This window comes from Henckelia pumila, chromosome 4 (assembly GCF_033568475.1).
Source record: "Henckelia pumila isolate YLH828 chromosome 4, ASM3356847v2, whole genome shotgun sequence".
Lineage (NCBI taxonomy): Eukaryota > Viridiplantae > Streptophyta > Magnoliopsida > Lamiales > Gesneriaceae > Henckelia > Henckelia pumila.
In genome coordinates this window covers 122,558,968-122,631,056 of record NC_133123.1, presented here as the reverse complement: position 1 = coordinate 122,631,056, position 72,089 = coordinate 122,558,968, and the positions used below count along the sequence as shown (strand labels likewise).

Genomic DNA, 72,089 nt, shown 5'->3' with positions numbered 1-72,089 from the left:
ATCTTCCATTAAGTCTAAAATTTACAATAAATTTCGATGACAAGCAGGGGATACATATTTAAGGGGTGAGAACGGACCATAAACCAGGCCCACTTTTATTACATATGACAATTCATATTGGGCCATAAACCAGGCCCATTAATAAATCCAACAACAATAATTAAAACCAAATATAAACAACCTAACATACACCTATAACATTGGTCATGGCAATCGATCATTCTTATCCAATAATATTTAATTTAAAAATTAATTTATTGGATATCATGCAATGGCAATAAATATAAATAGATAAAATCATATTTCATACATAAAATCTTATTTTATATATAAAATCATATTTTATCTAGTTTGTCCATAAAATCATATTTTACATATAAAATCCTATTTATACATAAAATCATATTTTATTATCAATTGTACTATAATTATTAATTTTATAAAATCTAATTTAATGGATAAAATTTATAAATTTTTCAAAAATTCAAATTTATCCAAAAATCAATTTTTTTTAAAATTTCGGACTCAAACAATTTGATCCGATGCCTCGTGGACCAATCAAAAATAATTTTCAATCGGACCAAAAACAGAAATTTCAAAAAATCAAAAATTATATTTTAAAATTTCCGGACTGCCCGGGACAGTCCCGGGCAGCCCGTCCTCCACGTGGGATAGGGCTGCCCACGTGGAAGTGGGCAGCCAATCGCTGCCCGTGGGCAGCGATCAAGTCGGCGCTGCCCAGGGCAGCGACGTGAGCTGCCCTTGGAAGCGACGATTGCTGCCCTGGGCAGCGATCAAATCGCTGCCCTGGGCAGTGCCGTGCGCTGCCCCAGGCAGCGACACTCGCTGCCCGATTGCCCTGGAATTTAATTTAAAATTTTTGTTTTATTTTTCTGAAAAATCGAGGCCGGTACAATCGAATAAATTTGAATCGTAAAATCCGAGAACAACCTGGCTCTGATACCACTGTTGGAACACGGTCGTTCTTCGGATCGAAAAAGTGATACCCGTTGCAGCGGCAGTTTTAAAATTTTATATGGAACGATTCCATATGGGTATCAAATTTCTACGATTAAAATTGATAACATAAAATTTAAACAATGTAAATTTTACCTTAAAATCTCAAAACGAGATTATGGACACCAACAGATTAAACTGCTCTTGTTGTATATCCCAGGAACTGATGAATGAACGTTTCTTCAATCAGGTCCACGAACAGAAGTTTAATCCCTCTGATAGACTGCATTAGAAAGTCTATCAGAAGTTTCTATGAAGAGAAATAACATATTTGATCTGCTAATTCAGACTGCAAATTCGAAATTTGCAGACTGAAATTCTCGAACACAGTAGGGGAGGGGGGCGGCCGAAAACCCTAAGAGAGGAGGCTCTAGGTTTTCAAAAATTATGCCTGTGTTGTGTGTAATTTCTGTACTGCAATAACTTATTTATAATGTGGGCTGCTAATAGCTTAGGGCCCATTAGTCATAAGTTCAAGCCTGAAAAGCAAAGCCCGCATGTTCAAAAATTAATATAAAATTCATCGTGACTCAGATTGATAAACCAATTTCACCAATGTGTACAGAAACCATTTTTGCATCTTTTAAAGTCAAGATAAATTTTCTGAATCCGAATTCAGTGATTTCCAAAAATGTCCATCACTATGTCATTTTAGGAAATCTTACTCCCTCTACTCTTAAATAAGAAGTCCCACTTCTTTATTCACTAAATTTAACTCTTTAAATTTAATTATCTCAACGAGGATTAAAAATCCATTACTTGTGTGACCCTCAATGGTTCAGGGATACAGCTAGCCGTGGGCTCACAACTCCTTGTGATTCGGAACAATAATTTCCGACTTACCCAACGAATCATGGTAAGAGCGCCTAGCAAAATCGCCCCATGATTCCCTAGGTATCACTGATAGTGTTTGCAAGAACCAATAGATTTTTGTTAGCGTACAGTACGGTCCCTTCATCCATATATCCCGATCGAATCAACAACCATTGGTACATCGAGAGTCGTTCGAGATTCGATAACTATGCAATGCATCTTGAAGATCAAATAGTGACATCGCATGTGCTACTAGGAAACCAAGTAACCTAAAACACATCATGTACTCTGGCCAGAGATTCGTCACACTAATATCTCCTCAGATTGCATAGGATATCCACACTCGCAAGTGTGCGGTGAATCCTTGACAACAAAGCATCGACTCCTATATGTGTCATAACTGTGCCCAATCCCGACACTTGATGACCCTAATAGAGTCGGTAAATGAGTCAAAGCACAGTACTAGTATATAGAGTCTCAATGATGTTTCAAGTAATAAGGACTAATGGTGTACAACCAAAACCGCGGACTATATCCACTCGATAAGTGATAACCACTTGGAAAGTCCGAATAGGGTAGTTCGATCATTCATCATATGAATATCCATTTGCATGCTTCGAACATCTCTATGTTCCATACCAATGAAACGTGGTACTCGGCATCGCAAATGCTAGTCTCAATCTCGAGCGATCCTTATCCTTATTTGTGAACGGCTCAATTGACTAGGAACTGTTTAGAATATATAGTGAACATAAGATGTGTTTCATGACAGTGATCTCTCTATATTCACTATCTCATCTTACTTTAATATATTCAAGGTCTTTATCAAAATAGCAACAGTATATCATTATATAATAATAAGATAAAGTGAACGCCATTTAAAGAACGTATATTATATTAAACAAAGATTGTTTACAAAAAGAGACTCTCAAAGCCCTTAGCCACAAGTTGGCTAGCGGGGCATCAACTCTTTCATCTCTGCTGTATCAACTTCACCTTTTCAGTCATCTGTCTAATCATATTTGGCCCTAATTCAGGTACCTCAGAAACATCATCCCAATACAATGGCGATCGGCACTTTTTCGATCCCATATAATGCTTCAAATGGAGCCATCTCTATACTCGTCTGATAACTGTTGTTATAAGAGAATTCAATGAGTGGTATAGAATCTTGCCATGTAGTACCAAAATCAAGTATCACAGCTCTAAGCATATCCTCAAGTGTCTGAATAGTTCGTTCAGATTGACCGTCAGTTTGAGGATGGTAAGCAGTACTCAAATGTAAGCGTGTACCTAGAGCTTCCTGTAGGCTATGCCAAAAGTGCGAAGTGAATCATGGATCTCGATCAGATACTATCGACTTTGGCACACCGTGTAGTCTTACCACTTCTCGGATATAAAGATCTTCCATTTGATCATGACAATAAGTCATTCGATAAGGAATAAAGCACGCAGACTTTGTCAATCTGTCGATGATCACCCAAATAGAATCGCATCCTCGAGATGATCGTGGCAACTTCATTACAAAGTCCATGGAAATGTGATCTCATTTCCATTCAGGAATCGATAAACTCTGTAATAGACCACCTGGTTTCTTTCTTTCTGCCTTCACCTGTTGGCAATTCAAACATTTGGATACAAATTCAGTCACGTCAGACTTCATTTGTTTCCACCAGTACAGACTCTTCAAGTCGTTGTACATCTTTCTGCCTCCAGGGTGAACACTGAAGAGACTGCAATGTGCTTCTTTCAAAATATTCTGTCTCAAGTCTGCAATATCGGGAACAACTATTCGGTTATTCATATACAAGACAACATCATCACTAACCTTGTACTCAGACTGATGTCCTGATCGAATCATTTCAATTGATTTCTGTACATTCAAATCATATTTTTGTGCTTCTTTAATGCGGATTAACAACACTGGCTCAGCACTGATTGCATATACTCTCATCGGCCTTTTATCTGTCTCAAATACATACCCAGAAATACAACAATCCTCAATCAAATTAGATACACCTACCGTAGACAAGGATAAAGCACATACCTTTCTACTCAGGGCATCCGCTGCTGCATTAGATTTTCCCGGATAGTATTTGATTTCACAATCAATATCCTTCAATAAATCAAGCCATCGTTGTTGTCTCATATTCAATTCGGATTCTGAGAATAGATACTTCAAACTTTTGTTATCAGAAAAGATTTCAAACTTCTCGCCGTATAAATAATGTCTCCAGATTTTCAATGCAAAGACGATTGCAGCCAATTCAAGATCATGAATCGGATACCTGACTTCATGTGGTTTCAGTTGTCGAGAAGCATAAGAGACAACATGTACTTCTTGCATTAAAATACATCCCAAACCCTGGTGAGAAGCATCACAATAAACAACAAAATTACCAGTACCTGTAGGAATTTTTAAAACTGGCGCTGTAGTTAATCTCTTCTTTAGTTCGATAAAACTTCTTTCACATGCCTCAGACCAAATAAATGGTGCATTCTTCTGTGTAAGCTGTGTAATAGGCTTTGCTATCGATGAAAAATCTCGAATGAATCGACAGTAATAACCAGCTAAGCCCATAAAACTTCGAATTTCTGGCACAGATGTCGGTCTCTGCCAACTAATCACAGCTTCAACCTTACTTGGATCTAGGGTTGTAAACGAACTGAACATGTTCGTGAGCTTTACGAGCCCACTCGATAAATATTTGAATCGTATTCGAGCTTATCGAACTCGAGCCGAATTCGAACATGTTCGAACTTTTTTTCGAGCCGAACTCGAGTCGAAATTACTCTATTCGACAGTTCGCGAATAGTTCGCGAACCTTAATATTTAATTAATATAATATAAATATATAATAAATATATATATTTCGAGCTTTTCGAACCAAAATATTCGAATAGTTCACAAATAGATTCGAATATTTTGAACCGAACTCGAACTCGAACTTCATTTCGAGCCGAGCTCGAGCCCAAATATTTGAAATTATCGAACTTTGAATCGAGCTCGAACTCGAATATACTCTTATCGAGCCGAATTCGAGCCTTAAAATTTTACCATTATTCGGCTCGATTCGGTTCTTTTGCACCCCTACTTGGATCAACTGAAATGTCATCTCCTGAAATTATATGACCAAGAAAAACAACTCTCTGCAACCAAAATTCACATTTGGATAACTTGACATACAATTTCTCTTCTCTTAATGTTCTCAGTACAATTCGGAGATGATCAGCATGTTCACACAGATTCTTAGAGTATATCAAAATATCATCGATAAAGATAATCACAAAGTCGTCTAAATATCTTTGAAATACTCTATTTCATCAATCCCATAAAAACTGTCGGTGCATTTGTTAGACCAAAAGTCATGACTATGAATTCATAATGGCCATACCTGGTTCTAAATGCAGTCTTAGGAATGTCCTTGTAGTGACCCTTACCCGGATCACCTACTAAACAGAACTTAGGCATGCAATTAACTTAATTAAACATATATCAGAATAAAACTGCGGAAACCATAAACAAAATACAATCCCAAGGCAAGGAATCTGTAAATATCCAAATAATATACAACCAAATCGAATAGTTGTATAAACCAAAACAACAGTAATAAAACCTAGACGAAGCTCCAGCTGGCCAACCACTGACTAGCCCCTCCTGGATCCACCCTCCTCGTCCAATCGCAAACCTTCCCCATGAAAATAGGGTGTCCAGAAACACAGAGTACGAGACGTGAGCATAAAACGCTCAGTACGAGAGTATGAGTATACATGCATGCAAAGTGAACTCCCTATAAACTCGAGGTCAAGGATCAGATAACAGAGACAGACCGGGCCTTGGTATGTGGCACGCTGTGCCTTCGCTTCAGGAGGTGGCTCCCATACCATAATACCAGTGGATATGCCGGACCCAAATCGATGGAAGTCCAACCACTAACAGGATAGGGAAAAACCCTACTAACAGACATCTCGAAGGAGATAGCTCAGTATGCAAATGAATGCAGCATAAATCAATGACATATAAACCATGCAGTCACATAATACATGCATACTCAGTCAGGATATCTCGAACAGTACTTTTGTACCTCAAATCAGTGCAAGCTCTACCAACTCTAGGTCCACACCTATAGTATGCTCTACACTGCCAAATGATACTACTATCATTAAAGCGCTCTAAAAGCCTTAACTAAGCTATTTCATACTCCTAAATATTTATAGGAAGCAAAAGCTATACCTTCGTCCGTCGTTAGCCCTTTGATGTCGATGCCTCAGAACTTGGGCACAACTCCGCTACGACTACCGAACACCTCGCCGACCGCCGGGTCAAGCCTAGGAAGGCTAGAACAACTCGAATAGACTAGAAAGGAGAGGGAAACACTCGAAATTGGCAATTGGAAATGAAGCCTCGGCCCTCTATTTATAGACAACGATCGGAACTTCCGATCCCTGATCGGAACGTCCGAACCTCGATCGGAACGTCCGATCCTGCCATCGGAGCTTCCGAAGATCCTGATCTGCCACGTGTCAAAATATCACTAGTTGAATCTGGATAGGGGTGATCGGAGCTTCCGGTCCTGATCGGAGCTTCCGATCTAACCACATGTCATGAATGACATAATATCATCGGTGCCTCCGATCGCTCATCGGAGCTTCCGATCCTGTTCGGAGCTTCCGATCGTGCCTTCGGAGCTTCCGATCCATCCGATACCCAATTTATTTAATTAGCATTAATCCTTTAATTACTCAATTAGGGTACGGGCTACTACATTCTCCCCCACTTAAGATATTTCGTCCTCGAAATCAGATCTTAAGTACCGAATGAAATACAGAAATCAGAAACATTCTTTATTTAAATCCAACGTTTACAGAGTTTGCAACTGAATACAACTTAAGAATGAAATCAAAACAACTCAGGATGGTCTTCACGCATCCTGTCCTCAAGCTCCCAAGTAGCTTCCTCAGTGCCTCGGTGTTGCCACTGAACTAAAACCAAAGGAATGACTTTGTTCCGTAAAACCTTATCCTTACAATCCAGGATACGAATAGGTTTCTCAACATAAGTCAAATCCTTGTTCACCTGAACCTCAGACCACTGCAGAATATGAGATTCATCCGCCACATACCATCGCAACAGAGATACGTGGAACACGTCGTGAATACTGGATAGATGCGGTGGCAAATCTAGTCGATAAGCCAAATCGCCAATGCTCTCTAAGATCTCAAACGGACCGATAAACCTGGGAGACAACTTGCCTTTAAGGCCAAATCTGAGAATCTTGCGGAAATGTGAAACTCTCAGAAACACTTTCTCCCCGACATCGAACTGCAAAGGTCTACGCTTGATATTAGCATAGTTGGCCTGACGATCCTGTGCAGTCTTAATTTGTTTCTTGATCTGATCAACAATGTCTATCGCCTGCTGGATAAACTCTGGTCCCTCAGCCTGTCTCTCTCCCACTTCTTCCCAGAAGAGTGGAGTACGAAAACGTCGCCCATACAACGCTTCAAAAGGTGCCATCCCAATACTAGTATGATAGCTGTTGTTGTACGCGAACTCGATCAATGGAAAATGATCCTGCCAGGCTGAACCAAAATCCATGACGCACGCTCTAAGCATATCCTCCAAAGTACGGATAGTGCGCTCTGACTGACCATCAGTCTCCAAACGATAGGCAGTACTCAAACTGAGAGTAGTACCCATCGCACGCTGAACACTCCCCCAAAATCTAGAAGTGAACCTGGGGTCCCGATCGCTGACAATGCTCACAGGCACTCCATGAAGTCGAAAGATCTCCTGAATGTACATCTGTGCCATGCGATCCACAGAGTACTCTCGGCTATAGGCAATGAAATGCACTGACTTGGTGAGTCGGTCCACCACAACCCAGATAGCATCACAGTTCCTCGGGGATACCGGAAAATGGGTCACAAAGTCCATTGTGATAAACTCCCATTTCCATTCAGGAATAGGCAGACTGTGAAGCAATCCTCCAGGTCGTCGGTGCTCTGCCTTGACCTGTTGACACACCAAACATCTCGAAACAAACTGATAAACACTGCGTTTCATCCCCTTCCACCAGAAACGAGGACGTAGATCCTTGTACATCTTGTTGCTCCCAAGATGAATACTCAACTTAGTGCGATGTGCCTGAGACAAAATCTCCTCTCGCAACTCTTCATCCTGCGGAATCACAAGCCTACCAGACAAACACAGAAAGCCATCCGACTGATAATGAAATCCAGACGAGCTACCCTCATTAGCTAGACGAGCTAAATGCTGGGTCTTTGAATCAGACATTTGAGCATCTCGAATCCGTGAATACAAAGCTGGCTCAGAAAATATCGCAAACATCTGGATACTCTGCATACCTTTCTTATGCTTGAAGGTATATCCCAAAGTACAATAGTCAGTAATTGCACTAGACATCGAACAAGTCTGAAGTGCGGATAGTCGCACTTTGCGACTCAAGGCATCAGCGGTGAGATTAGCAGCTCCCGGATGGTACTTTATCTCGCAATCATAGTCCTTAAGCAAGTCCATCCAACGTCTCTGCCTCATGTTCAACTCCGCCTGAGTGAACAAATACTTGAGACTCTTATGGTCGGTAAAGATCTCAAATTTCTCGCCATACAGATAATGACGCCAGATCTTCAAAGTGAACACAATGGCTGCCAATTCCAAATCGTGGACTGGGTAGTTGTCCTCGTGAAGCTTCAGCTGTCTAGAAGCGTATGCGATCACATGTCCATTCTGAGTCAGGACACAACCTAACCCCTAAATAGAAGCATCAGTGTACACCACATACCCTCCAGATCCTGACGGTAATGCCAGCACTGGCGCAGAAGTCAACCGTCGTCGAAGCTCACAGAAGTTCTCCTCACACTTGAAGGACCACTCGAAATCCACACCCTTGCGGGTAAGCTGCATCAAAGGTCGAGATAGTTGAGAGAAGTTCAAAACGAAGCGACGATAATACCCTGCTAAACTCAGAAAACTACGGATCTCAGCAATCGTCTTCGGACGCGACCAATTAAGCACCGCCTCAATCTTGCTTGGATCAACAGAAATCCCTTCCCTAGATATGATATGGCCAAGAAAGACCACTCGATCCATCCAGAATTCACACTTGCTCAGCTTGGCGTATAACTGCTCATCTCGAAGAGTCTGCAGTACCAACCGCAAGTGAGAAACATGCTCTTCCGTATTATGCGAATACACCAAGATGTCGTCAATGAAGACCATGACAAACTTGTCCAAATACTCCCTGAAGACACGGTTCATCGGGTCCATGAATATGGCCGGTGCATTAGTCAAAACAAATGGCATCACTAGAAACTCGTAATGCCTATTGGAGTACGGAATGCAGTCTTGGCTACGTCTTGATCTCGGACTCTCAACTGATGATACCCAGATCTCAAGTCAATCTTGGAGTAAACTGAAGTGTCCTGCAGCTGATCAAACAAGTCATCAATACGAGGCAACGGATACTTGTTCTTCACAGTGACTCGATTCAGCTGCCGATAGTCAATGCACAACCGCATAGACTCATCCTTCTTCTTTACAAAAAGAACAGGAGCTCCCCAAGGAGATACACTAGGACGAATGTACCCCTTGTACAAAAAATCCTGTAGCTGATTCTTCAACTCACGCATCTCTGACGGAGCTAGACGATACGGTGCTCGAGAAATAGGCGAAGTACCCGGCATCAACTCTATGCCAAACTCGACTTCCCTAACAGGAGAAAAACCCGGAATCTCGTCAGAAAATACATCTGGGAATTCATCCACAACAGGAATACTCTCTATCCCAAGAATGCAATCGAAGTCGTCCATCGTCAGAACCATGAGATTCGCAATCAAAATGTTACCCTCGAACTCTAAAGGGCAACCCATCACTAGACGCTTAGCCAAAGCAGATTGGCCTGTCGGAGTAGAAACAGACATCACTACGTCTAGTGCAATGCATGGTAACTTATGCCTCTTAACAAAACGTGCAGAAATGAAGGAATGAGATGCACCAGTGTCAATAAGTACAAGAGCAGGTATACCATAAAGCAGAAATGTACCTGCGATGACTTTCTCATTCTCTTCCACTGCCTGATCATGCCTCAAGGCAAACACCTGGCCAGAAGCTCGTGGCCTCAAATGAGAACTCCCAGCAGGCTGTCCCTGCGACCTCTGCTGAACGGTGGCCTGAGAACCAGATCCTGAACCAGAACCAGAACCACCTCCCCCAGATAGTGGACAATCCCTCCGGATATGACCATTCTCTCCACAACGGAAACAAGCTCCAGAAGCTCTACGGCACTTGTCGGATGGATGGTTCTTCCCACAGTGATCACACTTGTCCTTCTTACCGTAACGGACAACACCAGCAGAGCCAGAGGAAGAAGAAGTAGATCCAGACTTCTTGAAAGTTTGGGCATGGGGACCCAAAGAACTAGTAGGCCTCGACTGAGGGAAAGACCTGTTTTGCCAAATACTGTCCTCTGCCTGATGACAATGGCTCACCAAACCCTCGTAGGACATGTCGTCGCCAACCGCCACACGGTCATGGATCTCAGGGTTAAGGCCCTGAAGGAACAGATTATACTTCATCTCTGAGCTATCAGCAATCTCGGGGCAATAGGATAGCAGATCAAAGAACCTCTGCTGATACTCATCGATAGACATGGCTCCATGTCGCAGACTCAGTAGCTCGCCTGCCTTCGACTGTCAGAGTGCAGGAGGAAAATACTGCTTTTGGAAAGCTGTGCGGAACTCGGCTCAGGTGGCCACTCCTCTCGCCGCAATAAAGGGTGCAGAAGTAAACCTCCACCACCTACGGGCTCTCCCATCCAGAAGATAGCCAAGGATCTCCATCTTCTGCTCCTCGGTGCAGTGGAAAGTCTGAAAAGTTGTCTCCATGCGGTCTAACCAGTTCTCCGCATCCTCCGGAGACTCACCTCCAACTAAGGGCTTAGGACCCATATATAAGAATCGACGCAAAGTGAAACGCTCGTCGTCATGATGACGATGACGCCGTTCTCGACGAGGCTCCCGGTCGGCATCACCCCAACGCCCACCAATACTGCCATGAGAACTCCGGTCGTCATGATTTGCCATCTACAAAAATACCTCATGATGAGACTAAATCCCAAGAATTCTTTTGCATGCTCTGATACCATAAATTTAGTGACCCTTACCCGGATCACCTACTAAACAGAACTTAGGCATGCAATTAACTTAATTAAACAGATATCAGAATAAAACTGCGGAAACCATAAACAAAATACAATCCCAAGGCAAGGAATCTATAAATATCCAAATAATATACAACCAAATCGAATAGCTGTATAAACCCAAACAACAGTAATAAAACCTAGACGAAGCTCCAGCTGGCCAACCACTGACTAGCCCCTCCTGGATCCACCCTCCTCGTCCAATCGCAAACCTGCCCCATGGAAATAGGGTGTCCAGAAACACAGAGTACGAGACATGAGCATAAAACGCTCAGTACAAGAGTATGAGTATACATGCATGCAAAGTGAACTCCCTATAAACTCGAGGTCAAGGATCAGATAACAGAGACAGACCGGGCCCTGGTATGTAGCATGCTGTGTCGTCGCTTCAGGAGGTGGCTCCCATGCCATAATACCAGTGGATATGCCGGACCTAAATCGATGGAAGTCCAACCACTAACAGGATAGGGAAAAACCCTACTAACAGACATCTCAAAGGAGATAGCTCAGTATGCAAATGAATGCAGTATAAATCAATGACATATAAACCATGCAGTCACATAATACATGCATACTCAGTCAGGATATCTCGAACAGTACTTTCGTACCTCAAATCAGTGCAAGCTCTACCAACTCTAGGTCCACGCCTATAGTATGCTCTACACTGCCAAATGATACTACTATCATTAAAGCGCTCTAAAAGCCTTAACTAAGCTATTGCATACTCATAAATATTTATAGGAAGCAAAAGCTATACCTTCGTCCGTCGTTAGCCCTTTGATGTCGATGCCTCCAGAATTTGGGAACAACTCCGCTACGACTACCGAACGCCTCGCCGACCGCCGGGTCAAGCCTAGGAAGGCTAGAACAACTCGAATAGACTAGAAAGGAGAGGGAAACACTCGGAATTGGCAATTGGAAATGAAGCCTCGGCCCTCTATTTATAGACAACGATCGGAACTTCCGATCCCTGATCGGAACGTCCGAACCTCGATCGGAACGTCCGATCGTGCCATCGGAGCTTCCGAAGATCCTGATCTGCCACGTGTCAAAATATCACTAGTTGAATCCGGATAGGGGTGATCGGAGCTTCCGGTCCTGATCGGAGCTTCCGATCTAACCACACGTCATGAATAACGTAATATCATCGGTGCCTCCGATCGCTCATCGGAACTTCCGATCCTGTTCGGAGCTTCCGATCGTGCCTTCGGAGCTTCCGATCCGTCCGATACCCAATTTATTTAATTAGCATTAATCCTTTAATTACTCAATTAGGGTACGGGCTACTACAGTCCTCGTCTCTAACCCTCAACTTATGATAACCGGATCGTAGATCAATCTTCGAATATACCGACAATCCCTGCAATTGATCAAATAAATCATCGATACGAGGTAAAGGATAATGATTCTTTACCATTGCTTTGTTCAATTGCCGATAGTCAATACATAATCTCATCGATCCGTCTTTCTTTCTAACAAATAATATTGGAGCACCCCATGGGGACACACTCGGTCTGATATATCCCTTGGCCAACAAATCTTCGAGTTGGTCTTTCAGTTCTTTCAGTTCAATCGGTGTCATTCGGTAAGGTGCTTTCGATATCGGCTGAGTACCTGGCATCAATTCAATACCAAATTCTACCTCTCGGTACGGTGGCAATCCTGGAATCTCGTCAGGGAATACATCTGCAAACTCATTCACCACTGGTATATCAGCCAATTTCGGACTAGTATTCAACACATCAACTACATATATCAAAAATTCCTCTGCTCCCTTCTGTAACAAATCAGTCATAGCAATAACAGATATCAAGGGAATTTTAGATCTAGCACCCTTACCATAAAATTTTCATTCGTCAGCCATCACTGGTCTGAATCTCACTATCTTCTGAAAACAATCAACTGTTGCTCTGTACTTAGTTAACATATCAATACCGATTATACAGTCAAAATCAGATAAACCAAGAACGATACAGTCAAGCTCAACTTCATTACCTTCGCACTGTAGTACACAGTTTCTAACAGACTTCACTGATACTATACCTTTTCCCAACGGTGAAGATATAGACACTACAGTAGCTAATGACTCAACAGGCAATGAATACAATGTAACAAATTGTTCAGAAATGAAGGTATGCGATGCACCAGTATCGAATAAAACATAGGTAGGATAACCATAAAGAGAACAGTTACCTGCAATCACATCATGTGCTTGCTCCTCAGTCAATGCAAACACCCTAGCCTACTGCCTTGGAGATTGATTCACTGACTGACCTCCTCCTCCTCCTGCTCTACCCTGTGCTGCAGGTTGTGGTTGAAATGAATGCACAAAAGATCCTGATTGAGCCACTGGTCTCGATGATCCAGCACCCTGTGCACCTCCAGAACCACGCTGTGGGTAGACTCGTGCAAAATGACCTGTCTGATTGCAAATGTGCCAAGTACCAAAAACTCCTCGGCATTGTTCACTGGTATGTCGACCTCCACATTTGGTGCAATAAACATCTAACCTCTGTCCAGCTCTAGATTGTTGGGAACTACTTGAACTAGAAGAGCTACTACCACCTGATCTCTTGAACTGTTTGCTCTTGCCCTTAAAGAAACTCTTCTTCCCACTACTGCTACCTCCAGCTTCAAATCGAGGTGGCTGTGGAATCTGTGGATGTTCTTGTGGTTGCTTCATAGGTTGGGGAACAAACTGAGCTCCTCTTTGTTTCAGTATTCCTGCTTCTGCACTCTTTGCACGATTCAGAGCATCAACAAAGGTACTTGGTCTTCCCGAATTTATAAGAGTAAACACATCAGGATTCAAGCCATTTATAAATTGATCGGCTTGAGCTTCATCACTGGCAGCAACATGTGGAGCAAACTTCATCAAACTCGTAAATTTTGCAACATAATCTTCAATATTCATTTGGCCCTGTTGCAAACTTGCGAATTCCGCTCCCTTGTCCTTCCGATAAGACACGGGAAAGAAATGCTGATAGAAAGCAGTTTTAAATACAACCCAAGTAATAACAGTACCTCGGTTTTCAAATGTTTTCTTTGTCTCTACCCACCAATTCTTCGCAAGGCCATGGAGTTGATGGATTACCAATCTCACTCGTCGTTCATCCGCATAATCAAGTGACTCAAATAACTGCTCTATATCCTCCAGCCAGTTCTCACAGTCAACAGAGTTCTCAGTCCTTTGCAGTGTCGGTGGTTTGAAGGACTGAAATCGCTTCAAAAGCTTCTCCATCGGATTGGCATCACCAAACAGATCAACAAAAGTACTACTTTGTCCATGTTCAGTTGCTGTCACTGGTAGGGGTGGCAAAAATTCCCGAAATCCCGACCCTTCCCGAATCCCATTCCATTCCCGTCTCGAAAAAATCCCAACCCGAAATTTTTCCGACCCGAACTTTCGGGATTTTTTCCATCCCGATTAATATCGGGAGCGGGATCGGGAATAAAACCTTATCCCGACGGGATTCCCGACCCGTTCCGAAATAATATAATAATATATTTTATTAATAACTTTATTAATATAATAAGTTAAATATTATTAGGTTTCAACTTATATAACACTTAATTGTGAACTTAATTCACATAATTTTTATTGTTAGGACGATCAAATTGTAAAATCACGAAATACCATTTATTTTTGTGTATTTTTTTTAAAATTAAATTAATAATTTAATTAATTCATATTTATAATTAACAAATTAGAACAAATATATAGAACAAAACTCAAGAGATTAATTTGACAATCTATTTAACAAAATTTATTTAGTAATTGTATTCGAACATTTTATTAATAATTATCCGATACATTTTTTCTGTTAACAAAACTTTGAAAAATTATCCGAAATATTTTAATATTATATGTTTTAAGTTGAATATTTATTTTTATTTATAAATATAAGTTTCAAAATAGTATATTTAATAAAATTATCACATTTTTTTTATTTTTTGAACGAAATCTTGAACATGGAAAAAAAATTCGGGATTTTCTCTCCCTACCCGACGGGATCCCGAACATTCGGGATCCCGAATAGTCGGGTCTCGAAATGATTCGGGTACAGGATCGGGAGAAAAAAAAAGTTTTCCGATTCTTTTCGGGACGGGAGTTGGGTAGGGGGTTTACGGGACGAGTCCCGACCCTATTCCACCCTTAGTCACTGGGACCTGTGCAGCATTTGTTTGTTCTGGTTCATTCACTGACAATGTCTGTCTAACTCTCGGTGCTGGTCGGGGAGGCATATCTGATAAACAAACAGATTAGTGCACAGTTCATCATATCATAACACATTTCTGTTTCAGTTCCTCCTCTGATTAGCACAATTATGTCTTCTCAAGACGAATCTGATTCATACTTATTCAATACATGCTATTTCTTCAATCAGATAATCAGATAGCATGTAATTCAGAAAACTGTAAGGCATTAACTTCTCATTCTATCACAACACCATGTGACAAATAAACATCGGGGAACAAGAGTTCATATACCATACAAGTATGAAAGCAATAAATAAATCAGAATAGAAGACTCGATCTACCCCGCTCATCCATTCTCAGTCCGAGAAACTTAAGCTCTGATACCACCTGTTGTGGGGACCTAGGGTTACTAATCTCATTTTAGGGCAATTAATGATTAATAAATAATTAATCAAGTGCTTAAAGAATACTCAAATCAATAAAAAAAATTTTAAAAATCTTGCACCTCGCTCGATCGGTTAAATCCTACCGATCGAGCGAGAAGAAAAGTCTCATTCCTTGGGTCTGGGTATATTTTGGCCTCGCTCGATCGGTGAACTTCCACCGATCAAGCGAGCAAGAAAAATCAATTTCTCTGTTTTGCACTTTTAAGGCCTCGCTCGATCGGTTAAATCTTACCGATCGAGCGGCCTCTCTGCCCAGAAAATCTGCAGAAATAATTATGCTGTCAAGACTTGGAAATTTAATCCAAAACCAACTCAAACATGGTTGACAAACTCAAGAACATGCATATATACATATATTAAATCTCAAGCATCAATCCATGCAATTATTACATCAAACTAATAGTGACCAAGGCAATAAAACTATAAACTACACAAAGTGTACTTCAAGTCACATTTCTTCTACAAGTTTGATGCTAGTTCAACTATCATGCATCATCTAAAACCCGGGTCCTCACTTGCTAAATCTCACTCTCAAGCTATCAATGTCATCGTTGACTAGCTCCTGCCCCTTCTGTTTCCATGCACACATACAAAACAAAGTAACAGCCGGATAAACTCCGGTGAGAATACAATCTCAGTATAACCAACATATAGAAAGCGTTACATACATCATATCGACTCTATGTAAACTCGACTCAACAAATAGAGTAAATTAACGCTTCAATAAGAACTGATTCATATAACTTTGAGGCCATCAAGATTCATAAATGATCTTGACATGGATATCCATCTATCATAGCCATTCCGGGTTAGAAAATAAGGTTAACCGCAACCTTGACATAGAATCAATTCAATATACAATCATATCGACTCAAACTTAAAGATCCACTACCTGAGATGGATCGAAAACATCAAACATAAATCAAAACAAATCAAGTATGTGGTTTTTGCGGGACAACTAAAAAATAGTCGTTCTTGAGTTTCAAAGTCCCTAACTCGTGATGTCATCATTATACCTTCGTTTATCTCGATTCTGAATACTTCAAGTCTGAAAGATACAATCAAAATACATATATCAAACTTCATTCCAATCTATTGTATCAAAATCGAATCGAAAACATCATAAGATCGTCAATCAAACTTATTTCAAACCTCAATCAACCTTCGTCAGTACAAAGTCAGAGTCTTGCGTCGTTGGCCTTCCAAACTCAACTGAAACTGAAGAATAAAAATGCTATAACATATATAACATTTAGATAAGGACTTCAGCTCAGATATAGGCTATCAAAACAGTCTAAAAACTCGATTCAAAGGCGTAGCGATTGAAAATCGATAACCGACAAAATATCGAAATCAATTCTATCTTCAATATCATTCATTCGTGCATCTCAACTCAATAACCAGCTGAAATATCATTCAAATCCTCCTCTCAACAACCATAATAATTGATTTACATGCTGGAATCAAGATTGGATACATTCAATACAAACTCATCAATTCGGTTTCTATATAGAGTCGCATAAACGTTGAACACATGATTACAAACTCAAAATCTGATCTCTGCTCATAAACTGATTTTGAAATCCATATAAAACAATACAAAACTTGCATGAGATCAAATCCCTCATCGCAAGGATTCCAGAACAATTTACGGAATCGAAATCGGATATCCGTTCAAAAGATACGGCAATTTGAAAAGTGAAAATTACAAAGAAAAGAAAGGCTCTCGGCTCTCCTGTTCTTATTTCTGAATTTTCTTAGACAATAACACATATAAATTCTGATTAATCAACGAACATCCGATAAATTCAAACATAATTGCAGTTTAGTCCCTCAATTCTTCAATATTTGCAATTCAGTCCTCGGCCCTTATTTTAATTCAATTTCAATCCAAAATAATTTAAGAATATTAGAATTTAAATCGAAACTCTAAATATTCCCAAATTAAATATACTCGGATTAAAACTAAATAAATTCGGATTAATATTAATTAATCCCGGGCCTTACACTTTGTAACTCAAGCAGAGTGTTTGATCTACTTCGAGAAAGTGTGTTGCTAGTAGTTCCTCTCAAAGGGATTAATTGGATTGGATTTGTACAAAACGTTGTATAAATCAAAGTCTTCTAGTGGAATCCTTCTGAAAACAGAAGAAAGGGTGACGTAGGAGATTAATCTCCGAACATCCATAAAAATTTTCTATCCCTTTTACTTACTGCATTTACTTTATTTTGATCTGCCTTAGCTTTTAAAGATTCTTCCGCCTCTTTTTATCAGATCTTTCGAGCAGAACAAAGTTTTAAGCAATTAAAACTTCTGTCTGGTTTAACAAATCAGATCGAAGCATCATTAAAATTTTAAAATAGCGTATTCACCCTCCTTTACATGTATTTCGATCCTAACAAGTGGTATCAGAGTGGTTCTTTCTTATCACCTGAACCGTCTTTTAGCTATGGCATCCTTTAGTAAAATTCTTATGTTCTCAAAAAAAGATTATGACGATTGGAAAATTCGTATGCAGGCATACTTATCAGCACAGTATGATTATATGTGGTTCGTGGTTACAGATGGATATATGAAGATTATGAAAACCAATACTGTCACTGTCATATCTGCTGGTGCTCCACAAATGGTAGAAAAGCCTCGAGTTGAATGGAATTCTGAAGATAATAAGAAAGTCAATCTGGATAATATTGCCAGAGATATCTTATACAAGACTCTGGACAAGAACATATTTATCAAGATCAAAAGCTGCACTACGACCAAAGAAATATGGGAGAAGCTCACACAACTGTGTGAAGGAAATAATCAGACAAAAGAAAACAAACTCATGGTGGCCATCCAAAAGTTTGACAACATAAAAATGAAACCAGGAGAAATAATGAATGAGTTTAACGAAAGATTCAGCAACATTACGATCGAGTTGAATGCACTTGGAAAGAGCTACAACAACCGTGAAATAGCACTAAAAGTCATGAGAGATCTACCCCGTGAATGGGATGTGAAGATAGTAGCAATGAGAGAATCCAAAGATCTCAATAAGATCGAATTACATGATCAATTTGTAGATCTCAAAGCCTATGAGTTCGAGCTGGGAGTTCGAACTGAGGAAGAGACATCAACATCACAAGTTACCAAGGCTTTCACTGCAGCAGATGAAATCCCAGCAACCAAAACTGCAGAACAAATCAGTAGTGATGTGATGTCACTATTTGTTAAAAATTTTGGAGGATTTATGAGAAAAAATCACAAAAATTTCCAAAGAACAAACAGATCAAGCTTCAAAATAAAAGAACCAACCGAAGATAATCTGAAAGGCCCGTGTCCTGATTAAGATTTAATGATCAAACAACCAGGATTAATTAATGTAAACAGCGAAAACGGGTTAAAAATTTTTGTTTTAGGCCTACAGAAATTTCGGCATTACCTATTCGTACGTAGGACATCCCAAAACCTGTACAACACAATTATACTCGAAAATAGAGTCACACAATCAATTTACAACCTATAGCCGCACTGGCCAGGACTAAACACATGCAGAGACGGCAAGGATCGATCACACCAACATCAATTCAAAACAAAGTAAAAACTACCAATACAAATACACGGGGCATCTCCCCGGCATATATAAATCTCGCTAAACTGATATATACATATATCTGGAAACTTGACTCCACACTCGACTCACTGAGTACAACTAGATGACGCTCCACCAGACGCGTCAAATCCCCCTGAATAACCTGCAATGGAATCACAAACAACCACAACATAAAACAAAAAAAGGGGTCGGACCCTAGTACGACGAACTAGTAAAATTACGAAAAATATTCTGACATGAAATAAAATCAAGTAAAATGCAATGCAATGAAATGCAATGCAATGCAATGAATGACATATATCAATGGAATAATGGATACCAAATGGTGTCCAAATAATCGTATCACAATAATCTCAGTGACCACCCGTGTTAGGAATGCAGTAGACCTCGAATCATCACTGTTAATCCACACACGTAGCATCGGAGGGTGACAGGAGCGACCCGTCCAGCCTCATGCTATCATCAGGAGTGTCGTACGTAGCATCGAAGACAGGAGCTACCTGCCCGTACCTCATGCTATCTCAGGAGTGCGCTAAACAATGTCACTCGCTCCATGATGACTCAATACATCTTAATAGATCAATATCAATAGCAATCAAAAGAGTCAAGATTCAACGTGCTATGAAAAACTGTTAACGTGTTTATTTGACGAATATCCCTTAATATTTTTCAATAAAAATGTATTTGAAATTTATTTTATTTTATAAAAAGAAAATAGAGATTATTCTCAATTCTGCACAATTAACAATCATTATAAATGAGTGAATGCAATCATATAATTCACATAAACACATAAAGCACGTCTCTCTCAAAGAAAGTTTTGCTTATTTTAGTTCGCTGAAGTTCGAGATATTTTCAGTGTTGATATATCTCGTCTAGAAGTCGTTGTATCTTAGAGACGATTGTCGCAAACGTTGAGCACTATTAACGGGCAATTTCGTCTTGCGGATAAAAAAATTTTTTCGCCTCGACTAACTCTTGTTTATTGGCGCTGTTGTTGCTGTGTTGTTCAGAATTCGGAATACATATCAAATAACATAAACATGCGACATATATCTTTTAACCATTTATTTCCTCGAATAGCACAAAATAGAGTCATGCTCTCCATTATTTTTTACTATAAAGCGTATTTACGTACAAGAAGCCAGTTGACCAGGAAAAATGTTTTGATTACCATTGGATTAAAATACGAAAATTCATTACCACAGACAGGTACTGGAAATTAATAACCAGTTCGGTTCTTTATTCTAATCTAGCGGAAGCCAAGTTCTAGAACCAAACTTCCTTATTCAGAATTGATAAGGAAAAGATTTAATAATGACAAACCAGACAAGGGAAACGTGTCCTAGCCACTCATGTTTCCTAGTGTGTATATCTTCAATCAAATTAACAGTATTAAAGGTTTAAGCATCAATTTATCAGCTATAGGAAAAACGAAGAAGGTTGCCTTCGAAATAAGGTGTTAACCAGAGCAACACAATTCTACAATAATTCAAGGATTAAATCGGCTATTAATTACAAGAATAATTATTCTCCTTATCTCGTCTTCGAAAACTTAATAGAAATAAGGATAATTATAACAAAGACACACATGGCAAAGAATGGTCCATATATACGTGTCTAGCTAGAGTTAATGGGTGATCATGGAGTTTTATGTCATGTTAATCATATAGTGCCTGAGATGTAAATAACTCACTAGGCGTGAACACATACTGAATTGCAATATCAATTAATTTTCCCAAATATATACACTACACGTATATGAATAAATTATAGACAAATTAATTTAATGTAAGAATTATTTTATTTTATTTTATTTTCTGTTTCGGTGTCTTCTTTTACTCGTTCAAGTTAAAGTTGATCTGATTTGATATCTTTTCAACTCCCATGTGCGAGTAAAATCAAATATGTATTTTAATATTGTTTATAAACCGACATTCATTAATACATAATATGAACACACGAATAAATTATTTGGCTTTATTACTTAAATATATATATATCTATATTTTAATTTCGCACTTTAAAATAATGATTACGAAATCACTTAATTAGAAAATTAGCATCAGGTCCTTACATTTTTCCCTCACTAAAAAAAGATTTCATCCCCAAAATCATAACATATCACACAAGTTACATACAAAGGTTTAAAACACTTAACACTGACATTATATGGACTAATTTGTTATCTTCTTAAATAATGAGCTAGGTCATTATCTACACATTTTAGCCTCAAATGTCTGTGTAGCATATGAAGTCTCACGCACACTCCAACTGTATTTGTAATTAGTGAAATTGTCTTGTTTTAAAGTTACATATCTTTTCGATTTAATATCATAATTAGATATTGAATATAACTAAAAAAAAATGTTTAACTGTCATTATCATACCTCATAACATGAGATATATTTGGTTCACCATTCTGCAATATACGTACATGAAACATATAATGTACAATAATAAACTCGGCGGAAAGTAAAATCTGCAAGATAATCAGTTGATCTACTCGTTAACAAGATTCAAGATTCGGTCTTATATTACGTGGAGTTGCGGTTTAAATCTTATGCAATTCATTCCACTAATAGTACAAGTACCAATTAGAATCAAGACATTAAATCAAATCTAATCGATTCACACCTTAGAGGTCAGCAGTATAGTGTCTTAGTGGTGGCAGTTTAGTTCGGATAAATCGTATCATTGTTTCTTTTATTAGATAAGATTCGGACTAGATCTCAGCCTAAATATTCAGGATTGCAATCTCGTGATTCTCGAATTCTTGATAAGGAAGGTAAACACAAAATTCGAAGCTCTCACCTATAAATATCAAGTTTACTTTTATAATTTGGGTTCAGTTTTTGCTCTCGATACACACATTTCACTCACTATATTTTGATGTCCTCGCTTCTAACTTGAGTGTTAGGAGGGATACGCTGAAACACCTTCCGGCCTCCCGGCCCCTAACACTCTTGTTCGTGGTTTTATGTAGGGGTGGGCAATCGGATCGGGTAGTTCGGGTCCCGACCCGACCCGAACCCGATCGGATACGAAAATCGGGTTGTTCGGTTTTTTAATCGGGTTCGGGTAGTAACCGAACCCGACTATTATTAAGTCGGTTCGGTTTCGGGTAGCAAACTGCTACCCGAATTACCCGATCGGGTACCCGACTATCCGATTTTTATTACTTTATTTAAAAATATAAAAATTAATTGGGCTATTGGTTTGGACTTTTATTATGAGGCCCATTATTTTAGTACAAAATATGCATGATTTGGTGAATGAGGAAAGCGACTGTGTCCTTATTCTTTCATGAGAGAAAGTTTGTATTTATTTTGATTATTTTTATTTTTTAAAAATTAATTTTTTTGTTTTTTTTAAAAAACTAGGTTACCCGAACCCGAACCCGACCCGAACCCGACTTAATCGGTTACCCGAAGAGTCGGGTACCCGATGTTATCGGTTCAGTTTCGGGTAGTATAAAATACTACCCGACTAATCGGGTACCCGACCCGAACTACCCGAAACCCGAACTACCCGACCCGTGCCCACCCCTAGTTTTATGTCTTTCTTAATTTATCGGTAGGTGAGAAGAGTTTCGTTAACTCATCCAATGAGATCACATTATTGATAAGTATCAAACATATATAATTAATTAAAGTGAAACAACAAACCGAAATTGAAAACAAATTATCATTAAACAAAGAGCATAGGAAACCCGCTCGTGTATCTGTCTATATAGATTCATGTGAAAAATAAATGGCAGTGGACTCGTGAAGAATGGTTCATGCCCAGTGATGCCCTTGGTTTGTCCTCATCCTCGTTGTTGCCCAAACGCCCACATTAATCAATATTACCCAAAGAGAGTTTAAATTCCCTTGTAAAGTTGAGATTGATATCACGAATAGTCAATGAGCATTTAATGAGATATATTAATCATGCACGAAAACCAAGATAAACATCACAAGCAAATAAATCAAGGGACATTAGTGTAAAATCGCAAATAAACTCATACAAAAAATGTGGCTCTGTGCAAAAATTTTACATCTGAATTAATTTTAGGGGAAATTATATATATCACCTTTATGATATCCCGGATTCGCTTATAATCCCTTGTGTAATATTTTTGAGCTAAAAACCCTCTGTGTTTCCAGATCTGTAGCACACGCATACCATTCACAATTTTACCATAAAAATGACGAAATTGCTCATATCTTATCTTCCCAAAGGAAATACGAATCGGGAAAATTGATGTGTGGGTTTTGTTCATATGGAAAAGAGGGTCACAGATCGGGGTTTCTTTGGAAGATTGGTGGTCGGAGTTGGTCGAAAATTAAGAAAAACTAGTCGGCTTCGTTGTGAGTACCAACGTAAGATTGGAGCTGTAGCTCGACATATTGAGGGGAAAAAATGAAGAGAAAAATGTCGAGGCTTGTAGGGGAGGTGGAGAGGAGTCTAAAGCAAGCAAGGAATGCCGAAAATACGGCTGACCGGAGTCGTGATCGGAGAAGATGAAGGTGACGAGTTCAATGTCCGAACTGAATGGGTATGATTTAAGGGTATTTTGGACCAAATTTATAAAAAAATCCTTGCATTTTCGCATCTATTGGCCCGTGAGCCACAAAACACAGCAGGAGGGGTGCGCGTGCTACAGATCCGAAAACACAGGGGGTTTTTAGCTCAAAAAAATTTCACAAGGGATTATCCGCGAACACGGAATTTCACAGGGGTGATATATGCAATTTTCCCTTAATTCTACAACCCGTTTGGTTCCCACCAAACTATTAAAAAAATGAGAAATTTAGAGATAATAATAAGCACATATCCACCAAAATCACAACAAAAAAGAGCAATAATATACATCATTAATCTTCCAAAGTACATGAACAGTTAATTAAGAGAAACGAACCAAAACAAAACAACTCAATTATAAGCATTGTAAACTGAACCAAGTTCGTTTTGGGCAATCTTGGTGTGTGATTTGTAGTGACAAGTGTCCATACACGTACAAGAGATCTTTTGAATATGTGGTTATATATCGGTTGTTACAACTTACAAGTCCCTGTATGTTGCTTTTATGTATTTGAAAGTTAATTTCAAACTGAAAAAAATTAAATCAAAATAAGACCATAGCGCATAGTCTCTGTATGGTGAGAACCGTTGGCGAAAAAATACTAAACTTTAAACTCACATACACGTCACGAGAGATTTTTGAAGCACGAAATATTAATTTTTTTTACAATGATATTGGTCATTTAATTACATGCATGTTTGACTGAAAAAATTATCGCTCATACATACATAATTAAAAGACTATAATGTCGCACTCTAGCTAATTATATATGCATGACTCTCCGGTCTCGCCATGACTAAAATGGATCTTTTTGCCGAAAACATACAAGGACCATTAACTAGTTTAGGATACCTTTAAAAAAAAAACTAGTTTAGGATGAATTTGATCATTTCATTGCATTTTGTGCGAGTAAAAATTATTAATTTTGTTCGTTTAATTAGAAATTGCGTTGAAAAATGGGCACAAATCTTCCAAGCATTCATAATTGATTTGTCGTAAAAGAATCGAGAATTGTCGTAAAATTAAAACTATAACTCCTATTAATTACCTTAATATTATATATTAAAAAAAAAATTGGCAACGAGATATAATAAATAACTCATAATAAAATATGTGTGTTCTCCTCTTCTTTCAAATATTCCTAAATTACATGGGTTAGGATATCACAATTCATTGTGTCTCATGCACACAATTGGAAGTTGAATACGCATTTTTTTTTTTTGACGAAAAATACGCATAATTGAGAGACAAGAAGATGTGAATGCCTGAATTATGGTGGAAAGATTGGAAAATAGATCGAAATGGATCGCATGCAAATATGGATTGGAAAATTATTACATGTACTAAAAGTCATAACATATCAAATTAATCATCATGAACCCAAATAATTTTTTTAAATTTTTTTTCTGGAAAGAGAACTCGGGATTATATCATAAACAAGGGGAGTGATATTTAGTTATTTACACTTCAATTTTTTGTTAAATACACCCCTCTTTAATTTTTATAAGTATATATTGACAAATGATACCATTTCATTCATTATTCTATTATGAGTAAATTTATTAATGATTATCATAATTCCTAAAAATAAGTCATTTAAAAACATTTTTTTATAAAAATACCTAAAAATTTAGAGAGAAAAATTACATAATTCATTAAACTATCTTTACCTTTGTTTTTTTTTAATTTTGATTTTGTCATTTTTTTTTTACCTATTTGTTACTTTTTAAAATTTTAATAGTTTCTTATTTTATGTTTTCCGATCAAGATATACGTCAATATTATCATATTTTAACTTTTTATTCCACAATAAGATATTTATTCTAAATTATAAAATAAAAATTTTCAAGTAATCACATTATCATATAAAAGACATTAATATTTTAAAACTGATTAAAATTAAATTTATATAAATAGTTAATATATTTTTGGGTAAATATTTTTACAAAAAATGATCATGTCAAATGAACAGTACTTAATAATAAGATACTATTATTATTTATTAAGATCACAAAATTTTATGAGACGATGACCAATTTTCTAATAAAGATCTCCTAATTATCGACCTGACTCATGATAACGTATAATTTTTAATATTTTTTTACATAAAAATTATTGAGTCAACTCTTCTCACGATTGGTGCGATTATCTCACAGTACATCCCCTATATATTATTTAAAGATGTGGATAACTTTACTCACTATAAATATCGTATAGTTCACTTAAAAATATTTATATATATTAATATATTATGGTTATTATTGAAGAAGGAATAGGTCAATAAAATAAAATGTCAGAATGAGAACTAATGTATGTAAAAGCAGCAATTGCTTAAAAATTATGTTTCTTTTACTTATATGTCATTAGATTATTTGTATTTTTATCTATTATTATTTTATTTCTATTAAAAGAGGCAATAACCGTGCGGGTAGCATTTATGATACACGTTTTTGTATCATTTTTATTTGGCTCCTTCGCAATTGAGTTCTCTGTTTAAGGATGTTAATTATTATTTGGATCCATTGCTTATACTTCAGTTTGTTTCTTGGTGTCATTTTTTATTGTTCCATTTGTATTTTGTGAAAGGTTTCCCAGTGTCATTTCCATCTCCATTCATATCCCCCTCATTCATCGTAATCCTCGTTTGTAAAAAGAATAAAAAAAAGATTTGTTTATTAATTTGCAGTTGGCTAGCTTACATGCATTGATTCTTACATCACTGGCCACCATGAAAATCCCTCAACAAAAAATCTTTGATCTTCTTCTTTTGTTAACCATTCTTGTTTGTGTGAGCTTGGAGAGTGTTTATGGACATATGAATGGAAGGAACATAATTATCTGCCCCGAGAGAGAGAGAGAGAGACAAGCTCTTAATCAATTCAAAGGTGAGCTTATTGATTCTCACGGAAGATTATCTTCATGGGGGAGCGGAGAAGATAAAATGGAGTGCTGCAAGTGGAGAGAGGTTCATTGCGATAAATGAACCAATCATGTGGTACGATTGAATCTACGAGTTCCAGCTGCCAGTTCAGTTGATCACCGGCTATTCGGTAAGATTAGCTCAACTTTGCTCGAGTTGACGCACTTAACTTATCTCGACTTGAGTAGTAATTATTTTGAATCCGGTTTCTCGAAGTTCATATGTTCACTCACAGAGTTGCACTATCTCGATCTTTCACATGCTAGTTTGAAGGGACCGATCCCTCAGTGTGTTGGAAACCTTTTCAAATTAACAATCTCGATCTTAGTGGATCTATTGGCTTCTTCAGTAAAAATCTTGATTGAGTCTCTCATCTTCGTTCACTGGAATATCTCGACCTCAATTTTGTAGACCTCAATGATGTAACCAATTGGTTGCAACCAATTAGCCATTTGAGTTCCATAAAAACATTGTACTTGATCAATTGCTCCCTTTATACAATCCAATATTCTTTGGTTCCAAACAATGCTTCCGCTCCTCTTGCAGTCCTAAACTTGTCATCGAACAAACTCTCTTATATCGCATCAATGATTTACTGGCTGTCAAATTACAGCAGAAGCCTTAGATGGATTGATTTATCTTCCAACATGAACTCGGACAATCCCAACCCGCATGATTTGGAGAATATGATACCAAACACACATGGCAACGGGAGCAATTTAAGATATTTCAGTTTGTGACAGAATCGCCTCGCTGGGCAGCTTTCTCAGCTCATGATGAGCTTGTTCGGGCCTTTCCAAACCAAATTGCGATATCTTGACTTGAGTGATAATAGCCTAAATGGATCTTTGCCTGACATGTCGAGCTTTCCCTTTTTAACAAAGTTGAATCTTCAAGACAATGATCTGAGCGGGTTTGTCTTGAAAGATTCCCTACAATGTCCACTTCTTCGTGTTCTTGATCTTTCAAACAATAAAATAATGGGACCTGTCCCTGACCTCTCATTTGCTCGTCATTGAAAGAATTATATCTTGAAAACAACATGTTCACTGGAACTTTGACGAAAAGCATTGGAAGATTATCCGAGCTAGAGGTTTTGTCCATGCCGTCCAATCGCTTGGAAGGCGGAATAACACAGGATCATATGTGCAATCTCGCTAGTTTACGTGTGCTGGACTTGTCTTTTAACTTGTTTCTTGATATAAAGTTTGACCAATCGTGGGTACCTCCTTTCCAACTACTGCGTGTCTGGCTAACACGATGTAATATTGGACCACGATTTCCGACATGGATAAGAACACAGAATGAACTTGTATATTGGGACAGAGACACCGTCCCTGATTGGCTTGGTGAGTTATCTCCAAATTTGTTGTATCTTAATGCATCGAACAACCAAATGTACAGTGTTTTCCCAAACATATCCATCTCCACACATAAATCTGGAGTTTCAATTCCAATCAAGTCTTTCGATGCTGATGCTGGAGTGATACTTGACATGTCGGGAAACAAAATCTCAGGTTCGTTAACATTCTTGTGCCATGTTAGTAATTGGAGTTTCATTGATGACCTGTCGGATAACATGTTATCAGGCAAGGTTCCTAACTGTTTTGCAAGCTTTGAAAAGTTGGAATATCTCAATTTGGCAAACAATTATCTCTTTGGGACGATTCCTTATTCATTTGGCACTTTACAAGGTCTACAATGGTTGGTGTTGAGGAATAACAGTTTATCAGGAAAAATCACTAAAGCTTTGAGAAATTGTACAAGCTTGCAGATTATTGATCTCGGCCAAAATAGTCTGACAGGCAATATCCCAACTTGGGCAGGACGTAGTGTTACAAAGATTGTTGTTCTAAGTCTACGCTCCAATGAGTTCACTGGCAGGATACCTTTAAGCTTATGTGGCTTACCGGAACTTCAAATCTTAGACCTCTCTTCAAACAAGGTTTCCGGAGCTATTCCAAAATGCATATGGAATCTCACCGCGATGACGCTCGAATATGAAGGATTTCAACCATTTAGGAGTCGAGTTTTTGGATTGCTGGCTGCTTCAGTGAAGGGGGACAACTATGGTAGCTTGGCTTCTATTATTAAGGACTTGAATAGCGTGTACATAACGTGGAAAGGAAATGAGGTCAAATACAACAAATCTCGCGGCCTGTTACTCAACCTCGTGGATCTTTCAAGCAATACATTATCCGGTGAAATACCCGATGAACTAACAAAACTCGTTGGTTTACATGCACTAAAATTGTCGAGAAACAACTTGGCCTCGCACATTCCCCATGACATAGCTCTCTTAAAGTCCGTACTGGCCCTCGATCTTTCATGGAACCACATTTCGGGCAGTATCCCTATTGGTCTTTCGGAACTGGATTCTCTTGGATTCTTGAACTTGTCTTACAACAAATTGTCGGGAAAGATTCCACCTCATATGCTGAAGTTTGATGAATCAAGCTATTTGGGGAATCCCTTACTTTGCGGGCGTCCTATACACAACAAATCCTGCCCAGGGGAGGATGAAACACATGGAGATTCGGACTTCAACAGTGGGCAGAGCAATGTGGAGCACGAAGAGGATGAATTCATCACCGAAGGATTCTATATCAGCCTGGTCCTTGGGTTTATCGAATTATGGTCAATACATCATTCAGGCGTGCATTTTTTAAGACAACAAGCGATGCCATAGACTATGTACATCTTCAGGTTATCCTTCTGAAGAACCGCTTGAAAAGGTAGTTTTACAATTAACTTTTTGTTTAATTTTTCAATAACTGTTTCTTGATTGAGTTATTCTATAGTTTTGCATAGTAAACTTTAAGCTGATATTGTTTAGAAATTAAATATTCTATACAGTGTGATTGATCTGGTGAAATCTTATGATTTTAAAAAAAATATTATTATACTCATTATATAACTTTTTTTCTATTTTACAAAAATAACCTTTCTTTTTAAATGTTCCAATCTCTCTGTTTTAATATAAAAAAATTTTATTAGATTACTGTATAACTATTTAAGTAAAAAAAGTGTTTATGTTCAAATTTTTTAAGATCAAACACACCATTTTCCCCCTCCAAAATTCCATACGATCCATTGCCCCTCCACTCCAATGGCTGCCCAGGTATTGTCTTTATTTACGCGAACAAGAGTATATAGCATATATAGTTACATGCTCCGATCAAAATGAACACACAGATTCAAATATATTTTTCATGTAATTTTCATGCAACAGAAGGTGGTTCTCAGAGTCATGACCATGTCTGATGAGAAGACCAAGCAGAAAGCTATGGAGGCAGTTGCTGATATTTTCGGTAACATGAATTTGATCCCATCTTTTTACACGTATTAGCTATGAAACTTATATTTTTAGCAAAAAAAATAAGTGTGATAAGGATCATAACATCAGGCTAATTGAATTCGTGAAGGAAGATCACCAACAAAGGAGCGGATGATACCGATATTAATATACAGCATTCATATGCTCCTTAGACAAATGTTCCACATGCGCTTTTTTCCCAAATCCACGAATTTCTTCACAATAACACTTCCTTTTCTGTTAAATTCTGGGATTATTATTCAGCACCAACAGGTAGATTTTTAACAGCGTATCTGATCTTAAACATGCTCTAGGGGTGGATTCCATTGCTGCTGATTTAAAAAACCAGAAGCTGACGGTTGTTGGAGAAATGGATGCAGTAGCTGTAGTGAAAAGTCTGAAAAAAGTGGGGAAAGTGGACATTTTGGCCGTTGGGCCAGCAAAGGAAGACAAGAAAGGGGATGATAAGAAACCACAAGAAAATAAATAACCAAGCTCCATATTCCATGCCATTTTACATTTGTTTCATTTTTATTCTGGTAAAAGTTGTCTTGCATCATTCTTTATCATATATATTTTCTTCTAGATGTTTTTTTCAGCATGTGCAGATGATGAACATTGTATTCATAGGTTGTGACAAGTCCTTCTTGAGGAGTAATTAATGTTTGCATATTTGGTGTCAAAACTTATTGTATAACATACAAAAATGGTAATGAAATTTAACATACAATAATGGTAAAAAAAAAAAAAAATACTTTTTGACCTCAATCCCTTTTTCAAGTGCTTCAACGTTTCAAAAATAAGGATTTGGTGTGTGCTACTCCTAGAATATATCTACCCCATTACATGGATAAAATCTTGCCTACGACTAGTCGACCGCCGTCAAAATAATAAGGATCCTACATAAGTGAAGATCGTCACAATTGTAGCATGATACTGATCGATCCAAAACAAATGGGGATAAATTTTAAGGTTCATTCAACGTAGCACGTAGATGTCAAGGAAGTAAATTACCTGAAGTACATATTATTTTAACTAGAAATTATAGTACAAATAATAAAACTATACTGACACGAGAATAAACAGCAAAGACTAAGTCCTTTGTTGGGAAAACCCATTTATTGGAAAGAGGAGTTCGTGACGCTATTAGTTCTTTTCCAGAATATGAAATCACAACGTGAACAAGTAGCTAGTTTTCAATCTCATTTATTAATTTTGTACAAAAATTTTTATGTATAAAGTTCCTCATTAGACATTCCAAAATCAAATAAAATATAGTGATCATGGTCACATTCTCTACAAGGTCCCCATTCGTCTTTTCACGAATCTTGCAGCCAAACGAGTTGAATATGATTGATGAGGTCAGTATCGATATTGCGCCTCATTATTTGACAAATAATATCAAATAAATCGTGCACAAAAGTACAACTTTCATTTTTTTTTTCTTGATATATTTTGGTCAAACTTGTTTATAGCTATCAGTCCAGCACTTCATGACATGTATGCACATAAAGTCAATTAATATAACCAAAAGAAAAAAAAAAAAAAAAAAAAAAAAAAAGGTAGTGGATGTCATGCTAGAAAGTTGGGTGTAATTATTACATCAAAAAAAAAATACTGTACAAGTAATTCGCTTTTAGAAACTAGAAAGTAGGGTGCCAAAAAATAGTGGATGTTAAGTTCAAGAGTTTATTTTTGATTTCTAGAATGAGTTGGAGCCTACCCGAGTAAATTTGAACAAAATTCGAACACAAAGATGCGAATTGACAATGGTTTTGACTCAACTCAACCCATGAAAAGTAGTAAAAAGGATGAAGATTTAAACAACGTATCAGTAGGTTACCCAGAGTAGCAAAAATCATTTAGATTCAAAAGTCATCGATGTTATCTAACACAAACAGAAAACAGTTGGTCAACTGATTTGTTTCTGATAAATTCTTTTTGTGACAATTGACTCGATCCTTCAGACGCAATCCCATGTTACAAAAGGTAGAAAAGTATTGACTTTGAATCACGTTACAAAGCATAGAGGAAGCCTCAAGCCCTGTATTCGGAAGCCAAAATATTTACTAATGTAGCAATTATGGACTAGGCCACAAGTTCAAACCTTCAAGCGAGAAAAAACCATCAGAGAGCAAATTATCAAGGAAAGAAACAGCAAACCTCGTAGTTGGTACTCCGAGCCACTCAGTATGGAAAAGTACCGCAGAAAGAGTGCACATTCTTCATTTAATCAATTTTCAGCCACTTTACCTGCAAGTTGTGGTACAAGAAAAAACAGTCTAGGAACGATGGAATGTTGGTCAGCAGCAATAGAATATAAAGAAGCTCTCAAACATAAAATGACCAAATTTATCAACAAAGTTCATGAGCAAGAGAAAATTGTCCCAGCCGACGATTGTCCCATCCATTGTGTCGGATGGGACCAAGATCAGAAAAAGCAAAGGTGATGTTTGGATTCTCTAAAAATAAATTTGTATCCCCAAAATAAAATTAAATGTAATCTTCTTGTTGTTATTCTTCTTCCAAACAATTTTTTTATCATCTTCATACTAATAATCTCTTTGTATTCAATTTTTCATCGATTCCAAAAAATGCTCTAGATAATTATATAATCTAACCAAGTACAATATATTTCAAAATTTTAATACAACTCAGTTAATCATTTTTCAAACAAATATAATTGATGTGTAAGTTAACAATATTTACAGTACAAAATCTTGTTTTATCTTGGTAAACACTTTTAAACTTATCAGACAATATCATTTCTCCGAAAGTTTTTCTCCGGGACAACAAAAATGAATACAAACACTACAAGAGTTTCCCCCAGTAGCCTACAGGTGAGAACTAATGGGAGGAAGGGATCCAAAGGGATTATTCAACACAGAATTCTACAAGAATGCTCGTACTTTTTGAACCTTTTTGATGCAGCTACCAAATACAAATCAAGAAACGAGTAGGACTGTAAATTACCACCAATAATACTCCAGAAGAGTAAAAAACTGACTCCATCGAAAACAAAGTAAAGAATAAACTAGCAATCCATTGATTAATGAAGCATTGGATTTGTGGTACATGGAAGTTTTTGTGTTTCAGAATACCCTGATAAAAACAGGGAATTCCTCAGATCTTACAAACTTCTTCGTTTCTTTAGTGTCTCCTAGATCTTCTAAGTTTTGCCTGGAGGTGAACGTACTGCCCCTTTGACACCATCTGCCTTATAACTTCATGAGCTTGAGATAGTTTTCCCGCATTTCGCAAATAACCAACTAAGGTAGTGTATACGAGAAAATTGGGATTACAACCTTTAGATTCCATTTCCTTCAACATCAATTGAGCTTCCTCGAATTTCTTAGCCATGCAAAGCCCACGGATCATGGAATTATAGGTAAAAACATTTGGCAATTGCCCCTTGCTAATCATCTCCTTGTACATCCCCTGAGACTTGTCAAACTCACCTGCCACGACATAACCCGTTATCATGACAGTGTAACAAACAGCATCCGGAACACACCCATGCTTTGTCATTTCATCAAAGAAATATCGGCAAGCATCCAAATTACCAGCCCTACTGAGCCCATCTATCAATGAAGTGAAGTGGAGAACACTCGGATCGACACCAGCTTCCTTCATGAAATTCAAAAGCTTTAGTGCTGCCAATGGCTTGTCCCCTTTACCGAGAACATGGAGCTGGAGATTGAACGTATGGAAATCGGGTGAGAATCCACATCTGCCCATTTCGTCGAGCAATCTGTAAAACTGATTCAGCTTTCCCAACCTAAACTTTGTGCACATAAGAATGTTATATGTCATCACATCAGGAAAATGCCCTTCAGCTAACATTGTCTGATATACCCACTCTATCAATCGGTATTCCTTCAATGTCAAAAGAGAATGCAGAATTGCATTGTATGAATGTTTAAACGGCCTATAATTAAAGGTCTTCGACTTAATAAACCTCTCTACAACTTTTCTAGCTAACCCAGCCCTACCACAAGTACATATCAATATGTTGAAAGTACGAGCAGTGGTTGGGTATCCTTTCACGATCATCTCGTCTACTAACCTCCACATTGCTTTAAATTCCTCGGTCTCTGCAAATATCTTCATCATCATATGGTATGCGCTTGCTGCATGAATGTAATTCTCTCTTTCACCAGACCACAAAAAGAATTTATACCCCAGCTTCGCACACCTATTTTTGTTCTCATAATTAATCATCTTCAAGATACCAAAAAGCACATCTCTCACTAGAGGACCTGAAACCCTCACCCCTAGACTATTAAGAGCAAGTTTTGCATCAAATTCCGGACCATCTTGACGAAGAATTTCAAGAACTCTTATACAATCACTTTTCACCTCGTCAATGAAATTCTCTCCCAACGGAAAGTTCCGATGATAAAGGCCATCATAATCACCATTGGGACCTGAAGAACCATGTGGATCACATAAATTTGAAGTCTTTTCCTCCACATTGTGCTCAAAACTAGAACTTTTCCAAGGTTCATCAAGAAAATCCTCAATGCGCCCAAACCCGTTTTCGACATTATTCCAATCAAACGTCTGACTGCATAAAGCACGAGAAACGACACAAACACAATACAATCCCTTGAGAATTCTGGGACTCAAAAGAGAAACAGCGCACATGGCAAAAATATATCAAACTTTGGAAACGCCCCATTATTCCGGCACCTCGTGGGCTGCTCCCAGAAAAGGCCCTAAATTCACCAAATTACAACTGAACCCAAGTTCAGAAATTTCCCCTTTGTGCAGTTCAATTAATCTAAAAATACCCATCAACACAAAACTGAGAAACATCAACCACCGTCTTAGAACAATAAACTGCATTCATTTATGAACACTGACAATTGCCGGATATAGTTGCGTTCGATTTCTTATTCTGGACAAGGGCAAATTAATGGTTTTCGAGTTTTGATAGAGTGAGCCAAAATTGCTGACCTGATAATGGGTTTTTGAGTTTCCTCCACAAACTTTTTACGTGGTGATTCCACTTCTCTGCAAGAAAATTGTCAATAAGTCGACCGAAAAAACGCAGATTGGAGCTCCGTGCTCAATGGAGCTAGTGAGCTTCTAGTCTTCTAGTGAGGGAACCGAGAATAAAGCCCTATTGAATATTGATGCGTGGGTGGAAATTGGTCCTCTTTGTAAACGCAACCCACTTGAGCCATCTAGGTTTTAGTCCCCAGTTTACAATTTTGGGACCGAACTTTACATGTAATTTATAATCATAAATTAGTAAGTAAAGATTAGGATAGTATTTTAGAATTTAGATAACAAGAATAATACATGTATGTCATCAGTATCTTTAATTTTTATCGAAACTTATTATCGGATAGTTGGCAATCACTGGTTGGTTCAAATCATGTGGGTCTCACTTTAATTTTTATCGAAACTTATTATTGGGTAGTTGACAATCACTGGTTGGTTCAAATCATGTGGGTCTTACTAAATTATATGAGACTCTAATGATTTGAACAAATAAAATATATTCACATAACCCATGGAATAATACTCATGGGATAGGTTCAAATTTTTCACTTACAGAGAGTAATTTGGTTTCCAAGGCTAGAGTTATTGTTTCACTTTTTTGTTATTTTGAATGTGGCAAGAATCAAGATAATGCTTGTTAAATGAAATATCTTTTCATTCTATTAAAAAGAAAATGAATACTTGTTTTATTTATTTATTTATTTGGTTTAGTTTGATCCATTATATTAGTTATATGGTCTCGTGTTTGAAGTTGAAGTGACACTCAATGGGAAAATTATTTTCATGCACATTTTTAATGGATTTATGCAATTTGTATTGTATTTATTAGCTCTGAGCAATCACGCCAGATTCCTCGAAATAAAATTTTATCTTAAATTTTAGATTGAACATTAAAAATAAAATAAAATAAACTACATAGCTAGGGTCTACTCAATTTCTAAATTTTATGTTTTATGAACAATACTTCAATTTTAGGGAATGAAATCCATTTCTCTAAGGCTTGAACAATAAAATATTATTTCTTTCACTCACTTTCGTTTCTCCCTCGAGAGAGAGTTTTGAAGATCAAATGCGTTGATCTGGGCAGACATAGGCCCGCTCAACCCTCTCTCCCTCTCATTTTCTGAATAATAATAAAATATTATGGAAAAAGAGAAAAGAATAAAAATAATAATTATTATATGGTAAATTACCAGAAACTGATGTATTATGTACTGAAAAATGGATATAAATTTAATAAGGTATTAGATATGGAAGCTCATGTGGGTGCTATTACTGATTCGATTTTGTTGTCAAATAGAGCCTCTATTTATTTTTTGTTGTACAAGTACATCGGATATCGAATTACATTACATCAAATTGTAACACTAAAGAATGAAATTACTCGCACAATCGACGATACTTAAGCATGAACTTGAGACGTGTTTGTCTCGAACAAAGAAAGTAACTAAAAGTATATGTGTTTTTTAAAATGTATGGGATATTGAATGTCTTTTTGTAAATGATTTTAGAAAATTAAGATCTAATGTACTGCTAAAATTAAAATTGTGTGCATCTTGGTCTGGCTATTTACTTTAACAAATTTTAAGGTTTGCAGTGTTTTCCTGAAATATAATACAATTAAAAACTGAATATATATGGGATGAGTGAAAAGCAAAATTCTTATTATTATTTTTTAAGTGAACAATTTTTAAGTGTTATAGTTTGGTGTTTAAAATTTGATAGCATTTTGTCATTTTTAGAAAACATAATCAAACAAAGTATTATTTTAGAAAATATGTGGGTGTTTGGCAGAGCTTATAAGCTATTTAAATCAACTTATAAGGTCTTTAAATTTGTTTAACAAATTTTTTGTCAAACAACTTATAAGCTGTTTTTAAAAAAGTAAGGTGACCCTACTTTTTTAGAAAAGATCTTATTTTGATATTTTATTTCTCCATATTATCCTTATATCTTTACTATTATATAAAAGTTGAGACTCATTTAAAAACTACTTTTGGTATGTTTTATGATCAATATAAATTTACAAATTTAACACTCAAACATGCATTGAATTTCATATGGATTATTGGATAAAATGGTAAAAATATATTTGCATTTCTCACTCCTACTGTCAAAAACCACGCACTATCTATGTCTTGCTAAAATTAAGGATTCACTTCAATGAATTTCATTGTACTTTTCTTTAATATCGACATATTATTTGCAAAATATTAAAAATTCATATTTATTATAATTTTAATTAGATATTAAATTATTTACGTACACGCAGAGCGTGTACATCGATTGCTAGTATTTTATTAAATTTTCACCCTGCCGTCTGCCCATTTTTTGTACATAATTTAACAAATTTGTTTCTAAATTAAAATTAAAAATAGTTTAATTTTTTAATATATATTTAACATTTATAATAAATTTAAAAATATTTGTGTACATATATTACGTACTATTTTACGTTACTTTCGTAATATTATACCTTTTTAGTAATGTTGACAATAAAAAGATCTTATAATATCAAACACATCAACATATTTAAGTTGTTTAAAATAAGTTCACTCAAACACTTTAACAACTTATTTTTAAAATAAAAGCTCCTAGATTTTATAAGCTATTTTTAATGAGCTTAACCAAACACCCTCTAACAACTATTTAAAAAAAAATTCGAAATTTCTCCTGAGTTCGATATAATTACTGGTTTTTTTTATCAATCGTTATATAGTTACCCTTTTGTTTAATAAACATTTGGATTTATTAAATTGTAAAATTTAGAAATTTTTAAATAGTTAGTTAAAAACTTGAAATTACTATTTTATCTGCGCTAATATTTTCATAATAATAATAATAATAATCAACATCATTATTATTATTATCATCATCTATGTTATTATATAAAACAAGATAGCATATTGGTCCGACCTAATGAAAATCTCTCCATTTTTTATCCTACTACTTTAAGTGTGATATAGTTTTCTCTCTCACAAAACTCCCCCACATTACATTTTGTTTATAATTTTATACTCCATTTTTTCACTCCATTTCATTTTTAATGATTTTACAAAGACTGCGGTTATCCCTCTACAATGCAAAAAAAATATTTTCTACGCAATTTGCCACCACAGCGACTAGTTATTATAAAACAAAAAATTAAAAAATGAGGTATTGAGGAATGCGATTAATGTACACACTGCACAGTATCGTAGGAAAGGAGATTGGAGATGTCTAGTCAGCTTCAGCTGAGCTAAAACGAAATCTTCTCAAATTGGCGCCAAATCTAAAAAATGAAGACGAAATCTACCCGTTGAGAGCGACAGCATCAGACGCTATGCGCACTCGCTTCCTCGCCACCGAGCACTCCGCCGCGGCTGCCCAGCCCATAGATTATGTCCCCCTTCCACCCCCTCACATTCCTCCTCCAGATATTCCGTCATTCTCCGCCGATTTCGTGCACTCCTTCGATGATGTTGCAGGTTTCACTGTCTCCAAGGAAATTGACAAGCTTCCTATCGACGATGCTCTTTCCATATTCCTGTCCGACGTGCTCCCTCACTTCGTTGATGGTGCTGATTGTGAGGAACGGGGAATTGCTAGCTCCAAGGAAAATTTCGAGGTTAGCTTTTACTGTGATTTTCGTTTCATTTGAAATTGCGCTTTGTTTTGATGATTTTACTGTTTTTTGTTTCTAATGTGCGATGTTATAGGAAGATTTAGGAGTGTTTTGATGTTTTATTTTCTAAGAATATTATTATCTGAAGAATTAAGTTCTATGAAAATCAATTGGGAGTTGGCTTGAGTTATTGTTGTACGCTCAAATAGTTGTTTTTTTTTACTAAGTTTTGCATCAATTCTGCTGGAACTTTATTAATCTAATTTTACAACGGAAATATTGAGATCTGATGGGAGAACCTCAATATCATCATTGTGATCATCACATGTAAAGTGTTATTTTGTAGTGCGGTCATGACAAGCTTTATCAAATTATTTTTCGATCAAGTTTAGTTTGAATTATTTGTTCTCAAAATATCTTATGCTGTAATATCGAATGTTCTCAACTTTTCCCAACATATACTATTCAGCTCATAATTGATAGAGTTTACCTTCTCTTCAAACTGACCCTCTACTATGGTCGTGTTATATGGTATTTTTCATCCAACAATGAAGCTGTGAACTTAACTGGTACAGAACAATTTCAGACGCTTGAATCTGAATAAGTCTAGTTTAGGAAAAAAATTTGTCAGAAGTATTTGATATGAAACCTTGTGAAATTAGTCCCCCTACCTATCCAGCCCGGAATTTAACTTGTCGAAGTGAACACAAATATGCTAGGAGGGCGGGGAAGAATTAAACTGTGATAAGATGGGGGTTGATTTACCAATCCTTTGCGAAAAAAATTCCTACCTTCATACTTACTATTCATGATACAGATCATCATGTGCATCCATTTCCAGGTGAAACATGAGAAAACATCCAATATTAAGGGCTGGATTGGTACTAAATTTGTGCAGTTTGAAGTTTCCGAGATGGATGCTTCCCCGGTTTCATCAGTAAGCTTTCCAGAATGAGGGCATAGATGCACATTGATATTATGTTATTTTTTGCCTAACTTGCAATCTCTCTGTTCACCTACTCTTATCTGTACTCAGCCAAAAAGTGCAATTGATTCCCAAATGGAGACTTTGTGTGCTTTCTTGGAGATTTCTGATGCTGAATGTACTATGGTAAATATTTAATACATTATGTTTTATCTCCAGTTTTGTGCATCTAAGAGTCCCCATCTTTCTGTTGTGATACTGATTAATGCACTCCATCCTACACTGAACAATGATTACCGGTCTTCTCCTCCATACTTTGTATGACAGTGGTAAAAAGGGTCTTACAAATGATTGGCACTTTTAGGATAAACAAATTTATCAGCTGGGGAGAGGTTATTTAGTCTGGAAGGGTTTACTATACATAATATCTCTCATAATACTGAGGATTTATGCATGGAATTTTATCTATTTGATGATTTCAAGAAGTTAAAGGAGGTGAAAATTGTCTACGGCATGTTGTTAGTCCATTTTACTCTCGTGGTTCTTTCTCATTCATTATTGTATAGTGACATAAATAACATACACCAATAATTTTTCCTCCACATATTTCTGATTGACTTGCTAATCGATTTAAAAGTAATGCAGGATTTATGCCATACGGAGCTTAGGCTACCTGATCACCAAAAGATTCAACAATCTGTTTATTCAGTTGATGATATGAAGGTGGAATACCCAATGGAGCATAATGCTGATTTTCTGCAAAATGCTGATTCTATTCAAGGACAAAATGCTTCCCACGATGTTAAATTTCCCCTTTTTGAGGTTGATGTGGGAAGTCTATGTACTGTTGACAGAATATATATGGAGGATGCACTTCTAATTTTTGAGAATGTTGAAACTCGGCAGTTGACAGAACTAGATGGTGTAAATGGTGACAGAAAGGAGCTTTTGGGTTCTATGGAATTCGACTTGATGAAGTATGCACTAAATCAATGTGTTTCGATTCAGTACCTCGAAGAGACAAAATGTTCACCGGAAGTTGACCACTTAAGCATTTTAGAACACCCTAACTTCCATGAATATTCCACTTTCCATCAGGGGAAGCCAGATGATTCAGTTTGCTCAATGAACCCATTCCTCTTTAATGAATTTCAGTTCTTTGATTTGGTTGCATATAATTTCTTTGAGACATCCTCACATGCAACAAAGGAGATCGAGGCAGAGACATGTGAATCCATGTTTGGAGAAGCTATGAACTTTAGAAGTTTTAATGAAATGATCGTGTGTCATGAGCTAACACTCATGGATGACTCTTTCAAATCACTGCCTGTACCTATGCCCTCAGATTGTAAGCTTACTTACTCATTGTCATCTTTCATTGAAGAAATACTACTGACACAGTTAGAGTGGCAGTCTTCATCAACATCCGATGGTCTGTATCTGGACTGGCATTTTCTTGGAGAACATGGTTGCGAATTCGTTGAACATTCTTCTTGCTGGAAAATGTTGTGGGAAATAGATACTTACAGCATTGACTCCTCCATCGATTCTAGTGACAACGGAAAGCCGATATTTAATTATATTCTCTCTGAAATTCAATCCAATGAACAAAGCACAGAAAACCACAATGAAATTCTGAATCTACATTTTAGTGGTGTCTCTATATTCCACAATTCGCCTGCTTCTTCTGGTAAATTAGATTCTAATAGCTTGATGAATCCTGGAGATCAAAGAATTACAAGTGGTGTTGAGAAAGTTCCATTGTTTGGGGCATCCATGTCTAATGATCTTGATTTTTTTTTGAATCCTCTCAACTTCAATATTCCAAGGGTGGGCATGCATGAAGACAAGTCCACTAACACAAATACTATGTGTCAAGTGGTTTCGTCCATTGATGATTCGTTAGCCTCTAAAGCCGCCACATTGGTTCAGGAGCAGTGGAACGTCAAATTGCATCACGTATGTTTGTTAGATAGAATTCTAATACACATCGATTAGTAGTGTAATTGAATATGTTAGATATAGTTGTTCAGATATCATGTTTTTAGATATGACATGCTTATGTGTATTTTCTGATGCCAAGCATCCAGAATGATCAATGATTTAGTTTTGAAAAAATCACTGAACTTTATATGAATTGAATCACATGATGGAACAATTTGAAGGTTGTGGTTATTTGAATATACCATGAAAATATAGGGCTAAGCCATGAGATAACTGAGAACTGTCATGTCAGGAAGCGCAGGTATTGAATTTGTTGAACTCTTTCAGTTTCAGATATTAAGCAGTATTTTCTTCTTCTGGTCCTCTCTAATTGTGTAGAAATCCAAATGAATCAATCTTCAAAACCATCTGTTTGCTTGGCTTCCCAAAAGCATGGCTCTCTAAATGATCAATTCAAATATGGATGGTTTCCTACTCAAATTCTTGTATGTTTCTTCGTGATACTCCTGCAGGCAGTCGGTGTATTTTTTTTTCCAAAATTGATGATGAGTCACATCTTTTGTTTTGAATGGAGGTTTCCTGTGGAAAAGTTTTTGTTTTACTATGGGAAAATCCATCAGTTACTTTTTTTGCTGATTGGATATTCTTTTGACTACTTTTGCTAATATACCATCATAAAGTAGATTTTCAACTTTTTCAAGAAATGTAGTACTAAGTGATCAATTTTTACATGCATTACATTTTGTGCTTCATAGTTGGGTCAAAGTTTGCTCGTTGGTCGATGCAAAAGTTCTGAGTAATGCAACTTTTACCCACGAACTTATGGCTGTCGTAGTACCTGTATATCTGTCTCAAGGATAATCTTGTGGCTATAGTTTTATTGTTTGATGTCTTCATAATCAGCCTCTGAAATTTACTTTTATCCATTTAAATGTGTTCAGAAAGGAGATTTAGAGTCCACCTCAGCCGAAGAAGAGAGAAAAACTAAATTAGAAGAGATGTTAAATACTGTACCCGAGACAACAATAGATGAAAATCAACCTGTGAAAGCTGTATATGAAGATAAATCCTGCTCTGTGATGCTAGTCCCATCCATGCAACCAGGCTTGGAGTCAAAACAAAATGACTCATGCAGGCCTTCTTGCCCTGACACTGTCATAATTGTGAATACCCAAAACTTCAATGATGAAATGGTAATTTCAAGGAGAAGCACATATCAAAAAATTCTGGAAATGGAGAAAGAAGGGGCACAAGTTGTTGAACGTGACATAAGTCTTCCAATAGATATTATCGCAAGTGCTAAAGTTTGCCTCACTTGGTACGACTGCAAAAATATTGGAAAGAAAGCTTCAGCTCCAAACGAGGCCTTTTCATGCTTGCCTCTATGTGTTGAAAGCATTGCAGCAAGTACTTTGACGTCATTGAGTTTTGCTTTTGGTTGTTGCATCCTGGTAACTGTCTTACTTGAAAGTTTTAATATCGAACCCATTATTCCTTTCTACTTTAACTCCGAGGCAGTGATTTTTCTGTTTTATAAATGTAGAGTAATCGGATGTTGAGTCTTTGCACATCTCTTTGGCGGTGAGATAACTGATTCAAAATGTGACTAAATGTATTTTCAGTCTTTACTCAAGTTGATATGGTGGTTCAGAAAGGTTTTTCTTTATGCGTAGGCTATGAAGAAATAGATTACATTGAGTTAAGTGTGCCATAATTACTAGGGAAGAATTTCGCAATCTATTAGCTTGCTTAGTTGGCTAGTCAATGGAGTAATTTAAAAATCTGAACTCTACTATATATGGATAATACTTTTTAATCAAAGCCTGGATGAATCTAATTATTGGCACTAAGTGGTTTTTACAAATTTAAGTAATCTGATAGTGTGTAGCTTTTGTATACTCCACTGATTGTTCGATGTTGATATTGCCTTTCAGATCTTTGAGGGAGAAGGCAATTTCCTTGGTGGCATAATGGAATCATCAGATGAGCTCTATGCAGCCGCTGCTAGCCTAGGAATTGATGTACAGATCTTCTGTTCATATTCATCCGAGATGACTGAAGAAATTATATTATCCTGCATCAACAAAATATCAAAGTTGAACAGGGGCCTCTTTCCAAAAATGTCTGAATCAGAAAGTATAGCAGAGTCGTTCCTCACTGCATTTCCTTCTATAAATCCTCTTTCAGCTCATGCGATATTATCTTCAGATACCGTACTTGGCAAGTTTATGGAATTTTCAAACGAGAGTAAACGTTGCAGTCTTCAAAAATATCAGGTTCCTGAAGAAAGTTTGTCTTTGTTAAGTGCAATAAGCAGATTCGGGGAACGTGAGGATTCCAAATCTGGATTGACTGACTGCTCCTCAGTATCTTCAGTTCTTGACTCAGAAAATGTACATTTCAAAAGTGCATCCGAGAGGAAGAAACCAAAATATTCTCCCAAACACCTTTATCCTGCTGAAGAGCCTACGAATTGCTCTTTTCATTTGGAATCGCTAAAGCTACTCCCAGATGAACATAATCATCCCAAATTTTATGTTTCTAGTAATTCTTGGATGTCTGGAACAGCTGAGATGTTTGATGAACCCGGGAACTTCAATATATCTTTTGACGACGAATTTAGGAGTTATAGTGAGAGATTTGCTGTGGATACAATTAAGATGCCTACCAATATGCCAAAACCTTATGATTTTCCAGCGTCAAAAAGTCTTCCTCAGGTTGACATAGATTGTGGTCCAGATTGGAGATCAGCTACAACAGAATTGAATGGATTCAGCCTTCAAAGTACGAAGGGAATTGGGAATTCACAGGAAAATTTCAAGGGTGAAGTAATTAATGCAGAGGGTACTCCAGAATTTGGTGATGATTTACTGTTCGCAAATTTAGGTAGCTTTTCACCTTTTCTACTTGATGTGGAGAAAGATTATGCAGCAAGAAATTCTAGGAGGAGTAAATTGTCTTCAAGTGCAAATATTATTGATGTGGTCAGAAATCCCATTCATGCTTATTCTGCCTTTGATGCCTGGATTCCCGGAAAAGATGGACAAATTATCGGGGAAGAAACAAAACCACATTTTGATACCATTAACAGTGATAATACTTCCATGGCACATCGAAAAGGGCATTTGAAAGTGAATATGATAGAAGAAACTCCCAAAACATTATGCACACGGCCTTCTCAAGAAAATCATACCAACAGTTATGGTGGTACACCACTATCCAATGCGCTTCACTCGACTCAACTGCAGCAGGGATCACCCTGGACTATTGATTTTCTTAACAGGATAAGAGAAAAAAGTAGACTGCGCAAACAGTCTCTGTCATATAATTCATCGCCACCTTGCTTTGGTTCCTCAGGAAACATATCAAATAATGCTAAACGAAAGAGTCCCTCAATTTTTGAATCATACAAGTATGAAGTAGGTAGCACCTCAAAGAAAATTGGTGAACAAAAGAGACAAAAGAGGTCATCAAAACCACCCAATTCTATGAAGAATGAGAATACATCAACCTCACGCCCTCCGTCGTGGACGCCACTTGACAAGAGGGCTAGACGAGTAGGCAACTGAAAGTCTTACTAAATATTCTTGTAATTTTTTACATCAAATCTTGATTTATTTTTCCCCAACTGCAGGTTCTATCTTTTGCAACAAAAGGAAGTGGGGGGCAAAGTAAGCTGGTCTGGAAGGATAATAATTCGCATACTGCAAAAAGAATATTTTAGCCCCAAGTTGGCGTTGCATGGAGTTTGCAAAAGTTATATATAGCTTCAGACTTGTGTACGTGAAGGTCAGTTGTCATGTTATCTTGGCCCAGGTGTTGTTGCGCCAAGAGATTGTAATTGGCATACTATCTAGGTCTAATTTGGCACCCTTTTGCTCCCAGCAAATATCCACAACTATCTACTCAACTAGTTGGTTTAGAGTGCTTATGAATTTTATAGTTTTGTTGTGTGCTGGAGATGGTGGGTGGAGGTTCATATTGAGTTTTTTTTATATGGTAAGGGAAGCGCAAGTGTAATAGAGTGCAATTAAGCTGTCTCTCTTATGTATGTAGAAGTTGTTAAAGGAAATATGTCAAATTCTATTCTTCTCCCAAATAAGTATTTCTAAAGATGTAATGCGAGCCTGGTGAGCCGAGTCAATTTAAGTTTGACTGAGCTAGAGATTGCTTGAGCTCGAGTTTGAATGTTCAAAATTAGTTTTTAATTTTTTTTTTCATATTTTATCAACTCTAATAAACTTAATATTTATATTAATATGTATGTAATATTATTTTCTTCATATACAAGTATCAGTATTTGTTATGTATATAGAGCTCATGAACACGTGCAGGAGTTCATGGTTGTGATCTAACCTCATGATTTAAACTCATCGACATGCTTATGAATTTGGCACATGTTTCTTACAACCGGCTAAAGCTTTAATCAGCTCGAAATGATGCTCCTCTTTTTTCTCTTATCATGTTATCTTTCTTTTGTTTGAAATTGTTTTTCGCTAGTTGTATCTTCTAAATTTTCCAGGCAATTAGTTCAGTCATTTTTGCACTCTGAGATTCTACATTTCGCTTGATCCATTATTAATTTCCCTTTGTCCTTTCCTATGTTAATATTATGTGTTATAAAGTGATCCATATGCAAAAAGTGACGTGCAAGTGCTTAATGTTTAATGCGAAATGTCACAAAACAGAATAACTGTATTTTATTGCTTCGGCCATAGAACAAAAAATTGAACAAATAATGGAGAAGGATACCATTGAAAATGTACCATTAATATACATGACATGTCTGCTGGACAAAATGCTCAACAGTTGGTCTTCAACATTACTCCAAGTATCTAGTTTTTCTTTCCATTTTTCAGGTTACGAAGGGTCATGACAAGTTGTTGCCGTTCACCTTCTACCTCTGCAAATCTGAGACTTATTTCTGAATATCTCTCATGCATTTCTTTCAACCTTTCTTCCATGCTTTTGTTGTCTTCCCTCAGTGATACTACTTCACTCGACAAGCTGGAAGTATCACAACTACCACTGAAGTTGTCACTCTTCTGTTCCAGCATTGTTTGGTGAGTTGCTCCTCTGGAAAAATAAACAGAATCATTTTCTTATTTGTCAAGTTAAATATTATGATACTAATGGCTCAAGTCGGTGCAAGATATTACCTTTTGATGTGTCCTGCGTCCGGTTCCCCTGTTGTTGGAAGGTTGTCTATACCCTCCTTACTTGTTTCTTCAACCGGTCTATCATTTTTGTCCTTGGCAGGTGCACTCGCCTGTATTCAGTTTATTGTTTCTTATTATACAATTTGGTGGGTAAATAATTTAGACACATAACTGAAGTGAGATTTATTATTGCTTAAACTTGTCAAGGTTTTACATCATAGGGGAGTTAGTAGAAATCCTCGCTGGAGTATTTCAGTAACATAAAGAAGTAAGTAAAGTCAGTTCACTTGATACATTTTTCAGAGCATAGTGGCTCCATGCACAGAGATATTTCAGGTTTGAGAGGTTTTGCTAAATTTAGGTTATTTTACGCTACATATTCATAAATGTGCCAACCTGCTCTAAGTGGTCTGTAAGGTTTGTCTGTGTGTTGCTCTCTTCTTCTTCTGCGGTATTATACACAAGATTCTTTGCCTTCACTGGAGACCTGATAGTATTTTGTAGTGCTGCTCTCTCTTCCTGTAAAGTTAACCAATAGTTAGTTGAGTCACTTATAAGCAAGAGTAACAAATGCATGAGAAATCGGTTCTTCAATGTCTGACTTAGTACTATCGTTTTGGAAATTTAGTGGTTTTCCTTTGAATTGATGATTACCTTCTCATTATGTAAGTCAATCTGTAGTTTGGAGACCTCTGTCTTTAGGTTTTCTTTCTCTGATTCAACCTTCAATAAATTATTCTTCACCTCACTATTCTTCTTTCTCAGCTTTTTCACTTCTAAATGCAAGTTCTCTTCTTTTGTCTTTGCCTGATCTATTTGAGACTTTAAAGAAATATTTTCTTGTACAAGTTCTTCTGCTTCCTTTCTCCCTGATGCCACTATTTTCTCCGAACCTTCGTTTTCCTTTACCCACGTCCCTTTCTTTTGTTCTTGAAGGTCATGAAGTGTTCTTTCATACTCATCACTTTTTATTTGATGTTCATCCCTAGCTTTGTGAAGCAGGTCTTCGAGAATTTCATTCCTGTGTCTCAAATCATTGGCTTCTGCAGTCGATATCTGCGCCAACTTCTCATTCTCCTCGATTTTTAACGACATATCAGCAGAAAGCCTTTTGAATTCCTCCTGAAGTCGCTCTGCTGCATTTGCATTATTCCATCTTGTCTTCCTAAAGGCTTCCTCAGCTCTTATGGCTCTCTGTTCCTGCATTATTTTTGCCTGAGTTACTGCATCCAAATCTTCTTCAAATGCTTGTGCATGATTTTCCAGTTCTTTTTGCAGGTTCTCAACCTGAATCTCAAGCTCATTAATTGCATTCAAAGATCCAGAGTATTGAAGTTCCTGGCTTTTGACTTCTTCCTCCAAGCTTGCTACCTGGAGCTTCAACTGCTTCACCATAGTCAAAGATTCAGTGTACTGGTGTTGCATTTCCATTTTTTCTTTCTGGTTTTCCTGTAATGTGGAGTAGATATCCTTGCTTTCCGTCTCTAAACATTCATAATCCAACTTAAGCCTCTCTAAGTCTATTTGAATCTCTGCTTTTTCTTTCTTTTGGATTTCTAATTCAAAAATGAGGTTTTCAATATCCTGCTTCAGCCTTTGTATTTCAGCATCATTTCGGAGATTGTTTACCAGATATTCCAAGGCTTTCATATCTTCATTTGGATCCATCTTTTTTTTGGGAACTGCTGCAAAGGCCCCCGGTGCACTTTGAAGGGCTGTAATTTCACTTGAAAGTTGAGCGATTTTGATGTTTTTCTGCTCCAACTCTTTATTAAGATCCCTTAAGGTAAGAACAAATTCAGAATTTGAATCTTCTGTCTCCTGCAACTGTAACTTCATTTTTTTATTCAAGCACTTCTCATTCTCAAGCTCTTGCTTGACATTTTCTAGCGACCTTCTCATATTTGAACTCTCTTTTTGTACATAAAATGGTTCATCTTCCACATTTTTACATTTTGATGAGGACTTGAGTTGTTCACATTCTGCTTTAAGTGCATCCCTCTCTTGTTTAAGGTAAACCATCTGCTCAGATATTTTCTGTCCTTTCTTGCTCTCCTTGATGATTTGCTGCCTAAGGGACTGTGCTTCCATTTCAGCAACTTCTGCCTTCCTTTCTAACATTTTCATTTGATTTTTCAAGGGTCCCAACTTATCATGTGAAGTTTCTATCATCCCGTTTGCTGCTTTATAGTCATTATTATCCGATTCGGCATCTCCCAAGCTTCCGTTTTGTTCACGACTTGTTGCTTCACTCGAGCCCTCACTCTATCGAACAAATGAAGTCAGTTCTAGTTTAAACAGCCAATAAAGTGTGTCATATTGATTCATTTTACCAGTACTTGCTGATAATTAGAGACCTTACTTCAGAAGAATGTATGTTTCTCCTTCCTTGACTATAGCAGTCATTCATTTCCGTATTTAAGCATTCTTCTGATTCATTCATTGGAGATAGATCATCTTCCATATATCTGAGTTTCCGGATGGGACAAAAACTTTTGTCAGTCAATTTTACTATACCACTCAACAGTGTTACGCAGAGAAAAGGAAGATAAATATTACTGCTGTTGGTCAATATTGTTACCTTGAATTAGGATCTCCCTGAATCCTCTGAACTGTAACCTGGTATTCAATAGTAGCTTAATTTAGAAATACTTCTACTGATACTACAATTTCAAATTTACCACCTCATAATTATTTTATAAAAAAAAGGAAAGCAACAAAAATACTGGTGCAGGCTACTTTCTCCGCAGCTGTGCCTCTAAAATTGTGTGCAGGGACAGAACCAGGAGATTAATCACGCAAGAGATGGGAGAAAAAACTAACGTGCAAAATTGCTCCAGATTTTGAAGTCTGCAGTGGCAAAGTTAACTTCAACTGTTTGTTTGCTTCTGCTAGATCTGCAAAATCAATCGAGACTTCTCCCAGAAAACCTGATTTTGATGATCCCTTTCAGGAATAAAATAAATAAAAGTGTTATCTTATTTTTTTCCTCATTTGTGAATCTTAAGGAAGAAAGAAACGGAAAATGTGTCACTTACAGTTGACACAATCAAGTAGTAAAATTTCTCTCTAATTCTGCCTGTTTTGATCTCTTTGACTAATTTCACCGCTTCATAAACAGGATTTTCCCATGTACAGGTTCCTTCAGCGATTGGAGCTTTCGGCAATCTCACCGTCGGCTTACCGACATCTACTGGAACCAGAGAAATCATAAGGCCTTTTTGTTTCATATGTGGAACCTGGAACAACATTACTGGTGAGATACTGCATTTCTTGATCAACACATAAATTATTCTTGCAACCCATGAACAAAATGATCAACACAGTCGCATTGTATGCTACATTACCATCCCTGAATTTTATGCTAAGAAGATGACTCATTCCTGATCCATTATAATTTGGTTTGACATCCAATGTACCTGTGTCACTTGAAATTGCATCTTGAAGACAACTTTGATCTTTTTCTCGCTTCGTTTGAACATCTTTTCTTGGATATCAAGGATTCCAATTCAAAGAATCCTACAGTTCTTGCCGTGTGAGAGTTAGGAGAAATTGAAGACTGTGTGTTGCCCTTTGCTGCATCAAGTGAAAGGATATAATTTTTACTGTGGAAAATTGGTAGTTGAAAGGAGGAGGAGAATTAAATGACTAGAATAAACATTGTTTTCTTTGTACATTAAATATTTCAGAAAATGGGCGAGGTTACTTGGCTGGCTACTTGCATAGGTAGTAAATCTTGGTTTTGACTTTTGAGTTAGATTGTTTAGTATTTGTCCTGCATTGCATCTGCTGCTACTCTGTATGGTGCGAATTTCAAATTTCTATCTAAGAAAGTTTGGTAAATATTCGGTAAAATTAATTATTCTGTACTCTTTAAAAAAAATTATTGGTTTGATTTTCTAGAAAATAACAAAGTGATACCTTTCCCTTTGAAAATTCTCGATCGCTCTGGTTATGAAATATCAACATTCATCATGGTTACGTAACCATTTGAACCTATTTGGTGTGTCGTTTTGCACTCCAAATAACTCCAATAAATTTAGTATTAGACATGTTACTGTATCGGATCATGAGGTGATGGAATCGAACCAATCCTATAAGGTGTCGGATCATATCGATTCTCGATTAATCATATTTGGGTGTGTCATTTAATCCAAAACTGACTCAATTGAACCGTTTGGAACACAAATTAGGATCAGTATGTTTCAATCTTCAAGTAGCATGCACAATATGATTTGATATGGGTGCCGATTCAGTTTAATTCGGAACCAATTAATTGGTTATATATTGAACCGATTGATCCGATCTGATAACTCCCTAACACATGTAGTGTTATTTTCTTTAACATAGCTTATATATATAATATAACAATAGATCTATATATAAAAATGTTTAATGTTTTAACCTAATTATTAATGTAGGTACCAATACATTATTAGTAGCAAGAAAACTACGTGCCCTATTGAAGTAAAAAAAATGATGGGATGGCGAGTGAATGAGGTAGAATGCAGTGAGAGAGATTGATTCAGGATTTGTATACTCCATTTAACTTGACTAAACATGCTGGGTTGGAGATCCAAGTAACCAGCACTTTTGCTGTATACAGCTGTCGGTGGAGAATTTATACCAGCCTTGTCACTTTAGAAAGTGCCTCTCCATCTATCTCCCTTTTGCTGCAATTAGCTTTGTTTGATCGAACTATAAAATATAAATGTTTTCCCCGTGACATTTCTGACACCATTGTATCCGTTGAGCTGATATTTATGTGTATTTATTGGATCAAGATTTTAATATACTCATCCAATGTATATTTCCATGTTGCATAAGTTTTTTAAGAAATAAATAAAAGGAAGTGATTTAATTGTTGGAGGAAGGCTTAAAATAATCAATTGATAATTTGTGATTATCTATAACATTAAAATTTGATACTTCGAAAATGACCAAAAGAGGTATTTCAGACTTCAAAATTTAGGTTTTTCAATATGTGGCAAACAATCACAGCTTGTTATGAATGATAAAACATTAATCGATTATTTAATATTATTTTATTCAATGTTTGGCTCAATTTTTACACAGTATTCCATTTGCGTCATGCACCATTACTTTATCTAAATATATTTTATTATCTTTATATTACGATTTACGCATGCTTCGTTATCCTATCTATGAGTCAAGAATTGGGTCTAAAAGGTAAAAATCAAATGGACAATCTATCCTGACCCTAACAAAAGCCGATGGCAAAAACAAAACAAAATAATTTGATTTATTCGATATTGATTGGAAATGTTGTGAAATTTATTTAATTACATTTCACTTTTAGATAGTTTAATCATATGAAGACAAAGGTTTAAACATAAACAAAGGTTCAAATATTTTTTTTATTTTTTTTAGTTATAATCACACATAGATCTCTTCATGTCCAATATGCTATTAATTTACGGAAGTAAATTGTCAAATATTCTTTTATTTGATTACAGTGCCACCTTGTGACACGTAGTGTTGATACAATATATGCACCACGTATCATGTATGAACCTTACACGTCGAAGTTCTTACAAAGGGTCTGAATGTGGCTGTTTTATTTTGGAGTAACATTTAATCAAATTAAGGACACGTACGTTTGTAATTTTCATTCATTTATTGGTTGCGTCCATGGAGCTGGTTAAATGTTACCATCCTTATTTAATGAGTCCACTTGCCAAATATTCCATCCCAATTAAATTGTCGGGTGACAAGCTTTTTTCGGCATCACTTCTTTCTACTTGCATTGCCGGTGATCCAATTATCATTATTAATTATTTTTCTTTTATCGAATCAAGCATATATATATATATATATAGATAGATATAGATATATAGATAGATCTCATATATTTGGATTTTAGATCAATGGTCGTCATTGGATTTATGATAACAATAACATCTTATTGTATCTCATTAACTTTTTTGTGACGAACAGTATGTTTAATTATACTGATCAAACTTATTACATATTCATATTACACATAATTACATAAACATAGTCATCAGGACTGTCGATGTTGTTAAAGAGACTAGTATAATATTGTTCTGCCAACCCAATGTGTGCCAAAGGATTATTTTACTTGCATTTGGGTCCCTATCAAATCATTTAGGGAGTGTTTGCAATAGATTGTGCTTTTGTAGAAGTGATTAATTTATAGATTATAAAAAAAATTAAGAAAAATCAAAAGTTGGTAGTGTTTGGAAACAAATGTGAAAATCTAAAAATCAAAGTTGGGTAGTGTTTGATAAATAAGTGATTAGAGTTATTTTAACAATAACCTTCTTATTAGAATCACTTTTGGAAAATCATAATCACCACATGACTAGCTTTTGGATTTCAATTAAATTAAGCATAAGCTAACACATAATCTAGGTTTAAAAAACACACAAAAATAATTTTTTTAAGCCAAAAGCTAGTTCACTTTTTTTTAGTGATTGCAAACACTCCCTTAAAAACTTTAAAAATTTTTAAAAAAATGTTTCAACTTCTTACGCCTAAACTTGAGAAAACAGATAACATTAATTAAACTATAACCTATATTACTTTTAAAGTCAACAATAGGACATTAGCAGTGGAAAAGCCTTTTAAAAAGTTTGATACTAGGGGCCTAGGGCTTCAAAAAAAAAAAAGGTTTGATATATATACATTAGTATATGAAGTTATAAAACATGGGGTCCATCATATCGATCTACCTTTTCCTCTCTTCCAATATGAATCAGCATCACTAATTAGATTAATAACGTCATATTCTTTATTCAAAATCTAAAATGTAGGATGAAATAGCTATTTTATTAAATTTGGAGATCCATTTTTCACTACACAATACATCAGATTCTCTATAATTTAATACAAGTTGTAGCATGTGTTCTTCAATCAAGGGTCTATATTTTTTTAATATATATATATATTTGAGAAGAGATTTACTATATAATATTTTTTATTACATAATCATTTTTTTTACCATATAATCATTTTTAATTATTAATATTTTATTATTATAATGAGAATGAGAGAGGGAGAGAGAGATAAATGAGAGTAAGAGGAAAAAAAATTATATTTTATTGTTTAGGGAAGAGATTTCATTCCTTAAATTTGATGATATACTATTCATAAAATGTAAATTTAGAGAATGTGTAGGGTGATTGATGCAGAAGTTTTCATTTTTTCATGTAAAATCTAAATTTTTTTTAAAAAAAATTGGATTTTAGCGAACATGATGTGGTTGCTCTTACTATCTACATGAAGCTTTTCGATGGTTAGTTATTTTGAAATGTTCATAGTAGCAACGAAAATGATATATAGTTGGGACTTTCCTTCCCATTCTAAAATCATTAGCTTAAAAAAATTGGTTTAAACAAAATCAAACATGCCCTCAACTCGCGAATAGATGTGAGTATAAGGTAGTGTTTGCAATCACTAAAAATAAGTAATTATTGATTTTTTTTCTTAACAAATTTGTTAAAAAAAATCCATAATTACTTATTTTTATTGATTACAAATACTCCATAAGTTATATGTCGAAATCGCTCGTAATTATTTCTTACTATATTTTAACTAAAATTGCTTTCGAGTCTACTTTCATTCCTTTCTAATGTCATATTGATCTCACTCAAACTTTTCCTGCAAGTGATATCATGGTTCATAAAAATTATCAGAATAAGATGTTGTCACTAGATGTTGACAACATCCTACACAACATGCAGCGAAAATATTAAAACGTGAATAGTAATAGCAAACCAACAATAAAAATACTCAAGAGTAAATATGCACAAGTACTAAAATAATAAAAGATTGTGCATACAAATAGATTCAGATGTTGTCACAAGGTGTTGACAGCATCTTCAATAACATCTTGATTAATATGCATCAGAATTTATGAAAGCATGAATAAAATAGATAAGCAACCAAACAAATCAGACTCAGATTTTTAAGCAAGAGTATAAAATACTCTTGCAGCGCCTCAGGGCAAAACTTTCTCTAGAAAATATTCAAAGAGTTTTACAAACCCTAAAACTAGTGAATTATTGTAAAAATCAATTTTCTCAAAACATGTGAGAAAATAAATAAACAAAACAGATAAACCAACTCCTAAAAGTCTACTATAGGTAGACAAGAAAATCAAGAGAATAGAGTTGGCCCTTAGATGCCAAAATACGAGAGCAACGCAAACTTCAATCTCCAATCTTCATGTGCTCTCTAAACTTTCAAGACATCTACGAAAAACAACGACCAGAGCTATTACGATTCCTTCAGCTTTTCTATGATTCTCCAGATCTTCTATGCGTATGTTGAAGTCTCTCACAATGTACGCTCAAAGCTCTCTTGGTCGTATCACTCTCTCTTTTATTTTGTACGCTTAAATCTCTCTTCTACGGCTTGAGATCTTTCTTTTCTGCTCTCTCTCGTTTTTCTCCAAGCCCCAGATCTCTACGTTATTTCTTCTATTTAAGCGTGTCAACTTATCTCCAAACAGACTTGATCTTGTTTCTTTAATTCAAACTTGAATCTACAATGATAAGGAAACAAAGATAAGTTAGGAGATAGAGATATATTATGATAAGTGCATAATATCTTCTACAAATAATCAAGTAAATATAGAAATATTTAAGCCCTTTAAAATATAGGAATATATCATTCTATAATTAATATAAAATAATTCCTATTTAAAATATCTCAACCAATAAGATATTTAAAAAGATCTAAACTTCAAGTCCAAGAAACCATATTTTAAATCTAGGAATATTATATTATCTCAATTCAAATCAAAACAATTCCTAGTTTAAAATATATCAAACATATAGATAGGAAACACAATTATCAACTATCAATCCTAGAAGGAATAATTATCCTTTCAATATCCCTCTTTTTGTCTTTCTGGACAAAACATCTAAAACCAATTCAGCAACTCCCCCTAAATATTAATTCTCAGAACTCCCCCTGAGTTCAAACTTCTCAAACCAGTTCTCCCCCTGAATTTGATCTTTCAATTCTGAGTGTTGTCAAGAATGTTGGCAACACCTGCACACATGATAGTTATGTTTTTATTGCATTTGTTAGTGTCATTTTGTTGTCGTTTTGCATTTATTTACATGTTTTATTGTTGCATTTTGTTCATATTGCATTTTCCGTGTTTGCATGATTGGTTTCTCGGTTTTGTGGTTAGGTTGTGCATCTTTGCGGAAATTTGGAAGGAACTTTGGAGTAATAGAAATGCTGGAATTTCTGAAGAATGTTTGGCCGCTCGATCTGCAGGAGTTTACCAATCGAGCTGGTGCTTTATGATGAAGACAGTAGGCTCGGATATTTTGGCCGCTCGATCTGCAAAAGTTTACCGATCGAGCGGCGCGCATGTTTTGAAGTCAGTAGCCTTGGGATATTTTGGCCGCTCGATCGGCCAATGTTTACCGATCGAGCGGGCGTCGCGATCCGGGAAGAATTTTATATTTTTGGAAACTTTGTTATTTTAGCCTCTAGGCTTTATTAGACTCTTAATTTCTTTTTTGAGGAGATTATTATCAGATTTTAAGACTCTATCTTGGAGGCTAGGTTTTTCTTCTCTTTCCTTGGATTTAATTTTCTTTCATGAATTTTTCTAGAAAATTCATGAATCGTTGTGGCTAAGTTTTAGTACTTGGTTGAGGAAGACGAACCCTTGAGTTATTTTATTTTTGAGATTCAAGTTTCAATTGTTTAATTCCAAATTGCGTATCAAGAGTTGTTTTGAATTCATTGTCATGCTTGTATGTGAGATTATAGGCCTGTGATTTCATTATACAACTTATAACTAAATTAAAATTCAAATCCGTAATTGTTTGAATCATCTGATTTGTGAAGCAACTATGATTAATATTTTCTGCTGTTGAATTTGTTAAATCGTAGGAACAACAATTGACTAGATTAAATATAACCGCTGGTGTTTGTGTTGTCTAGCTTCATTAGTTTTACTCATTCGAATGCTACCGTGGATTTAAGTCTAGATTGCTGTTATCGGGTTAATTTATGGGGTAAGGGTTAATCTAGAACGCTGGTTTCTAATTAACTAAAATTAAGGTGAAACAGGAATTAAATTTTCAATGATGAATATTCAATGGAAATTAATTATTTTTAGGGATTCAATGATCGAATGAATAATTTCAAGGGTGTAGTCGACCGATACCAAGTCTCGTTAGTTTATTGATCTTTCTTATTTTAATTCTTGCATAGTAGTTAGTAAAATTCAAAAAAATCCCCTTTTATTATTTAAGTATTTTAAGAACACTATATAAATTTCACTTTCCTCGTGGGAACGATCCCTACTCTCACTGCTACATAATTTGTTTATCTGATTGGAGTCGGGTAATTTGGGCGCGACACGACTAAGCGATACCAAATTTTGGCGCCGTTGCCGGGGAACGGTGTTTAATTTATTTGTGTTCTTGTTTTTACTTTTATTTTTTTATTCTTTCCCCAGTGCTTCTCGAGTTTGTTCATGCTTTCAGGTGACTCTTCAGAAGAAGAATTTCCATACAACCCGGAGATAGAAAGAACTTTGCATAGACAAAGGACAGAAGCTCATAAGAGACTACAAGAGGACGAGCGCGTGGTTGAAGATCTGACAATAGCAATGACTGACAACGCCAATCTGAGCTTGAGACAACTGGGCACTCCTGATTTGAACCAACAACCCTTATGCATTACTTTTCCTACTTTAGAAGCTAATGCTACTTTTGAATTAAAATCTGGGCTAATACATTTGTTACCTTCATTCCATGGTCTTGCAGGTGAGGATCCTCATAAGCATTTGATGGAATTCCATGTGGTTTGCACGAGTATAAAACCCCATGGAGTCACAGAGGAGCAGATCCAATTGAGAGCCTTTCCTTTCTCTTTGAAGAGTGCTGCTAAGGATTGGCTGTACTATTTACCCTCTGGATCCATCATCACCTGGACAGAGATGAAGAGGATCTTCTTAGAGAAATATTTCCCAGCTTCTAGAGCCGCGAACATCCGGAAGAAAATCTATGGAATCAAGCAATACTCCGGAGAATCACTGCATGAATACTGGGAGCGGTTCAAAAAGCTTGTTGCTAGCTATCCGCAACATCAGATAAGTGAAAACCTGTTAATTCAATATTGTTATGAAGGTTTGTTGCCTCATGACAGGAGTATGCTAGATGCGGCCAGTTGAGGAGTTTTTGTGAACAAAATTCCAGTACAAGCAAGGAATTTGATCGAGAACATGGCTGTTAATTCTCAGCAATTTGGCGCAAACAAAAGTGATTTTGCACCCAGACAAGTCAATGAGGTAAATGTTTCTTCCCTTGAACAACGACTGATTGATCTGACGTCTCTTGTGCGTCAAATGACTATAGGGAATGGACAAAATATGAAGGTTTGTGGAATTTGCACTGCAAATGGACATGAAACTGACATGTGTCCCACGCTTCAAGAAGGATCTAGTGAGCAAGTTAATGCAGCAGGAGGATTTCCATGGCCACCACAGAGAAGTTATGATCCTTACTCGAACACATACAATCTGGGTTGGAAGGATCATCCAAACCTCAGATACGGAAATCCTGCAATGAATCAGCCTGCACCTTCAGTGAATCAACCAAATAATCAAGCATTCAGGCCACAGTATCCTCCACAACCACAACGTCCTCAAATTCCAATGCAAGGTGAGTTTTTATAAAATATAGTTAAGGATCTTGCTACTAATACTGTCACTTTTCAACAGGAAACGAGAGCAAGTATCCAACACTTGAACACTCAGATGGGGCAATTGGCTACCGCAATCAACAGGTTGGAGGCACTGAATTCTAACAGTCTGCCATCGCAGACAGTGGTGAATCCAAAGGAGAATGTGAGTGCAATCACATTGAGGAGTGAAAAAGAGTTGAAAGTTAGTCCAGAAGTAGTGCAAGAACCAATTCAGAACAAAGATGTGGAGGAATTCAGACTGGAAGAGAATGAAATAATTCCAAAGGATGCGCCAAGAGGTAAGTTTCCTCCTTTTTTTGAGTATAAACCTATAGCCCCTTTTCCCTTAGCATTGAAAGAGTCTAGGAAAGATGATGGAATTAAGGGGTTGTATGAAGTGTTTCGTAGATGTGAGGTAAATATTCCGTTGTTAGATGCTATCAAACAAGTACCTCACTATGCTAAATTTTTAAAAGAGTTGTGTACTGTGAAGAGAAAACAAAAACTGAAGGGATGTCAGAAAGTTGAATTGGGAGAACAGGTCTCTGCCGTAATTCAAATAAAGGTACCTACAAAATGCAAGGACCCAGTTATGTTCTCGATTTCTTGTAAAATAGAAGATGTTCAGCTTGACACAGCCATGCTAGATTTAGGAGCATCGATTAATGTTATGTCATACTATGTTTATGCTTTCTTAAATCTTGGGCCTTTGACTGAAACTGCAATCGTTATTCAAATGGCTGATAGATCTACTATTTTCCCTAGAGGAGTGATAGAGGATGTTCTTGTGCAAGTTGGTAATTTGATTTTTCCTGCTGATTTCTATGTGCTTGATATGAAAAATAATGATTTGAATAGCCCAACTTTGCTCGGGAGACCATTTTTGAAAACTTCAAAGTCTATCATAGATGTTGATAATGGTACTCTCACTATGAAATTTGATGGGGAAATTGTTAAGTTTAATATTTTTGATACCCTAAAAATTCCTAGTTGTGACAGTGTTGTTAATAATATTGATGTCAATGATCACTTGTCACACGAACATGAGAAAGATGTGAATGAGGGAAAGTTGAAAGAAGTTATTGCACAACCTGCTAACAATTCTATTGTGAAATTTTTATCTCTGATTTTCAGGCATCTAAAACTGAGCCGAAACTTCCTCCGGATCGATTAAAAGGAATCCCCAAGAAATCAAAGCAGAGGAAGCATGGGACGAAATTAACTGAACAATTTCTCAAGTGGGTGAAGGTGGTTAGAAAAACTAGATATGAACCACCATGAGCAAAAGAAACATGCATTCGGGCCGACGACTGTAAAAAGAGGCGCTGACTGGGAGGCAACTCAGTGTTGTTTTCTTTTAATTAGTTTTTAGTGTTCATTCTATTTTTGGCATTTTATTTTTGTTGTTTTTAGTTTCCCGAATGCCGCCACCTCCGCATACAAAGTTCCAATATGATTCTTCCATGATGCTGTCAGACGTTGAAGAGGACAGTGCCAACACTTAAACCAGGGGAGTTTTGTTTTACATTTTTTGCATTGCATTGTGTTGAGTTGTTTGTTTGTGTTTTGTGTTTTGACGCATTGAGGGCAATGTTTCATTTAAGTGTGGGGGAATGTATTCATATTGTTGCATTTGTTTTGTTTTGTTATTGCATTGAGTTTGTGATTTGTTGTGTCGTTTTTTGTTTGTGTCGTATGCATAAGTAGGATGATGATTTTTAGCCTATGATGATGGAAGTGAAAAAAAAATGAAATTTTTGAAAAATTTTAACTCTTGATTGAACATGAGAAACCATATGTTGATTGTTGAATATTTTTAAGCACACATGTTTAACCAGGGAAGTGTAGTGATGTATTAGATTTTGTGGATGACCGTTGGACCATTGCACGATAATAGGTATTTGTGGAATTTGATAGTGCTTGAATCTTGATTTTTTTGATAAGGCATACAGTTTCTTGGGCGCACCTTAAAATTTTTTGTTTTATGAAAAAGAGAAACAAATTTTTTTGAAAACCAATTAACTCCATCCGGGTTGCGAGCGAGATATTTGAAATCCTATTCATCTTGTTTGTGGCTAATTATGCGGATTACATGGGGTTATTCTTTTGACAAAATAATATAACAATTCCATCCGGGCGTGAGATGTGAATGAAATTCTATTCACTATTTCATAGCTAAGTTTGCGGACCTAATGGGATTTTAGTTCCATCCGGGCTATAGACGAGGGGATTGAAATACGAATTCTATCTAGTTATAGCTAAGTCTGCGGGTAATTATTGGGACTTTTTAAAAATATCGGGTGCAAAATCCGACGGTGCATAATTATTCTCAAGGCAGTTGTGTTGTGTTGAAAGATTGTTGGAAGGAGAGTTCTTGATGGTGAGGCTTACACTGAATTGTTATAGTTCGGCGAACCATCTTGAAACTTTGTCTTTTGAAGTTGCATGTAGCTGGGGTAACATGACATACGCACACGTTCGCATTCGACTGAAGGTGTATCATTGATGATTGAGAGTAGCTATGAACTTGTTTTAAATATAAGTGGTTTTCTCTGAGGCTATATTATTGCATAATTCTCCTTACTTATGTGTTTGTTTTCTTTCATTTTGTTTTGCATGACTTACTCGAGGGCGAGTAAGGGTTAAGTGTGGGGGAGTTTGATAGTTATGTTTTTATTGCATTTGTTAGTGTCATTTTGTTGTCGTTTTGCATTTGTTTACATGTTTTATTGTTGCATTTTGTTCATATTGCATTTTCCGTGTTTGCATGATTGGTTTCTCGGTTTTGTGGTTAGGCTGTGTATCTTTGCGGAAATTTGGAAGGAACTTTGGAGTCATAGAAATGCTGGAATTTCTGAAGAATGTTTGGCCTCTCGATCTGCAGGAGTTTACCGATCGAGCGGGTACTTTATGATGAAGACAGTAGGCTCGGATATTTTGGCCGCTCGATCTGCTGAAGTTTACCGATCGAGCGGCGCGCATGTTTTGAAGTCAGTAGCCTTGGGATATTTTGGCCGCTCGATCGGCCAATGTTTACCGATCGAGCGGGCGTCGCGATCCGGGAAGAATTTTATATTTTTGGAAACTTTGTTATTTTAGCCTCTAGGCTTTATTAGACTCTTAATTCCGTTTTTGAGGAGATTATTATCAGATTTTAAGACTCTTTCTTGGAGGCTAGGTTTTTCTTCTCTTTCCTTGGATTTAATTTTCTTTCATGAATTTTTCTAGAAAATTCATGAATCGTTGTGGCTAAGTTTTAGTACTTGGTTGAGGATGAAGAACCCTTGAGTTATTTTATTTGTGAGATTCAAGTTTCAATTGTTTAATTCCAAATTGCGTATCAAGAGTTGTTTTGAATTGATGGCATGCTTGTATGTGAGATTATAGGCATGTGATTTCATTATACAACTTATAGCTAAATTAGAATTCAAATCCGTAATTGTTTGAATCATCTGATTTGTGAAGAAACTATGATTAATATTTTCTGCTGTTGAATTTTTTAAATCGTAGGAACAACAATTGACTAAATTAAATACGACCGCTGGTGTTTGTGTTGTCTAGCTTCATTAGTTTTACTCATTCGAATGCTACCGTGGATTTAAATCTAAATTGCTGTTATCGGGTTAATTTATGGGGTAAGGGTTAATCTAGAACGCTGGTTTCTAATTAACTAAAATTAAGATGAAACAGGAATTAAATTTTCAATGATGAATATTCAATGGGAATTAATTATTTTTAGGGATTCGATGATCGAATGAATAATTTCAAGGGTGTAGTCGACCGATACCAAGTCTCGTTAGTTTATTGATCTTTCTTATTTTAATTCTTGCATAGTAGTTAGTAAAATTCAAAAAAATCCCCTTTTATTATTTAAGTATTTTAAGAACACTATATAAATTTCACTTTTCTCGTGAAAATGATCCCTACTCTCACTGCTACATAATTTGTTTATCTGATTGAAGTCGGGTAATTTGGGCGCGATACGACTAAGCGATACCAACACAACACTTGGCGAGATCAGAAAATACTTAATACATGTTCAGAAGTGAATCACAAAACACATTTAATCAATTCAGCACACATCACAACTCTCCTGAATATCAATTCTCTCCATGAATTCGAAAATACAATCCCCCTTAGTCAAAGCTTGGATGTTGTCGAGGATGTTCCCAACATCTCCTCACAACACTTAAGTCAGAGCACAAAAAAAACTTAGAACAAATCAGAGAGTCATAATCAAACATGCTAACATTGATTAGAACGATATCAGAGCAAAAACATAAGACAAATCAGAGCAGAGCAAAATAAACTTAAACCAAAAAAAATAAAATTTATTGCTCTGTGACAATCCGTCATTTGCTTCGGCAGAACTAGATTCTTTTCCATCAGAGTCAGAGTCACTATCTTTTCCTCTTTCAATATCCCCCTTTTTGCCTTTCTGGACAAAACATCTAAAACCAATTCAGCAACTCCCCCTGAATATTAATTCTCTGAACTCCCCCTGAGTTCAAACTTCTCAAACCAGTTCTCCCCCTGAATTTGATCTTTCAATTCTGAGTGTTGTCAAGAATGTTGACAACATCTGCACACAACACTTGGCGAGATCAGAAAATACTTAATACATGTTCAGAAGTGAATCACAAAACACATTTAATCAATTCAGCACACATCGCAACTCTCCTGAATATCAATTCTCTCCATGAATTCAAAAATACAATCTCCCCCTTAGTCAAAGCTTGGATGTTGTCGAGGATGTTCCCAACATCTCCTCACAACACTTATGTCAGAGCACAAAAAAAACTTAGAACAAATCAGAGAGTCATAATCAAACATGCTAACATTGATTAGAACGATATCAGAGCAAAAACATAAGACAAATCAGAGCAGAGCAAAATAAACTTAAACCACAAAAAACTAAAACTTATTGCTCTGTGACAATCCGTCATTTGTTTCGCCAGAACTAGATTTTTTTCTATCAGAGTCAGAGTCACTATCTTCTCCATCAGATTCAACCTCTTCTCCCCCTTTTTGTCCAGAAGAGGTACCTACACCAGGAAAAATTAGATATTGAGACAGAAGAGCTTCATAGTAAGCAATGTCTGCTTTGGCTTGTAAAATCTTCTGTTCAACATGCAGCATCTGAAAATGAACAAAGACAGAATCCAGCTGTTGAGTTAAAGTAGGAGGAACAAATATGGTAGTGGCAGGGGAGGTGTTGGCAACATCTGCCACAGCATCTGCAGCAGCACCTGTTTCTGGCCAAGGTAGGTCCAATTTCATGTTACCTTTAAGTAATGCAGGTGCAAGCTTCAGTACCTCAATGTCTTCATCCTCATTTTCAGCAGTGGATTGTTCAAATTTTTGTTTCTGGAGATTCTGTAGGAGGTGTTGTCATAGGTGTTATAACACCTTGGACAACATCTAAATTTCCAGAATTTTCAAACAGATCATAAACTTCATCTTCGACAGTTTTCTTCTTCAAATCATAATCAGTGAGAATTCTGGTCAGCTTCAAGTTGTGAAGATTTACAATCCTAGTGAGCAAATTCTTAAAAACATCAAATGTATCTGATCTTTCTCTAAAAAAAACTTACCCAAGTATGTAGTGAAAAATCATCTACACAAACAACAGAATATTTCTTACCTCCACAGCTTTTCACATCCATTGGACCCTTCGAGTCCATATGTACAAACTTAAGACAGAGTATTGTCTCAGATGTTGGCAACATCTGGTGCAACACCTTGGTTTGCTTCTTTTTTACATGCCTCACAAACAAATGAAATTCCAGATTTTAAATTATTCATACCTCTAGCAGCATCAAACTTACTTAAATTCTTCAAAGTCTTGAAGTTTGCATGACCCAACTTTTGATGTCATAGATTAAATTCATCTATCTTTGAATTTCTACATGCCATCTCCTCTCCAAGTTGATAGAAATTATCAAACGACCTCATACCTGTCATCAAACACATGTTAGAGCTATCAAAAACTTTGCATAATTTCTTATCAAATTGCACATGCAAGTTGTCATCACAAAGCTGACTAATGCTTATTAAATTTGAATTTAATCCTTCAACATGAAGCACGTTGCGAAGCTTTGGCAAACCAGCAACATCCAGTGTGTCTTTTCCTACAATATTTCCCTTTGTTGCTTCTCCATACGTCACTTTCTCACTCTGCTGTTCAACATAATCTGTGAGAAACTTCTTATAACCTGTCATATGACGTGAACTTCCACTATCAAAGTACCAAGCATCTGAAACATGTTCTTAAAGTAGTATAAATCATGTAGCAGTGAATATCAGCTTTTGGTACCCAAACCTGTCTTACAGTAGATCTGTTTTTGGAGATGTTGTGGAAAGGTGTTGGCAACACCTTAGGCAACACCTTCGATCCAGACCTCTGCCAATAATCTTCCTGCAGCTTAAAATAGTATAGTTTGATATGACCAGGTCTATGACAGTAATGACATACAAACTTACGCTGTCTCCCAGACTTTATAGGAACTGTAGGTTGTGGCTTTGGTTTTGGAGGGTCGGTTGTTGTGACCTTTTCTGTTAAGCTTCCTGGACAACTATTTTCTTTGACAAACACAGGAGCTTTTGAACTTTCACCAACCTCAAATTTACTGTTCTCAAAACCTGGTCCAGCCTTACCATCTCTTCCCATCATGAGCAAAGAATCAAGCTTGGTTGTGCTTGAGTTGAATTTAGCCAGTATAGCCTTAGCTTTCATGAGTTCATCCTTAACCTGACTCAATTCCAGATCCTTCTTTCTCAGCATAACTTCAAGTCTTGACATATCAACCTTCAAATCAAAATTTTCTCTTGAAAGAATAGCATTCGTTTTATTCCTTTCAATCCAGTCAGCATGTAGCTCTTCAAATTGCACTTGCACATTTTCCAGAGACATTCTTTCATCACCTACATCAGAATTACTCACATTATCAGTAGTAAATGAATTTAAACATACTGACCTTTGGGAGATGTTGCGGTCAGGTGTGGCAACACCTGCGGCAACACCTAAAGGATTGACTTGCATCAGCTTCTTTCTTTCCATCAAAGTTGTCAGGGATGTGTGGCTTTCTTCTTCATTTTGTTCTTTATCTTCTTCAGAATCTTCACCACTCAAAGATGTTTTCATCCCTTTTCGAAGCCTGTTTGCACATTCAATGGCATAATGACCATAGCCTTAACATTCATGACAATACACCGTGTCAATCTTCTTTGCAGTAGGCTCTTTCTCTCCTTCCAGCATAAGTCGAGGCTTTTGAGGATCAGGAAACTTCCTTGATGATTGATCATGCCCGCCTATTTTCAGAGTTTTGTTAGCAGCCGAAAAAAGTGGAGCTTTGAGTTTCTGATCGATCTTCTTTTTCTGCCACATCTTCTTCAGATAATCACCAAACTTCTTTGTGACGAGTGACAACGAGTCATCTCCCAAATCCGATTCATATACTTCTTGAGGTTTAAAGAATGAGTTTGCTGTTGTTGACTCCATAATATTCCTGAAAAAATAATCCAGAATCAGCTCTTAGTGTATCAAGAATAGGCTCTGATACCACTTGTAAGGGATATCATGGTTCATAAAAATTATCAGAATAAGATGTTGTCACTAGGTGTTGACAACATCCTACATAACATGAGCAAAAATATTAAAACGTGAATAGTAACAGCAAACCAACAATAAAAATACTCAAAAATAAATATGCACAAGTACTAAAATAATAAAAGGTTGCGCATACAAATAGATTCAGATGTTGTCACAAGGTGTTGACAACATCTTCAATAACACCTTGATTAACATGCATCAGAATTTATGAAAGCATGAATAAAATAGATAAGCAACCAAACAAATCAGACTCAGATTTTTAAGCAAGAGTATAAAATACTCTTGCAGCGCCTCAGGGCAAAAATTTTACTAGAAAATATTCAAAGAGTTTTACAAATCCTAAAACTAGTGAATTATTGTAAAAATCAATTTTTTCAAAACATGTGAGAAAATAAATAAACAAAACAGATAAACCAACTCCTAAAAGTCTACTATAGGTAGACAAGAAAATTAAGAGAATAGAGTTGGCCCTTAGATGCCAAAATACGAGAGCAACGCAAACTTCAATCTCCAATCTTCATGTGCTCTCTAAACTTTCAAGACATCTACGGAAAACAACGACCAGAGCTATTACGAGTCCTTCAGATTTTCTATGATTCTCCAGATCTTTTATGCGTATGTTGAAGTCTCTCACAATGTACGCTCAAAGCTCACTTGGTCGTATCACTCTCTCTTTTATTTTGTACGCTTAAATCTCTCTTCTACGGCTTGAGATCTTTCTTTTCTGCTCTCTCTCGTTTTTCTCCAAGCCCCAGATCTCTACGTTCTTTCTTCTATTTAAGCGTGTCAACTTATCTCCAAACAGACTTGATCTTGTTTCCTTAATTCAAACTTGAATCTATAATGATAAGGAAACAAAGATAAGTTAGGAGATAGAGATATATTATGATAACTGCATAATATCTCCTACAAATAATCAAGTAAATATAGAAATATTTAAGCTCTTTAAAATATAGGAATATATCATTCTATAATCCAATATAAAACAATTTCTATTTAAAATATCTCAACCAATAAGATATTTAAAAAGATCTAAACTTCAAGTCCAAAAAACCATATTTTAAATCTAGGAATATTATATTATCTCAATTCAAATCAAAACAATTCCTAGTTTAAAATATATCAAGCATATAGATAGAAAACACAATTATCAACTATCAATCCTAAAAAGGCAAAACACAATACTATAATCTTTCAAAACATGAAAAGATATCAAGGAATAATTATCCTTTCAATCCCCATAAACCAAGCTAAGGTATATAATGCAATTCTATTTTTGTTGTTTAATGCAACATGTACCAATATACTTTACTGATGTTTTTTATATTTTAATTAATTTCAGCAATTTTTTATTTCATCTATGATTCTATCGACATTACCTCGGATCCAATCAAGAGCATTATTCTTGTACATACCTGAATAACTATTGTAATTTACCTTCTTTCTCGCTAGAAAAGTTGATTGATCCAAGTTAAGTATTATAATAATTACTTCGTTTTCGTTTTCGAGGAAAGATATATATATATAGCCTAATTAACAACATGGATAAATTAAGATATCATCAAATCATGTAGTACTACTCTTTGAAACTCATTCAAACTCTTCCGATGTGATAGTGTATCAACAATTAATAAACTTTCGAATATTTCATGGAAAAGAGACACTTCATTCTTCTGTTAGTTGGAGGAAATTAAAATAACAAACCGATTAAATATAAGATTGTGTGAGCCTATGGTTTCTTCAATTATTATATAGGAAGACAGTCAGATTGATTCTCTGACTCTTATATACTCTATTATTTCTCAAAAACATTTTATATTAATAATGTTAAGGTACTATTTGTTTTGCCACATTATTAATCAATGTATAATTTATCTTATCTTGTCTCACGTTTTTTTTTGTCATATTATTTATCCATCCATTAATTATATATTTTACATCAATCAAATCATTAATTATTTATCATACATCAATCAAATCATTAAATTTAAATTACTACATTACCTTTTATAAATAATAATATCCATATTTTATTAATTGTTAAAAGGTCAAAATGTTAACTTACTATTTTTATATAAAATTTAATCAATCAAATCAAACATACTATAATCTATCAATCAAATCAAATACTAGAATAACTATCATTTCTTATTTACTTTTTATTACAATATATTACTTATCTTTACATTATTTATCTCATCTTTAACTTCAAACGGTACCTAAAAGTATTCACGGAGATTACATGATGCATTAATTAAGGTATTGTTGGGTTTCTTGTGAAATGAGGGATTAATCTTCTTTATATTTTAAGGAAAAATAATATTTTTGAATAAAAAATAATTTTATCGAGTGACCCAAATAAAATATCTGTCTCACGAAATTGATACGTAAGACTAAATTTTTATGATAAAGTTAATACTAGGCTACTAGTGGTGAGGAAGGTAGTTATATATATATATATATATATATACACATAAACGGTTAATACAAATTAATTAAGTAAGTATCGTAAACTTTATCGTAACTATCTTACTCACAATACAAGAAAAATATCCATCAACAACACTCAATAGACAACGTTTTTATGTTAAAACCGTTGTCTTTCACCTTATATTAAATCAAATCGTTGTCTTTAGAGTTGTCTTAATAAAAAAAAAACAACATTTTATTTATAACTGTTGTCTCAGTTTTTTGGGGGTATAAGACAACGGTAATTTAAAACTATTGTCTATAATCGTTTATTTTGGGCCTACGACAACAGTTTTTGGCGACCGTTGTCTATGAACAATTTTTTTAATGACAAAAGACAACAAATTTTAAGATAAAAGACAACAAATTTTAAGAGATGTTGTCTTTAGGCTTTCATTGAAGCCCACTTCAATCGCAAGACGAAAAACACTCAACTCTCACACTCACGCTTCAACCTATATCTTCTCTTCGGCCACAACTTAAACCTCTTCCTTCTCCGGAGCAACTCGACCGAGCTTTCATGGTGACTCTTCTCTATCACTTGTGTGAATTCATATCTCATTTCTGGCCCATCTGCTCCGCCGTACTTACAACGCTCCGCCATGGCCAGAAGCCCTAAATCCAATATCTGAAATTGTAAGTGTTTATGAAGAAGTCATGCACCCCCAATTCAATTCTTGGGGTTTCGAGGTCGTGAGATTTTTCATGAATCTTGATGTAATTACCCCAAAAAGATAGTTCCTTTTCTAGGTGGAGTCTCGAGGCCCATGGGTAAAGGGAACGCCGTCGTCAGTGTTCGTGGTGCCGACACCATTGTCTTGGCCGTTAAAAAGAAGTCCACCCCCAAACTTCTTGTAGTGTGAGAAAATTATATATTTGACCATGTAATTTGCGTATTTTTTGTTGTTGTTATTGTCAGTCAAATTACAGTCTTGATTCACTAATTTACATTTTTTGATTTTAGTTTTTTTTTTATCGAAGTGTTGGCACTGATGGAGTGTCGCTAGAAATCGCTGGTTTCTAGTTTTTGATTTCATGTCAATATTATGGTGAAAAATGTTTACAATTGAAAGAAAAATACAAATTAGTAGACTAAAACCCTGAATTAATGAAGAATATCACCAAAAATGAAAAATGTTAAGTATTATGTCTACATTTTATGATTGTAAGATTCATTACGAAAAATTTATTTCAATTCAGATGTGAAGTAATTGTAATCAACGAGTGTGGAGTAGTTATAATGACCTAGGAATTTTTTTAGTTACGTTAACGTACAAATTTTTTAAAAGCTTTAACAATTTTTGTAATATAAAAACTAAATTATATGACGATATATATTTAACCACGGACGAGAAAGAATGTATATATGAAGCAATTGTAATAAAATTATATATATTTTATGCCAAACGTATTATAATTCAAAAATTCATGTGAACGAGAGTACGCACTACGTATTTAGTGCTTAGTGCGATCGAACACGATAATTATTGCATGGAATAATTGGGAACGAATAAATTTAAAATTAGAAATCATAATTTTATTTGTCCTCTAAAATATATTTGTGTGTGTGTGTATCTATATCTATATATATATATATATATAAATTTAAAATTAGAAATCATATTTTTATTTGTCCTCTAAAATATATTTGTGTGTGTGTATATATATATATATATATATATATATATAGAGTTTTGTTATGCTGCTCATCTCTGGTGCCCACCTCCATGCCCACCTATGAGGTGACACTCATCCATTGGATGAATCATTTGTATATGATTTATCTCATCCATTCGATGATTGACACCTCATAGGTGGGCATGAAGATGGGCACCGGAGGTGGGCAGCATATCAAAACTCTATATATACTAGCATAATCGCACACGCGTTGCGTGTGTATAAAATCATGCAATATATTTAATATTGTATGTTATATATAAATATTATTTTTTAAATAATATTTAAATTTATTTTTTAACATTTATAAAATAATATAAAAATAAATTTAAATTTTTTTTTTATCAATTTATCTTATCTACAATGTTTAGTTGAAAAAAATATGGAAATTTAAAATATAAAAAAAACAAATAAAAATAAAATTATAATATTTATATTACATAAGGGCAATTTCGGCAATTTAAAATATGGTGTCTAAGGGGGAGATTTTTTATATATTGGGATATATATATATATATATATATATATATATATATATATATATATATATATATATTGGCATGATAATCTTAAAATCGACTTATCCATATAGTACTCAAGTGTCCGCATTGGTCGCTAAATGTCTGCCAAAATGGATCTGCAAATTAGGGTTTCCACGTGATTCCATGTTCTCTTTTCATTATTATTATTATTATTATTATTATTATTATTAATAGTAGTAGTAGTTGTGTTTTGCCGTTTGGCCCACTTTTTTCATTGATTGCTGATTTTCAGATTAAATTTTATGTTCACAAATAATGTAATTGACTAAGTTCTTCATGCATTGATCAATACCCAACTGTTCACGTGTACGTCAAGATCTTGAAATTTATAAATTACATTGAGTAGATTTTGTTAAAATTGGTCTTTTTTTTTCTGAGTTGCGGAGGGGATTTTTTTTACAACTGAGTTTGAACACGAGACTTCGTCTCATACACTGGAGACTTGATGTCAGATGAGCTACACGTCATCGGTGTTTACATTAAATGGGCAATTGGTTTTAGTACGAGAGAACAGGTTTTTATAATACCGTACTTGGAATGGATTTCGATCGTTCTTAAATTTTGTGCGACCTAATATGAATTGCTCCATAGGACGACTCTCCTTAACGGATAGCTCGACGCGCAGAAGCTCCATGCTGTGATGAGGCCCAATGGGCCTCGGGGGTTAATTACACGCGGGCATGTAACTCAGCTGGAAGATGGGCCTCAAAGCTCATTAGAAACCAATACCATTTGTTTAATTTTGCTTAGCTAGTAATCATTTGTATTTATTGGGCTGTGATAAAGCCCATCGGGGCAATCTATCATGAACCAACGACAAAAATAAATTTTATCTCTTTATTTTTTTGGAAGAAATTGAGTCATTCATTCATGACCATATACATTAATTCATTAAAGTGTGACCACTAGATGAAAATTGGCCACCAATGGTCCCTTAAACCAATAACATTATCATGTATCTTCACCTCCTTTAGGGGACCTAAACAACTTCTTTTAAATCCCAACTCACTTTCACTATTCAGTACTTTAGAATATAATTTATAGACTCTGATTAATTAACCTAATAATTATAAGAAGCTAGCTATGGGCCACAAAAGGGTTCCACCCATGCTGTCGGATTATTGCGGAGTTAACAAGTGTAAATGTGTCCGATCGAACATTGAGGGTGAACCATCATAAAACTGGTATGAATTCTTCGTGTTCTTCTTTTTGGCCAATCTTCATTGTTTACATTAATTGGAATTAGGACTTTAATCCTAATTAATAGCTCTAAATATTGGTTGTTTTGTTCGAAATAAGCAAGTCTCGGGTCAATGCTCAAGTCCCGTCGGTTGTGTTGGAAATATTG

General features: G+C 35.9%; 5 protein-coding genes and 1 long non-coding RNA gene across 12 annotated transcripts; 4 read left to right on the top strand and 2 right to left on the bottom strand.

Annotated features, from left to right (window-relative positions):
• The first annotated feature begins 26,338 nt into the window (after positions 1-26,338).
• On the top strand, positions 26,339-30,753 carry LOC140866127 (heavy metal-associated isoprenylated plant protein 12-like). 3 transcript variants are annotated; one of them, XM_073271026.1, is made up of 3 exons: positions 26,339-29,515; positions 30,013-30,091; positions 30,411-30,753. In XM_073271026.1, exon 1 carries the CDS (start codon positions 27,823-27,825, stop codon positions 29,467-29,469), a length of 1,647 nt encoding a protein of 548 aa, XP_073127127.1. In that variant the 5' UTR covers positions 26,339-27,822; the 3' UTR covers positions 29,470-29,515; positions 30,013-30,091; positions 30,411-30,753. The 3 variants fall into 3 exon arrangements, with proteins under 3 accessions (XP_073127127.1, XP_073127128.1, XP_073127129.1); XM_073271027.1 differs by lacking the exon at positions 26,339-29,515 and adding an exon at positions 29,792-29,901; XM_073271028.1 differs by lacking the exon at positions 26,339-29,515 and adding an exon at positions 29,860-29,901 and having other exon boundaries at positions 30,016-30,091.
• A 2,288-nt stretch (positions 30,754-33,041) lies between these two features.
• Positions 33,042-35,284, bottom strand: LOC140865365 (pentatricopeptide repeat-containing protein At1g55630-like). 2 transcript variants are annotated; one of them, XM_073269979.1, is made up of 2 exons: positions 33,660-35,284; positions 33,042-33,554 (listed from the first exon to the last, which is right to left on the bottom strand). In XM_073269979.1, exons 1-2 carry the CDS (start codon positions 34,741-34,743, stop codon positions 33,247-33,249), a joined length of 1,392 nt encoding a protein of 463 aa, XP_073126080.1. In that variant the 5' UTR covers positions 34,744-35,284; the 3' UTR covers positions 33,042-33,246. The 2 variants fall into 2 exon arrangements, with proteins under 2 accessions (XP_073126080.1, XP_073126079.1); XM_073269978.1 differs by having other exon boundaries at positions 33,042-35,284.
• A 3,035-nt stretch (positions 35,285-38,319) lies between these two features.
• On the top strand, positions 38,320-48,148 carry LOC140865503 (protein SHORTAGE IN CHIASMATA 1). 3 transcript variants are annotated; one of them, XM_073270167.1, is made up of 10 exons: positions 38,320-38,713; positions 39,528-39,647; positions 39,747-39,821; positions 40,281-41,594; positions 42,521-43,030; positions 43,514-45,136; positions 45,214-45,368; positions 46,439-46,642; positions 46,946-47,074; positions 48,017-48,148. In XM_073270167.1, the coding sequence occupies exons 1-7, from the start codon at positions 38,429-38,431 to the stop codon at positions 45,301-45,303; spliced, it is 4,017 nt and encodes a 1,338-aa protein (XP_073126268.1). In that variant the 5' UTR covers positions 38,320-38,428; the 3' UTR covers positions 45,304-45,368; positions 46,439-46,642; positions 46,946-47,074; positions 48,017-48,148. The 3 variants fall into 3 exon arrangements, with proteins under 3 accessions (XP_073126268.1, XP_073126269.1, XP_073126267.1); XM_073270168.1 differs by lacking the exon at positions 46,946-47,074 and having other exon boundaries at positions 39,552-39,647; positions 48,017-48,125; XM_073270166.1 differs by lacking the exon at positions 46,946-47,074 and having other exon boundaries at positions 48,017-48,125.
• Positions 46,278-50,452, bottom strand: LOC140865504 (uncharacterized). 2 transcript variants are annotated; one of them, XM_073270170.1, is made up of 9 exons: positions 50,158-50,452; positions 49,777-49,977; positions 49,562-49,684; positions 49,320-49,357; positions 49,101-49,206; positions 47,393-49,003; positions 47,135-47,257; positions 46,739-46,848; positions 46,278-46,655 (listed from the first exon to the last, which is right to left on the bottom strand). In XM_073270170.1, exons 1-9 carry the CDS (start codon positions 50,218-50,220, stop codon positions 46,415-46,417), a joined length of 2,616 nt encoding a protein of 871 aa, XP_073126271.1. In that variant the 5' UTR covers positions 50,221-50,452; the 3' UTR covers positions 46,278-46,414. The 2 variants fall into 2 exon arrangements, with proteins under 2 accessions (XP_073126271.1, XP_073126272.1); XM_073270171.1 differs by having other exon boundaries at positions 50,086-50,218.
• Positions 49,372-51,487, top strand: LOC140865505 (uncharacterized). The gene is made up of 3 exons (XR_012144605.1): positions 49,372-49,794; positions 49,877-49,994; positions 51,160-51,487. It is a non-coding gene; the product is annotated as an uncharacterized lncRNA (long non-coding RNA).
• A 6,493-nt stretch (positions 51,488-57,980) lies between these two features.
• LOC140861662 (uncharacterized) lies at positions 57,981-59,946 on the top strand. Its single transcript, XM_073264683.1, has 7 exons — positions 57,981-58,046; positions 58,134-58,419; positions 58,479-58,491; positions 58,544-58,740; positions 59,059-59,575; positions 59,690-59,787; positions 59,855-59,946. Exons 1-7 carry the CDS (start codon positions 57,981-57,983, stop codon positions 59,944-59,946), a joined length of 1,269 nt encoding a protein of 422 aa, XP_073120784.1.
• The last annotated feature ends 12,143 nt before the right edge of the window (positions 59,947-72,089 follow it).

What these genes read in the sequence shown, in the direction of transcription:
- LOC140866127 (XM_073271026.1), top strand. Translation starts at nt 27,823, where the DNA reads ATGTTCACTGGAACTTTGACGAAAAGCATTGGAAGATTATCCGAGCTA.
- LOC140865365 (XM_073269978.1), bottom strand. Translation starts at nt 34,743, where the DNA reads ATGTGCGCTGTTTCTCTTTTGAGTCCCAGAATTCTCAAGGGATTGTAT.
- LOC140865503 (XM_073270167.1), top strand. Translation starts at nt 38,429, where the DNA reads ATGCGCACTCGCTTCCTCGCCACCGAGCACTCCGCCGCGGCTGCCCAG. An exon ending in GCTCCAAGGAAAATTTCGAG is followed by an intron (nt 38,714 to 39,527) that starts GTTAGCTTTTAC and finishes TTCATGATACAG; the next exon opens with ATCATCATGTGCATCCATTT. An exon ending in TTGACAAGAGGGCTAGACGA is followed by an intron (nt 45,137 to 45,213) that starts GTAGGCAACTGA and finishes CCCCAACTGCAG; the next exon opens with GTTCTATCTTTTGCAACAAA.
- LOC140865504 (XM_073270170.1), bottom strand. Translation starts at nt 50,220, where the DNA reads ATGTTCAAACGAAGCGAGAAAAAGATCAAAGTTGTCTTCAAGATGCAA. An exon ending in CAGGGAGATCCTAATTCAAG is followed by an intron (nt 49,207 to 49,319) that starts GTAACAATATTG and finishes CCGGAAACTCAG; the next exon opens with ATATATGGAAGATGATCTAT. An exon ending in GACGCAGGACACATCAAAAG is followed by an intron (nt 46,656 to 46,738) that starts GTAATATCTTGC and finishes TTATTTTTCCAG; the next exon opens with AGGAGCAACTCACCAAACAA.
- LOC140861662 (XM_073264683.1), top strand. Translation starts at nt 57,981, where the DNA reads ATGGCTGTTAATTCTCAGCAATTTGGCGCAAACAAAAGTGATTTTGCA. An exon ending in TCCAAAGGATGCGCCAAGAG is followed by an intron (nt 58,741 to 59,058) that starts GTAAGTTTCCTC and finishes CTTGTAAAATAG; the next exon opens with AAGATGTTCAGCTTGACACA. An exon ending in TTTTTATCTCTGATTTTCAG is followed by an intron (nt 59,576 to 59,689) that starts GCATCTAAAACT and finishes AAGTGGGTGAAG; the next exon opens with GTGGTTAGAAAAACTAGATA.